This window comes from Hyperoodon ampullatus (genome assembly GCF_949752795.1).
Source record: "Hyperoodon ampullatus genome assembly, chromosome: 5".
NCBI classification, from domain to species: domain Eukaryota; kingdom Metazoa; phylum Chordata; class Mammalia; order Artiodactyla; family Ziphiidae; genus Hyperoodon; species Hyperoodon ampullatus.
In genome coordinates, this window is record NC_136918.1 from 65027363 (window position 1) to 65099451 (window position 72089).

Here is a 72089-nt window from a genome sequence, read left to right on the forward strand (position 1 = left end):
ATATTATACCACATTTAAAAAACTGATTTATTTTTTGATGGACACTTGTGTTGTTTACACTTTTTGGTTATTGTAAATAATGCTGCAATGAACACTGATATACACTGATGTGTTTGAATCTGTTTTCAATGTATTTGGCTATATACTTAGGAGTGGAATTGCTATATCGTATAGTAAATATGTGATACTGTGTGTGTGTGTGTGTGTGTGTGTGTGTGCGTGTGTGTGTGTATATATATATATATATAGCTTGTGCCTTCTAGAAGTCTGTAGTTGTCCTTTCCATTTTACCTTTATAAAAGGATTACAAATTTCAGAATAACTTGTTTAAATAACAAATGTTGCTTTCTATCCACTTTTCACAGAATTTTATTACTACCTTTTGTTTCACAAGCACTCACTACTTTGGTCATGTCATATAGATCATAGATTGTGACTTGTTTTATCTTGCAAATGAGAAATCATATTTTAATTCAAAAGCCATGGCATGAAAATATCATGCTGTGTTGAAGCTTATTAACTTTTTGGCCTTGGACACTTTCTGAGTTTATGTGAACTTCATTTTCTCCAACATGTCTCTTGCACCTATTTTCACAAATAGTGACAATATGACTAGTAATTATAGTATAGGGCAATCTCATAAAATAATTCTATCTGGATTTAACTAACTTTACTCAATATATTTTATTTATAGTAACTATATAATGTAAATCATAATTAAATAATAAATCAAGATTTTATGCTGTTATAGAAGGACAGTCAATGAATTCTGTGAAAGTCATTCCATATTTACTTGAATATTATTTGAATTATTTAATAAATATAAAGCTCCAAATTGATCACTGTTATGTGTTTGCATCCAAAAATAACTTAGGAGCATTACAAGAATTGCTTACTTATTTAATTGCATAAATTTTATATGTTATATCTATAGTATATTTTTACAAATAAAAAAATAAACTACTTGAAATGTACATATTATTACATTTTTAACTAAAGTCATTAGTTTTAACTAAAGTAATTAAGTTAATATTTCTACAAATGTTGCAGATTATTTGCTAAATATTTTCTTCCTTTCATAATGTGTTTTCATGAAATGAGTTTCTCCTACCATTACAAAGGAAAAGGGCTAGTTGTTATAGGAAAGAGAGAGAGAAACTTGAAAGAGGAAAATATGAATGCAAATATTAAATGACATACTAAATACACAAATGAAATATTGTTAAAATCTGTAGCTTCATAGATTAGAGAATAATTAATACTAGATCATCTTCCACAAATAATTTATATTTAGCAAACTAGGTATTTTTGATGTTCAAGTACTCATTTAAATAAACACTGAGTAATCAATATATTAATCACAATAAAGTATTGCAAATATTTTCTCATTTTTTCTTAAAAAATTTCATTTAAACATTATTTGATAGAATGTACATGAATTATTTTAGTTAACTAAGTTTCTGTGATAAATATTTAAAAAAAATAAGATCAAGCATTTAGATGTTTTTGGAATGAGTAGTTTAAGCCTATTTATGTTAAAATAGGCTATATTTACAGATGCAGAAGTAGTCATTTCCTAGTCTTTGGTCTAATTTTCATGGTAAGTCAATTAATAATCAACCTCACTAAGTAAGCTTATAGATGAGCTTCAAAATTATACCTCATTCAGAAACATTAGACTATAATGTGCAGATTAATTCATTCTAATATTTATAAAAAGTATTCACATAAGTTATAATCATTATGCTATGTCTGTTTTGTATCTAATGCAATTGAATGAATGATCAAAAATGTTTATTAATTTTGAACTGACAGTAAAATAATGAAATTTTGGCAGCAGTGATAGTGTAGTGGGAAATGCCTCTAGTGAATAGTGATTACACTTCTAAAATATGCAGTCTTCATATGTTTACTGCTAATTACAACCAAAAATTATAGAAATATGATGACTTTCTAGGATGGCATTTAGAAATATAATAAATTTAACTGGAAATCAATTTGTAAAATAATGTGCCATCTTGAAAATTCATTTTATTAATGTTATATCAAAACAAAAATTTGATTTAAAGTGAATTATATTTATATCACATAAGATTTGTACTTTTTATTGTTGTCACACTGATTGATTAACTCTTCTGGAAGATATTAACAGCTGAGCCGGTTGATTTTTCACTTTTCAGTTCTGTTGCATTTCACACTTCTAAGCTTATTATTATATTGCTTCAAAATCTATTTGCCTTTGGAGTCTAAAATATCCAACAGTCAAAAAGCAAAGGCATTTGGTAATTAATTTAATACCAAATCAGACATCTGCCATGGCAATGGACAGAGATAATTGGACATGCACTTTCTAATACTTGTTACATTTCAAGTGCAGGCTGATAAAATTTTCTTGAAAAATATATAATTAATAATTTTAAGGCACGTAATCAATTTATCATATATTAATATCAGTAGAAGGTTTTTTTTTTTTTTTTTTTTTTTACTGATTTTGATTGAAAATGTCAATGCCAGCATTGGCAATCAACATTTCAATTTCATGTATCCTTATATCTGCAGCAGGTAAACACACCAAACTCTTAAAGATTGAGAGAGAAATTTATCCCAGTGTCAGTTTCTAAACAAATGGCTAAACCTATAGAAATAATGTTGTAAATCAGTTTCTGGCTTACTTATGACCTTAGGAATTCAAATAAAAAAGGAAATTATTATGCTAAACATGGGGGTGCATTTTATATATTAATCACACCATAAATTATAGTGTCTCTATTTAGAAAAGGTCAAATATTTCACAATACAAAACTTCATGTCTTGCAAAATTATGTTAATTTATTATGATAAATAAAAGCTTATTTATGGCAAATAGCATCTGATCACAGCTATTATCATTTAAACTGAAAGACCTTTCTAATTTCCACTAGACACACTTAAAACCACTTACCACCAAATCAAGTCTTGAAGGAGGAATTATGTATATAATTTTATATAGGTCATTTGCTTAGTGTTAAAATATAGCTGATAAAAATATTTATAATAGTATTTTGTGAAGACTTGTAAAATTTGTTGGGAAAACTACAAGTCTCTTCTTTTGCACTTGGTAGGTGAGGGATGGGACAACTCTGAACCATGGAGAATGCACATTTATACATGTTTAGCTTCCCAGTTTTAGTGAATACCTTTGATAAATGAGCAAATACAGTAAAGTGCACTGTAAAGACATCATACTCAACTGAAGTGTCACCATATATAATTATCCTATCAGCAAAATTATATATCTTTAGATGGAAATTATTCATTTTCTTCTATGCATTTGTAGGTAAGTTTTTTTAGGGTGGGCTCATATAAGCTTGGTTCCAAGCTGGAGATTGCAAGTCTGTCCATCTGTCTCCTATTTTCTATGTATCTATGTATTGGCAAGCTAGCAGAGACCATCATCTTTTTGCGGCAATGTAAGAACTGCACAAAGTCCAATTGTGCAAGCCCATTTTAAGCCTTTGTTTGGCAAAATCTGCCAGCATCATTTGAACCGAGGATACCACATGGTCTAGCCCAAAGACCAAGGGAAGAAAAATAACCTCTGCCTCTAATGGGAGAAAATGCAGGTTTACATGACAAAGGGCATATACACATAAGGGAGAAAAGTATTTGGTCCAATTACTCAATTTGACACCTCCTATGTGTTTTCTGCTATGGACTCATCAAATATAACAAGCATTTTTCTGAACTTTCTATAAACTTTCATGGTTTAGACATTTAATTTCACTTGCCAATGCTTTTTCTTTAAACTCTTCCTCTAACCATCTCCCTTTCTCTGTCCTCTGTCTACTTCTTTCTCAGCCTATGAAAACTCAACATACCGAGTATATTCTCAGTGAGTTAATTTTCAAAACATCCCAGTCATATGAGATATAGTTATTCTTTCCTCCAGCATATAATCAATGTTCATTATACCTCATTTTATCCCTTCATTTCTTTCTGCTTGTTACTCATCCTGCACATGAAAGACAATCCATAGTTTTGTTGAATAAATTAAGGAAAAGAAACACCAGAAAAAAAAAATCTATATTCTCAAAAAAAAATCAAAGTGACTTAAATAACTAAAATGATTTTCTATTTACAGACTAATTTGCAAGAAGATCACTTTAAATTTAAAACATTAATATTCATATCATTGTGTTAATGTAATCTTTAGGAATATATCCATTACAGAAAATATGATATGTATGTAAGTCTATTTATTAAAGCTCCTGGCTAAGGCTATTTGAAATATCCTAATATTACTTGGGAAAGAAGGAACTCTAGATTTTTTCTCAATGAGAACTTGCTCTGAAAATGCTGTTTTCCTTTTCTTTTTTTTGGCAGAATTTCAGAGTCTTCAGATATCTGCCATAGGTTATACAGGTAGATAAGGAAAAGTTTTAACTTGCTCCAATTTCTCTTTTACTACTCTAATACAGTTCTTGAGTCTGGCACCATTCATATGTCCAATTGTATTGTTATTTGGTAGTTCTGAATGTCTTGGCTCATTTATTAGGCTGTTAGCTTCTCAATTCTGTCTTCCCACAGTCTCTGTTCCCTGCGACCATTCAAAAATGCAAAACAGAGTCTGTGCTAAATTAAAGATGGCTGAGAAACTAAATAAAACCAAAAAATACAAGTCTTTTTCGTAGTCTTACATATTTTAAGACAGAAATAGTAATAGCAGATACAACTTTTGCTTGCTGAGACCATGAGAATCAATTGGAAGCCTTTATAAACACCTTATATAGATACTACTTTTAATAAAATGATCGTTATACCATGTTTATTTTGATAAACTGTTCAAACTTAATTTATGATCCCAAACCTGAATGACTAAAATGATAACACTTTTAGGTAGGGATCTTTAATTTAGAAAGCTAAGGAACCATATGTAATAAAATGTCCTTTATAAATTATATTTATTTTATATATGGATATATTATTATATTATTCTAACAAATATTCTAGCATATATTTCCAATATACACTTGAAATTATAATATGCATTTGAATATGTTATATATATATATATACACACACATAGATATTTCTAATATGTAGTTTATAGATGATTCTAATATACATTCTAAACATAACATATGATTCTAATTCTTAATGAAAGCACTGAGGGCTCTAACCTCCACATTCCATTTCCTCTCTCTAGGCCTGCACAATCCCATGTAGTTTCCACTCCCATGAAATATAAAACAGTAATTCCAAATTCACAAGTTGAAGTATTCACCTTCTGGTTACTTGGTGTGGAAAGCAAGATGCAACTGGTTTGCAGTGAAACTTCTAACGTTGGGAGAAAAACACATGCTTTCTTTGGAAGGTCTTTCAGCTCTTAATGAGTAGACTCATCCTTCCTTGAAGTTCCATGGCAGCCTGTGCAGGTCACTGGATGGTAGACCTTATACAACCACCCACCAGCTGCCTGGAAGAGAAGGGCTCAATTCAGCAGCAATGTTATGTTGCACTGAGAAGCCATGGCAGCATTTAGCTGTCAGTCCCTGTGTTGTTCAGGTTTGTGCAGTGTTACCTACAACTGGATCCTAGCTTCCTTTGCCTATGTATAATTCTGTAAAGATTATCTGTACTACTATTCTCCAATAATGCTGTTAATACAAAGTTCATTGAAATTATAATAAAATATCTACCACCAGGAGCTGCTGAGAGGCTAATTAAGTAATTTCTACAAATTACTTTTAGATGTTTCAAGGAAAGTAGTTTATGAATGTCATTTATTGTTTTGAGGTATTTGCTGCTAATTATTGTCTGAAAAAACGAGTACTATCATCTTCATTTAACGTATTGACTACTCTCCCTAGTTATATAATGTGTTGACAATTTTCCCTATTTTCCCTTCCAGAGAAAGAAATAAAATTTTGTTCAAATTAATTCTGAACATAGATTTTTTTAAAACAAGTAAATGGAAAATTGCATTAATAAAAATCAATTAAAATAATGAAATAGAAAAGCAAATTACACATGATTCGGTATCATCAGAATAATTATAAAATATCAAAATATTTTAATAAGTGGTGAAGTAACTTTGAGCAGAATTTTGTATATCATTAATCAGAAAAGCATCTGTTCTTTAAAAATCAAAGTAATTTTAGTTACAACCTTGTTAAGAGATTTTTTTTGTAAAAATATATTAATAATGCAATAAATAGACTTGCATAGTGAGATATATAGATAATGCAAAGCTTCCTAGATATGGAACATATCCTAGAGTTCCATCACTCAGTATAAAAAGGGGAACATTTAGGGACTTCCCTGATGGTCCAGTGGTTAAGACTTGGTGTTTCCATTGCGGGGGGCACAGGTTCAATCACTGGTCAGGGAAATAAGATTCTGCATGCCTCAAAGCATAGCCAAAATAAAACGAGAGCATTTAAAAAAATCTTTTACAAAACAAAGATGATAGTATGTACTATATAAAGGAGTTAGATATCAGTCCATCTTTTTTTTTTTATGGAGACTTTATCATAATACTTTAATGAAATGGAAAAATGAAAATGACTATGACAATTAAGCCAGGCACCTTATCAGATAGGAATCAAAGTCTGAACTATATCTAAAATAACAATCATGCATTTCATTTAGAAAACAGAAGGGGATGCATTCATTAAAACAATTAGTAAGTTTGGATTTAGGCACATTTAAAGAAAACTTTCAAGTATTTCAAAATTGAGAAATATAATTCATGCAGAATATTCATGTGTGAATTATGGACAGAAAAATAGCATATATAAGAAGTAAAGCATATTTCTCCCTAGACATATTATTTTATAGTATTCAATATTTATTTTTATTATATTTTTCTATTTACATTTCTTTCTAGATTCATATGCACTTATTTTTAACAACTTCAAGCTGAATATACTTACACTTATAAGAATGATAAAAATTAAGTGCTAAACATTTCCCATATACTTTATTTTAAAAGTTTAATCAATTACATTAATTATATTTCATGTTATATATTAAATATGTAAACTGGCTAAAATACCAAATAATTGTATTTTCATGACATATTTTACATTGAATGATGACTATCTTAAAATATTGACCTTACATGTTTGAATATGAATAAACATAAATTGAAATATTTATTTTATGTACCAAATTCAACTAATTATCACTTTCAGAAGACAATTTTTTTAAAAGATTTTAAAAACTGTGAGAAAAAACAAACTTTCACATACACAAACACACACACATACATACATATATTTATGAAATAGAACATTTAATAAAAGTCAATAATTATTAATTAATAAATGAATAAAATAATTAGATTAAAAATTCTCAGAAATTTCTAATTTCAGCCATATAAATCAGCATATCCATAGACTAACTTGGGAAAATTGTACCATTTTTATAATTATATGAATTTAATTGCACAACTTTCTCATTAAAAATGTTACTACAGCAACAGACTTTGGATGTCCCATCCCTAAATTGTTATTGTTACTGGCAAATGAAATTAATAAAATAATAATGGGCAAATAAGAAACCTAGATTTTGTTTCTCTCTGAGTTTATTAGCAACTGGCAAGTGACCTTGGCAAACCACTTAACCTCTCTGAACCTCAGTTCCCTCCACTGCAAAATGAATGGCTGTGCTAAATGGACATTACATTTACTTCCCTCTCTGAGATTTTCTGTTCTGAATAGTAGGATGTAAAAAAATATGATTAACTGCTAAACCTTACATTTCTATTTCTTCTGTAATATGTTCTTTTCCTAAAAATGTACAAACATTTATACGTTTCTATTATGCATATTAATTGGCTTTTCAGAGTTAAAATATACTAAAATGGCATTTTGAGCATATATATCTTCCTAGAGCTTGAAAAGTTTCTCTCAGCTTCAACTTCATCCAACTCACTGTTGCAAATAATTAAATCTCTCAAGTTGTCAAAACTAATTTGTTTACAGTAAGATGTGGCTTGGTGGTTCCCTGAAAAGGGAAAGGCTAAAAGGGTTGACAAATTGATTGCACTGTGAAAAATGAGGAAACTATGGTCTTAAATTGCATATATTTAAAACTTTCTTGAGAAAAATAAATCACCTCTTGTTTGCATTTTACTATGCTGTGTTATTGCTGTGAGAATGCAGAAGTTACAACAGTAGTATATTAGGAAAATTATACATAATCTTTTATATTTTCCCTTACAACATTGATTCTTTAGCAAATGTTGATTAAAAACAATAATGTTTTAATTAAGATTTCAGCCAGTTCAATTTCTTAGTATTGAAATTACACAATTGGCATTATAATAATGCTGAGGTAAACAGAATATAGTATATGCAAGAAAATCCCCATGTAGACATGCACATGCCCGAATGTGGATATAGGTCCATAACTATTAAAAAAAAAAAAAAATCAATGGCTTTGGCTTATGATAGGTCAACTATGTATATTACTAAAAGTTGGAAATAAGTTCAGCTTTACATTTCTGCAGTTTCCACATCTTACATTCATGTTTCTAAAATCTGATCTCACAGGTATGAATTAACTGAAGTTCACTATTTTGTGTTTTTTAACTATGAATAATAAAATATTATTTTATTTTATATAAAAAAGTATATTTATTGTTTCAGATTAGTGAATTAATTGGACTTTATTAAAGCAGTTTAATTCTAATGTTTTCTTCTGATCATATTATTATGAGCATTCTATTGCTTTTCACTAGTCAAAGTAGAATATCATTACTTTTGTCCTTTAAGTCAATACACTTAAACACAATTAATTGTGTGAAGACACAATTTTTAAGGAATATGATTTGCTTTTGACCAATCTGAGCATAGATGTTTTGTATGTTAGAATCAGAGGGTTTCTACCCCTTTCAGGTTTCAAAACATGGGATCCATCACTCAGAGCTAAGTTAATATTACAAACAGATTGATGATGATAAATTAAGCTACACAGTGAGAACTAGGATTCTAAACATATTCACTTATTGAATATTGTTGACAGAAATAATCAATGAAAAATCTATAATAGGAAAAGAGTTTTATTTAAGCCAAATTGAGGACCATAGCCCTGGAGACACAGATTCAAGAAGCACGTGGATTCTGTTCCAGCCGACTACAAAATAGGGGAGGCTTATATAGGCAAAACCCATAAAAGTTACATAAGTTGTTTAATTAGAATTGGAGCTGGCAAGAAGGGTGTTTGTCAAGCAAGGATTGGCTGGGGTTCTAAATAATTGCATAGATACAAGGGGAGATTTTGAGACCATAATGTTGCATCTGGAAGCTGCTAGCAGAAATTGTTGAGAATGGCTGGTGGTGTCCTTGAGTTTGATTCAGTTCAGAAAATTCAAGTTTTCAGTGATGCAGGAATGTGTCTGAAACCACATCCTCAATGGCCACCCAGCTCCATTTTGGATGCTTGAACCACAGTTACTCCATTTTTTTAAAAATGCAATCTTTAATGGTTAAAGCAGATGTACAATGCGTGCCTGACAGGCCAAAAAACAGACTATTCTAGTTAGCATAAAGTTCAAGCCAAATCACTTATATCCAGAATGATTCCCCATATCTCAGTATGTGAAAATATCCTGAGTCAACAGCTTCAACATGTCAGGCACTGTGTTATTCATGAGGTATATATAATTTTTAATTCTCACAACTCTTTTCTTTTTTTAATCTTTTGGCTGTGCTTCATGGCATGTGGGATCTTAGTTCCTTGACCAGGGATCAAACCCGCACCCCCTACACTGGAAGCACGGACTCTTAACCACTGTACTGCCAGGGAAGACTCCTCACAACTATTTAAGTTAGGCATTCTCTTCTTTTCTTTTTTCAGTTAAAAGTAACTAAGTAATTGACCTAAAATCACACAACTAATGGTTGAAGCAGTATTTAAACTCATGATCTCTCCAACTTCAAGGCATCTTTCTACATCCTGGTTATAGTAATATGTAACACCTATAAATAAAATAATCATGTATCCTGCTTTGCCTAGGAGAGTCCTGCTTTTCATCTGTTCTCTTAGAAAAATATGAGTAGAGCTTCTTCTCATTATGAGCAAATCCTGGTTTGCATGATAAATTATGTGGTATCTCTAAATATAGAGAATATATAATGGGCTTATACTTTAATACCTAATTAACAAGGAATTTGTGAAAATCAGTATAATCTGTATTCTAGTAAAATATAATCTGCCTACTTCCTTTTCTGTTGTTCCTCAGCTGTCATTTTCTCATTTCATCTCTGAAAGAATGCCAGTCCATGTACTAAAATCATGGTTGTTTATTACATTGTTCAATGTATAGCTCTTTAAGTGTCAAACAATACATTGATTTCTAAGGAAGACTTTGCAAATTGCATGCTACTTGCTCTTATAGTTAAAGAGTAGGGATGACACTCAACTCTCTGTCTGTTTAACCAATCAGCCCATTTTATAGTTGTTAGAGTTGTACATAAATGGGGTTTTGTTTGTTTGGACTATCTGTGTAGACACAGCTGGGTCAAAGTTCAACATGTTGGTGGGATAGGAGGTGTATTTCGAACTTCTTTTCACACTGTCAGCTGAGAAATGGATATCTCCTCACACGGTGCCATAAGTTTCTGAAAGCACCACAAACCCTCACCCAGCTACAACAGCTAAGGAGTAATACTGATTAATGACATAGTCACCTGCTTGGTGCAGATTATTACACGTAAACATTTGTTTCTTAAAAGAGGGACTCTGGAGATCAGCTTTCTAGCCTTTGGACTTGAAGAAAATTTATATCTCCACATTTTTTTAAACATCTTTACTGGAGTATAACAGCTTTACACTGTTGTGTGAGTTTCTGCTGTATAACAAAGTGAAGCAGCTATACATATATTCCCTATCTCCTCCCTCTTGCATCTCCCTCCCACCCTTCTTATCCCACCTCTCTAGGTGGTCACAAAGCACTGAGCTGATCTCCCTGTGCTATGTGGCTTCTTCCTACTAGCTATCTATTTTACCTTTGGTAGTGTATATATGTCCCTGCCACACGCTTCGTCCCAGCTTACCCTTACCCTTCCCTGTGTCCTCAAGTCCATTCTCTACGTCGGCATCTTTATTCCTGTCCTATCCCTAGGTTCTTCAGAACCTTTCTTTTTAGATTCCATATATATGTGTTAGCAAACGGTATTTGTTTGTCTCTTTCTGGCTTACTTCACTCTGTATAACAGGCTCTAGGTCCCTCCAACTCACTAAAAATAACTCAATTCAGTTTCTTTTTATGGTGGAGTAATATTCCATTGTATATATGTGCCACATCTTCTTTATCCATTCATCTGTCAATGGACACTTAGGTTGCTTCCATGTCCTGGCTATTGTAAATAGTGCTGCAATGAATATTGTGGTGCACGACTCTTTTTGAATTCTGGTTTTCTCAGGGTATATAGCCAGTAGTGGGATTGCTGGGTCGTATTGTAGTTCTATATTAAGATTTTTAAGGAACCTCTATACTGTTCTCCATAGTGGCTGTATCAATTTACATTCCCACTAACAGTGTATGAGGGTTCCATTTTCTCCACACCCTCTCCAGCATTTATTGTTTGTAGATTTTTTGGTGATGGCCATTCTGGCTGGTGTGAGGTGATACCTCAGTGTAGTTTTGACTTGCATTATTCTAAGGATTAGTGATGTTGTGCATCCTTTCATGTGTTTGTTGGCAATCTGTATATTTTCTGTGGAGAAATGTCTGTTTAGGTCTTCTGCCCATTTTTGGATCAGATTGTTTATTTTTTTCATATTGAGTTACACGATCTGCTTGTATATTTTGGAGATTAATCCTTTGTCAGTTGCTTCATTTACAAATATTTTCTCTAATTCTGAGGGTGGCCTTTTCATCTTGATTATGGTTTCCTTTGCTGTGCAAAAGCTTTTAAGTTTCATTAAGTCCCATTTGTTTATTTTTATTTTTATTTCTCTAGGAGGTGGCTCAAAAAGGATCTTGCTGTGATTTATGTCACAGAGTGTTCTGCCTATGTTTTCCTCTAACAGTTTTATAGTGTCTGGCCTTACATTAGGTCTTTAATCCGTTTGAGTTTATTTTTGTGATGGTGTTAGGGAACGTTCTAACTTTATTCTTTTAAATGTAGCTGTCCAGTTTTCCCAGCACCACTTATAGAACAGGCTGTCTCTTCTCCATTGTATATTCTTGCCTCCTTTATCAAAAATAAGGTGACCATATGTGCATGGGTTTATCTATGGGCTTTCTATCCTGTTCCATTGATCTATATTTCTGTATTGATTACTGTAGCTTTATAGTATTGTCTGAAGTCAGGGAGCCTGATTCCTCCAGCTCCATTTTCTTTCTCAAGATTATTTGGGGTCTTTTGTGTTTCCATACAAATTGTAATATTTTTTGTTCTAGTCCTGTGAAAAATGCCAGTGGTAGTTTGATAGGGATTGCATTGAATCTGTAGATTGCTTTGGGTAGTATAGTCATTATCACAATGTTGATTCTTCCAATCCAAGGACATGGTATATCTCTCCATCTGTTTGTATCATCTTTAATTTCTTTCATCAGGGTCTTATAGTTTTCTGTATACAGGTCTTTTGTCTCCTTAGGTAGGTTTATTCCTAGGTATTTTATTCTTTTTGTTGGTAAATGGTAGTGTTTCCTTATTTTCTCTTTCAGATTTTTCATCATTAGTGTATAGGAATGTAAGAGATTTCTGTGCATTAATTTTGTATCCTGCTACTTTAGCAAATTCATTGATTAGCTCTAGTAGTTTTCTGGTAGCATCTGTAGGATTCTCTATGTATAGCATCATGTCATCCGCAAACAGTGACAGTTTAACTTCTTTTCCAATTTGGATTCCTTTTATTTCTTTTTTGTCTCTAGTTGCTGTGGCTAAAACTTCCAAACTATGTTGAATAATAGTGGTGAGAGTGGACAATGTTGTCTTTTTCCTGATCTTAGAGAAAATGGTTTCAGATTTTCACCATTGAGAACCATGTTGGCTGTGAGTTTGTCATATATGGCCTTTATTATGTTGAGGTAAGTTCCCTCTATGCCTACATTCTGGATGTTTTTTTTCTTAAATTGGTGTTGTGTTTTGTCAAAAGCTTTTTCTGCATCTATTGAGATGATCATATGGTATTTCTCTTTCAATTTGTTAATATGGTGTATCACATTGATTGATTTGAGTATATTCAAGAAATCTTGCATTTGTGGGATAAACCCCACTTGATCATGTTTTATGGTCCTTTTCATGTGCAGTTGGATTCTGTTTGCTAGTATTTTGTTGAGGATTTTGCATGTATGTTCATCAGTGATATTGGAATGTAGTTTTTTTTGTGACATCTATGTCTGATTTTGGTATAAGGGTGATGGTGGCCACATAGAATGAGTTTGGGAGTGTTTCTCCCTCAGTTATATTTTGGAAGAGTTTGAGAAGGATATTTGTTAGCCCTTCTCTAAATGTTTGATAGAATTCACCTGTGAAGCCATCTGGTCCTGGGTTTTTGTTTGTTGGAAGATTTTTAATCACAATTTCAATTTCAGTGCTTGTGTTTCGTGTGTTTATATTTTATACAGCTTCCTGGTTCAGTCTCGGAAGGTTGTGCTTTTCTAAGAATTTGTCCATTTCTTCAGGTTGTCCATTTTATTGGCATATAGAAGCTTGTAGTAATCTCTCATGAGCCATTGTATTTCTGCAGTGTCAGTTGTTACTTCTTCTTTTTCATTTCTAATCCTATTGATTTGAGTCTTCTCCCTTTTTTTTTTTTTTGATGAGTCTGGCTAATGGTTTATCAATTTTCTTTATGTTCTCTTCATTTTGTTCTCAGGGCCTACAGCTTCATTTCCAACAGAAGTGTACACTTTGCTTGAGTCCTTGAGAGAAAGAGTCTCCTCAGAGAGTTTAATTCATTGCCTTTCTGAGTCTGTATCCTAAACAACAGCCTATGACCTCTCCAGTGAATCAAGTGAAACCAAACCTTAATTAAACTTGTGGAAGAGTATAGCATGTTTTCTTACTAAAATGAAATTAAATTATAAATTAACTGCAAAAATATGTGTGAAATGAGACAAAAATTTGGAAATTTAGAAACCCATTTCTAAACATTTCATGAATCAAACAATAAACCACAAGGATCATAAAGTATTCAAAGAGGAACAATAATGAAAATACAACATTCAAAATGGATGAATCACAGATACTTTAGCACTTACAAGGTAATTTATAGCCGTATATTATTATGTTAGAGAAGACAAATTATAAAAAAATCAGTGGACTGAGGATTCTGGTTAAAACATGTAAAAAGAAGAGCAAATTGTACACAAAGTAAGCAGAAAGAAGCAAAAATAAATAAAAGAACAGAAACCATGGAATAGAAAAAGAAAAACTGAAGAAACTTAATAAAACAAAAAATTGATGATTTAAAAATATTAGTAAAAATGATGAGCTTCTAGCTAGGCTAATAAAGAAAAATAAGAGTGATCACAAAGTAAATAGTATCAATAACAAAGGAGGGAAGTTCTACAATTATTACAGATATTAAACAAATAATGAAACAATTCTATTAAAATTTTATGCCAGAAGATTTAGCAACTTAGACAAAATATGCAAATAATTTGAGATAAACAAATGGCAAAAAATAATTAGAAAATCTGAATAGCCCTATATTCAAGAAAAATGTTAAGTAAGATTTTGTGTTTTATGTTGGTAAATAAGCAACTTTCCACAAAGAAATAAATGTCTCACATATGAAGAAAGACTCAGAAAATTTTTAAACAGACTCAGATAACATACTTGCCTTGCAAGAAGTGTTAAAATTAATTATTTAGAAAGGAAAATAAAATGGGTCAGAAATGTGGATCTACATAAAAAGGAAGAGCATTAGAGAGGAAAAACTGAAAGTAAAATATTTTTTATTCTTTATATTATTCTCAGTTCATGAAATACTTAGGTATAAATCTGAAAAATGTGTACAATAACTACATGAGAAAAACTACAAAATTCTGATGAAAAAAATTAAAGATCTAAATATTTCACGTACAAGGATGGGAAGGCTCAATATTGTTAAGATATCAGTTTTTCCCAACTTGACTCAAAGCAATCCCAATCAAAATACCTGCAAGATATTTTGTGGAAAGTGACAAACTGATTCTAAAGTTTATCTGGAAAGGCAAAAGATCCAGAAGAGCTAACATGGTATTGAAGGTGAAGGGCTAAGTCAGAAGACTGACAATACTCAATTGCATGACTTACTGTAAAAGTACAATAATCAAAGCAGTGTAGTATTAGCTAAATAACACACAGATATATCAGTGTAACAGAATAAAGAGCCCTGTGTGTGTATGTGTGTGTGTGTGCATTTATCTTTGACAAAGGAGCAAAGACAGTTCAATGGAAAAACAAGTAGTCTTTTCTGCAAATTAAGCTAGAAGATTTGGGCATACATATGTAAAAATAAAAAATAAATATGAATAAATCTAGACACAGACCTTGCATCTTTCACAAAATTTCACTAAAATTAACTTGAAATGGATTGTAGATCTAAATTTAAAATGCAATACTTATAAAACTTCTAGAAGATACCATAGGAGAAAATCTAGGTGACCTTGGGTCTCATGATGAGTTTTAAACACAAATACCAAAAGCACAATCCATGAAGAAAAAAATTAGCTTGACTAATCTAAAATTAAATATGTCTTCTCTGTTAATGACATTGTTAAGGGAATATATAATAAAACCCCCACAAACTAGGAGATAATATTTGAAAAACACATATATGATAAAATACTGGTATCCCAATATACAAATACATTTTAAAATTCAGCAGTAAGAAAATAAGCAGCTCTAATATATCTATTAGAATAGACATCTCACCAAAGAAGAGATATAGATGGCAAATAAGCATATGAAAAGATGCTGATCATCATATGCCATTAAGGAATTACAAATTAAAACAATAGTGAGATACCACTATACATTCAAGATTGTCTAAAATCCAAAAGACTGGAAATATCAAATGTTGAGTAGTATGCAGAGCAAAGGGAACTCTCATTCATTGATAGTGGGGATGCAAATTGGTAGAGCTACATTGGAAGACCATTTGACAGGCTCTTACAAAGCCAAACACAGGCATATCACATAAACCAGCAATCGTGCTCCTAGGAATTTATGTAATGTGTTGAAATAAATATATCTATGAAAAAATCTGTACATGAATGTTGCAAAAAATTGAAAAAATATATATATATTCTCCTTATTTCTTTCCGTCTTTGTACTAGAGGCCAGTATAAAAAAAGATGAGGAAGAAGAAATAAAACACATAAAATTGGAAAAAAGTAAAGTTTTTTGTAGAGATGGAATGATTATCTACATAGGCATTCCAAAGGAATTCACATAAAAATATTAGAACTGATAAATAATTTTATTAGGTAGTAAAACACATAGCTAATTTTAAAAAGTCAATTTTATTGTTATATACTATGAATGGGTAACTAGAAAATAAAATTTAAAACAACATCATATACAAAGCATTAAATTAAAGTTTCAAGAATATTTTAACAGGGGATTGATTAGCTGAGTATACTGGAAATTAAAAGTAAAAAGGCTTAGGGAAATTAAGGAGAGGGTAAATAAGGAGATAAATAATATTTATCAATTTAAATATTAATTATGTAAAGATGGAAATGCTTCCCCAATTCATCTGTAGATTAAATGTAAGCATAAGGGGCTTCCCTGGTGGTTCAGTGGTTAAGATCTGCCTGCCAATGCAGGGAACACAGGTTCGAGCCCTGTTCTGGGAAGATCTCACATGCCACGGAGCAACTAAGCCCGTGTGCCACAACTACTTAGCCTGCGCTTTAGAGCCTGTGAGCCTCAACTACAGAGCCCACAAGCCACAAATACTGAAGCCCACACGCCTAGAGCCCATGCTCTGCAACAAGAGAAGCCACTGCAATTAGACGCCCGTACTTGGCAACGAAGATTAGTCCCCACTCACCACAAATAGAGAAAGCCCGAACAGCAATGAAGACCCAATGCAGCCAAAAAAATAAATAAATAAAGTAATTTTTTTAAAAAAATGTGTAAGACATGAGATGGGGCCAAGCCTCTTTCTTTAAAAAATAAATATACAAATAAATAAATAAATAATAAAAAGATAAATGTAAGTGTAACTGGAATTCTAGCAAGATTCTTTAAGTATATGAGAAATTGAATCTGAAATATATTTGGAAATTCAGAAGTCCTAGAATATGCAAAATGATTTCATAAAAGGAAAATATTTGGAGGACTTATAATTCTCTAGTTTTAGTTCTTATTATTAAGCTATCTAGATCAAAATAGTGTGAACTGCACACCAATCACCAAGTGCATTGTTTCCTGGCCTCAGCTTAGTCTCAGCTTCTTGGTATTTTTTTATAACACTCTTTCTTGAAATATGTATTTCCACATTTTCTATACTTATGAAAACCAATTTTATACTTCGAGGTCAAGTGACACTATGTCCTGTGATAAATTCAATTTTCTTTCTTTAAAAAAACAGGTTCATTTTCTACTACTATGTTCCTCATCATATATAACCTTCTATACTACAGCCTCAAGAACAGCTTTTCATCTAATAAAGTTTAAATTCCTTCAATGCAAAGTTTTCTCTATGTACATATTAATATAACATTATAAATGTACCCACACATAGATAATTAACACACCTTGATTTGATTCAACCATAAGTCATTGTCTTGACTATCACTTAAATGTGTATTTATGAGCCTACTCTCTTATATTTCTTCTCACTTGAAAAATCTTGTTCTTTCACATGACTGACCTACACGTCAGTGGAAATGACTCATATGTATTTCTTAATGTCTTAGAGAGTCATCTTGAATGAAAGCTTTTTACATTTAACTTTAAATGAAATTTGAGTATTATACATTACTTTTATAATAAATTTTTTTTTATTTTTAGACCAAAGTGACTCACAGAAACCTTATTTTTGTTTACTTATCATTTTTGAGAGGATACTTTACAATTTAGGAAATTATTCTTTCTTACAATTACTGATTTTGAATCCCCACCCCTCATAGTCCTGCACTATATTCTATAACTTTATTAAGGAATACAGTTAACCTTCATACAGAACAATTTGTATTAAATATAACCTAGAAATTCCTACAAACTCAGAGTCAAATACCAGGAGCAGAGGGAAGAGAAGACATGTTTAGTATACACTGTTTTCAAAAATCATCCACTGATTTCCTGAGTTTTCTTTACTAGGAGAAATACTATTGTCTGAAGGTTCTGTGTTTCAGTTTTGATAAAACATCTATACACCTGTAAGATTGTCCTCTGAAATCCTGTGCTACCCAGAGGGGATGCTGACCTTTTACCTTATTTATTTTTATTTTCTGCCTGATTTTATAGAAGATTACATCTTATATCTAATGTTGATATCTATAATTTCTAGTAATGCCATACCATCTTTCAGACACTTTTCCTGCAATATCAGCATTGTTATAGATACTGATGATTTTGGAATACCTTCCACCCTACCTTGACTTTCTCTGTAAACCACCAGTACTAGACCAACAACCGCTGAGGTGAGTATGTCTGCCTATAATATGTGCTTTCTTTCATACTGGTTCTCAAATCATTTAATTTCACTTAATTATACTCATGCCTATCTGGCTGTGGTCAACATGTTATCTCCCAAGACATGCTTTTCTGCACTGTGACCATGTCTCTCACCCATCAAGGTGTGAGACTCAGATTCCCTGACTACTGAATTGGAGAGGAAAAAAAAAAACATACTGTGAACAACAAACATACTAAATAAGTAAAAGTCATACATGAAACAAAGAATGTGAAAATAGAGAAGGGTAATGGATTATAGGACCCCAGGTGAGGACCTGAAGCAACTTTTAAATAGAGGTAGGAAAGACTTCCCTGAGTGAATGACATTTAAATAAAAACTTGAAGGAATTGAGGGAGCTGGCTGCATGGAAATCTGGAAAGGGGGCCAAGTATTAAATCAATTTTATCAATTCTGTGTTTTTAATTAAATAAGTTTGACTTTATTTTCTGTAATGAATGTTTTTCCTCACATTGGGGGATATCTTTTAAAACTTATTGTTTTTTTTGATATGTATAAGTGTTTATGGTAAAATTTATTTATATATAAAACTAATATATATATGTTCAATAAATATCTTTCCTCCATTAATATTCATTAGAAATATTGTAAATTCAGCTATTTTCTGTAGATACGATTCCATAAAAGAAAATTTTCTGAACATCAGAATTATCAAAAGATATTAAAGCAGCTACAAGATGCTGACTCTTTCTCTCTCTCTTTTTCTCAGCTGATTCATACATTCAGACTTATTTTTTGAAAAGTTAGTGAATAAATTCTGAGTAAAAAAATACTGATGAATATCACGCATCTATTTTCCTTTTTTCAAATATCTTAGACAATTAATTTGTGTTTAGTAGTTGTTCTTTTATTTATTGGTTTTGCAGAAGAATACATCTTATTCAGTATTTGTAATTAAAAGAAAATCATCTGTTGAAAAAGACAGTTTGCAAAAACCAAGATTTTGGTCTTATAATTCTCAGTAAAGTTTACTTGACAAATTTTTAAAATGAAAAGGGCATGAATGGAGCATGTTTTATATGTTTATGTAACTGCAGTGGGACCTGTGTTATTGGAGTAGAGTCAGGAAAGACGAGAGTATTGGAAGATGAGACCAGGAGGCAACAAAAGGGCTGTTTATGCAGGGCCCTATAGGTCCACTTATTGTTAGAGAAATTGAGAACCATGGAGGAGTTTTGAGCCATAGAATGACATGATATGAACTACTTTTTACAAAAATCACTCTGAATTATATCTTTAAAATAGCCAAAATGGGAGACAGGGATAGTTAGAGATAGAGATTATTGCAATAATACAGGCATGGAAGGTCATGTCTTCATCCAGGGAGTTAGCAGTTAAGTGATGAGAAATAGACTCTCAATGAACTTAATAGTAGAGACAACAGAATTGAATGATTATGTAGGGGGCATGAGAGAAAAAAAGGAGACAGAATGACTCCAAAGATTTTTTTCCTGAAAAATTAGAAGGGTGGAACTCTCATCAAATGAAATATAAATACTCAGTAAATAATGTTATATAAAATTCATTAACAGTGAATTAGTTTCTACCTTAGTAAAATCTAAGAGGCCATCATCTTCCTCTGCTAAATGATTATATAACAGCTAATAAACCTTGCTATAATAATGAAGGATAGATAGAAAAAAATCTTAAAAATAGAAAGATTTCATCTGTAAAGCTTATGCTATTCTCCCTTACATAAATCTCTAGTTCCTAGGTGGACTTTTTATCCATATTATTACAATGACTAACTAATCTATGCATTCATTTAACCAAGATTAATGAACACCTACTATATACTAGTATTTTATGAACTAGCAGTAAAAACTGCATATCTAAATTCTAGTGAAGATAAGATGTTAAGCAGATAATTTTAAGTATATTTATACAGTGCTTTTTTAATACTTATTTAATTCTCAGAGTGCTACCTTAATTATATTAAATACAATGTGAATGCAAATATGAAAGTGAGATAGTTGGGTGGAACAATTGATGGAACTTTAAGATTAATTGGATATTTAGGAGGAACTAAGAGAGAGAGGATAATAATTATGATAGATCTTAAGCACCTGGAGAAATATGATGCTCCAGAAATTGATTTTATAATGAAAATAAGGATGAAGAACGAGAGAAGTGTAATCAGGAATCTGAAATGAGTGAAATATGTTTGGAAGTCATTTCATATAACAGTATGAAAAATGGAGTGGTAGCAAGACACAAAACAGGATCTAGGATCTCTGCTTAAAAAATGGTTGTAGAAAAGCAGACAATATATTTTGGAGGTCTGTCCTGTCCCTTAGTAATAAGTAGTTTCAGAGAAGAGAGTACCAAAACCAAACAGAAAGCCATTATACCTATACAATTAAAAAATCACCCTCTTTAGCAAAAAATCGGGCATGCAGCGTTATGAATACTTTCTGTATTTTGACATAACTGACATTCTCCAGATAAGGAATAAAGAAAGAGGCACTGATGTTTGTAGGTATTGGAGAGTAGAGAAAACAGTTTTCCTGTCTCTCATCTTCTGTCTATTCACTGAAATCCATCTGATAGTAGCAAGTTGTATGGAGTCTAAACGTTATTTCTAAAATTGGTCTGAAGAACAGGCTCTAGTACCTGTTTGTCCTGGAAGAAGAAGAAAACTAGAGAAAGAACTTGAATTTGAATGTTGACTCCTTCATGTGAAAGGACATTGGCAGGCCTCTTTTACCAGGCTCTAAGCACATCTGAACATAAAGGAAACCACAGTTTGGGTTCTAATGCTAATCCCTTCAGAATGTAGATGATGAAAGAGATATTTTTAAAGTGTCAAGCATTTGCTGATTTTAGAAAGCTTAAAAATGGTAGAGCTAGATTGTATGTAATGTCAAAGCCCATGTTTGTTCCAGTCACCACTCAGATTATAGCTACAGTGTGTTTGAAGGAAAATGTACCAAATCTTTAGACTATATTTACATATGTAGATGCTACATGCATGTTTCAACAAATACATTTAAACTACTCTTTAAGTTATAATGAAAATTTGATCTTAAAATGGCCGATTTTTAAATGGTAAAACACTAAATCAGATATATTTAGAATTTTATTTTAGACTATATAATTCAGCTAAGGCATTTAAAATTTGGCTGAGAATCACTGCATAAAAATAAATAAAGGGGATGGAGTCAAGATGGCAGTGTGGGAAAACGTGGGGTTCACATCTCCCCACAACTAGGGTGCCTGCCGGTTGCTGGTGGGGGACCCCAATTCCCAAGGAGACAGGAGGAACCCCCAACCAAACTGGTAGGATGTGGGGGACTGAAGGGGGAGGAGAAGTGGAGGCCTGACAGGACCAGTGTCCCTGAGGGGTGGCTGAAAGGGGGGAGGAGTGTCAATGCCTGGAGGGACCCTTGGGAGCTCGTATCGGGGGGAGCACGCCAGGCTTTTTCCCTGCCCAATCAGCCAGGGAAGTCTGCCCAGCTCTCAGGCCGAGTTCTACGCCCTCAGAAGTCCCTCCGGCTGGGTTAGTCCTGGGGGCGTAGGAGGGAGGCCAGGAGAGAACAGGAGAGGCAGGTGGGAAGGGCCATCCAGAACCAGGGTGAGGGGAGAGCAGAGGGTGTTTGCCCTGCTCGCTTCAGCACAGGAAGCCTGCTGGGCTCCCAAGTAGGGACCCTGCCCTCTGAGACCAGAGGTAGGAGGCATGCCTAGGCCCTTTCTGTTCTGTTGAGCCTAAGCCCCACCCCACACACTACCCAGAGCATTTTTCAGCCCTGTGGGTCCTAAACATAGGCCCTGCCCACTACACAAAACTCATCCTTGCTTTGGCTCTGCCCTCCAGAACAAAGGCCTTTTCCACCGATTTTTTTTTGCTCCTCCTCTTCTTTATTATTGTGGTTCTGTTTTACATTCCAGTTGTTGTTTCATCTATATTTTTATTTTTATATTCTTTTTAACATATCTGATAGTTTACCAGTCTAATTTTATTTTTTACATTGTTATTGTTCTCCTTTTTTAAAAATTTTTTTTCCCACCCTGCGCAGCTTGCGGGATCTTGGTTTACAAGCTGGGGGTCAGGCCAAAGTTCCTGTGGTGGGATCTCAGAGTCTGAACCACTGGACTAACAGAGAATGTCAGATCCCAGGGAACATTCATCGGAATGAGGTTTCCAGAGGTCCTTATCTCAGCACCAAGACCCAGCTCTCACATGCTCACACCCAATCAGCTTGTGTCTCTGTCTCTGGTCAGGGTCTGGCAAGACTGCTATTATCTGCTCAGCAGGAGAACTGTCCTGAGTGTTTTTAATCATGTTTGGATGTTAAGTCTTAGCTCCTAAAGTAGATGCCTGGAGAAAGGTCTGAACTGAGCCAGGCACATTGCCCAGGCCTTCACATTGAGGATTAAACTGGTCAATCAGGGCCAGGCATCCTGGCCTTTCTCCCAGAGGTCCCAACAGCCCACAAACCCCAGTGTTGGAAGTCTCAGGCCAAATAACCAGTAAGACAGGAAAACAATCCCACTCATAAAAAAAAAAAAAAAAAAAAAAATGAGATGGCAAAAATATATGTCACAGATGAAGGAGCAAGTTAAAAACCTACAAGGCCAAATAAATGAAGAGAAAATAGGCAATCTACCTGAAAAATAATTCAGAGTAATGATAGAAAACATGATCCAGAATCTTGGAAATACAGTGGAGGCACAGACTGAGAAAACACAAGAAATACTTAACAGAGATCTAGAAGAACTAAAGGAAAAACAGAGATGAACAACACAATAACTGAAATGAAAAATACAACAGAAGAAATCAATAACAGAATAACTGAGGCAGAAGAAATATAGAATAGGAATTTTATAAGTTCTGAATTACATATAAGAAAAAATGAATTTTAAAAATACTTCATATTTTATCAGTCGCAGCCATTTATAAAATATAGCAGTTTTCATAGAAATTTTACCACCCTGAGCATTACTAGGAGACATTAAAATGATCAAATAATTATTTTGATTAATAGCATTTTTGCACTGAAACAAGATAAAATAGGGAGATTATGCTTCTATTTTAGGGAATTAGTGAGGAGTTAAAATTATATGCTTTATTATTTCATGGAAAGTCAGGAGATGTGGTACTGTTTTCAATAAAATAGAGCGTGGCTTTGAGAAATTCATATACCTACACTTTCAACAAAAATGATGGTAGGATTATAGAATGAATAAATGTCCAATGAATAAGCTATTTAAAAATCAAACTGGAGTGTGTGGGAACAGGGTGAAGAAAGATGTGATTTCTTCATAGTGATGTGATGTCTGTTGTAGTCATGGCTGAATGGAAGTGTGAGATTGCATTTTTTGTGTACAGACTCTCATAGTTAGAATGGCAGCAATAGCCAGGAAGAGGTAAAGGCTCCTTTTAGACCATGAAGAAATAAACTATCTGGAAAACATGAGCAGTCTTTCTATAGGATAAATGTATCCAACTGGCCTAAAAAAGAGGAAGTACTCTTGGACAAAGATGTAATATTATGGTGGAAGAAAAGCAGCAATATCACTAAAAATTCTCTGTTGCAATTTACAAATCATTTACTTATACATTATTTTAGTTGAATATCAAAACATGCATATAAAGAATGACTTTATATGACCTTTATAAATTATTTTCAACTGTGTACTTTATAATGTGCATTCTGATATTAAATGCATACCTTTATCAAGATAGCTCCCATAAGTAAGAGAACTGTTTTGTAAGAAGAGATCACCCAGGAAGAATATCAGACTGCTATTTCTGGAGGGAAAACACAGTTTCCCTAGATAAGTTGTCAAATATAATAGTCTCTTTGATCTCTGGAAATCCATGTCTTATTAAGAATAAAGCTAGGGACTTCCCTGGTGGCCCAGTGGTTAAGAATCTGCCTGCCGATTCAGGGTAAAGGGGTTCGATCCCTGGTCTGGGAAGATCCCACATGCTGCGGAGCAACAAATCCCATGCACCACAACTAAGGAGCCTGTGCTCTAGAGCCTGCGAGCCACAACTACTGAGCCTGTGTGTCACAACTACTGAAGCTCGAGTGCCTAGAGCCCGTGCTCCACAACAAGAGAAGCCACTGCAATGAGAAACCCGAGCACCACGTTAAAAAGCAGCTCCAGCTCGCCACAACTAGAGAAAGCCCGTGCGCAGCAACGAAGACCCAACGCAATCAAAATTTAAAAGAAATAAATTTATAAAAAAAAAAAGAATAAAGCTAAGTTTCAAAACCTTTTCTAATTATAACATCAAATTTTTAAGAAGCTCTCCAAATATTTCCTCATTTGGAATCATTTAATAATTGTGTTGTACATATAATTAATTAAATTAGGTCAATAAAGGCATTTCATTTTCAAATTTGGGGGGTATTACATAATCCTGACTCTGTATCTGTGATTTTTCTGCAGCCAGAATATCTTTTTCAATGTTATTACAACTTTTTCAGTGATGTACCATCAATCATTTCTACTCTTTCTATCAATGTCAATGTTTTCTTTTCTCTGACATTTTTCCCTTAGGATATAAGCAAAGTCAAAATCAATCTATGATAAAACATCTTCCCCATCTTCTCCTTTAGTGATATCTTTCAAAATCCATTTCCAGTTATGTTTCCTCTAATTTCCCTCTTATGATCTACATTGCCAACTGGCCAGTCTTTAGATGTATCCTGAAATCTTTCTCTTTTTTTATTAGTATTTTATTGTTTTTTAAAAAAATGTTAATTTTTTAAATTGAAGTATAGTTGATTTAAAATATTATATTATTTTCAGGCCACACCATAGTGATTCAATATTTTTATAGATTATATACTACTTAAAGATAATACAAAATAATGGCTACATTTCCTTGTGCTGTAAAATGTATTGTTGCTTATCTATTTTATACATAGTAGTTTGTATCTCTTAATACAATGCACCTATTTTGCCCCTCTCTCCTTCCCTCTCCCCACTGGTAACTGCTAGTTTGTTTTCTATATCTGTGAGTATGTTTCTGTTTTGTTATATACATTTACTTTTTTATAGTTTAGATTCCACATATAAGTGATAACATATACAATGTATGTCATTGTCTGACTTATTCCATTAAACATAATACTCTCTTGGTTCATTCACGTTCTTGTAAATGGCAGAATTTCATTCTTTTTTTATGACTAATATTCCACTGTGTTTTTATACCACTTCTTATTTATCCATTCTTCTGTTGATGGACACTTTGGTTGTTTCCATATCTTAGCTATTGTAAATAATGCTGCTGTGAACATCTGGGTGCATGTATCTTTTTGAATGAATGGTTTCATTTTTTTTGGATAGAAACCTAGGAGTGGAATTGCTGGATTATATGGTAGTTCTAGTTTTAGTATTTTGAGAAACCCCATACTGTTTTCCACAGTGCTTCAGCAATTTACATTCCCACCAACAGTGTACAAGGCTACCCTTTTCTCCACCTCCTCACCAACATTTGTTATTTGTGCTCTTTTTGAAGACAGCCATTCTGACAGGTGTGAGGTGATACCTCATTGTGGTTTTGATTTGCTTTTTTTTAATTATTAGTGATGTTGAGCATGTTTTCATGTGCCTGTTAGCCATCTGTATGTCTTCTTTGGAAAACTGTTTATTAGGTCTTCTGCCCATTAAAATTCTTTTTTTACATTGAGTTGCATGAACTGTTTATATATCTTGGATATTAATCCTTTGTCAGCCATATCATTTGCAAATATTTTCTCTCATTTATTAGGTTGTCTTTTCATTTTGTGGATGGTTTCCTTTGCTGTGCAAAAGCTTTTAAGTTTAGTTAGGTCCCATTTGTTTGTTTTTGTTTTCATTTTCTTTGACTGCAGAGACAGAGCCAAAAATATATTGCTACAACTTATGTCAAAAAGTGTTCTGCTTATGTACTGTTCTAGGAGTTTTATGGTTTCAGGTCTTACATTTAGGTCTTTAGTCCATTTTGAGTTTATTTTTGTATATGGTGCTAGAGAATGTTCTAATTTAATTCTTTTACATATAGCAGTTCAGTTTTCCCAGCACCTCTTATTAAAGAGACTGTCTTTTCTCCATTGTATACTCTTGCCTACTTTGTCATAGATGAATTGACCATAGGTGCGTGGGTTTATTTCTGGGCTCTCAATTCTGTTCCATTAGTCTATGTGTCTGGTTTTATGACAGTACCATGCTATTTTGATGACTATAGCTTTGTGGTATAGTTTGAAGTTAGGGAGTGTGATACCTCTAACTTTGTTCTTTTTTCTCAAGATTGCTTTGGCAATTCTGGGTCTTTTGTGTTTGCATATAAATTTTAGGGTTTTTTGTTCTCGTTCTGTAAAAAAGTGTCATTGCTGTTTTATGTATCCTGAAATCTTACTCTGTCTCTGTAATTTCATTGTTCTTTTTTGGGGGCACATGCTCCATTTCCCTTTCTCTCCACCCTTGTCCATTACAAATTCATTTATCCATAAGATCCCAATGAAAACAACACATCATCAATTAAAGATCACCATATTCTCAACTAGAGTCAGTATCTTGAAACTCTATTTTATCATATTTTGTTTCTCTACCAAGTAATGTGGCTCTGTCTATTTAGGGTTAGAGTCATTTATGTTTGACACACTAGAGGCCAGGGATCTGTCTTATATATATTTTTGGGTCTCACTGCCAAGAAAGAACCTTGCTCAAAATAGGGCCCAGCAGGAACCTGACATATGGAATTATATCAGTCTCATGTCAGCTTTGAGAGTTAACATTCAAGAATGATATTTTATGTGCCTTTGTATTCAGTAGCCAACTATTCTTAGGTTCTGTCTTGAACCAAAAAGTCTTAGATTTTGGTATTTAAATGATAGAAAAAATCTTATTCTCACTCTGAGAAACCAAGAAACTGTGGCCTTTCAATATCAAGTATTTTGCTTAGTCAAATACTTTAAAATGTACAGTTAATTTAGCACAATTCAACAATACTTAAGATTTTCTATCTATAGAGCCATGGCTGTATTGACACATGTTCTAAAATTAAAATACTTCATGTGACACCTCAATTATGACAGCTCAATATATTATTTTTGTTTCTAAACGGTTTATCTTTTTAAACATCTCTGATCATTTATGTGAGCCATCTAAAATAAAACTTATATTAATTTCTGTGTAAATATCTGGGTCATTTTTGTAAAAATGGTGAAGAAGTGTGTCTCTGGATTAAAAAAAAACTTGTGCATCATCTTTATTTTTCAAGAATATTTCATATTTCCACTTGCTCATGCTTTATTTATATGGATTTATTATATTTTCTCTTCACTGTTTCTCTTAATTGTTTTTGTATATTTGATTTATGTGGTTTTAAGATAATTTACTTTGAATTTTAATTCAAATTCTAAAATATGGGTAATGTATGATCTCATATTCATAAATTCAAGCAAACACCATGTGTCAAAATGTCCTAATTTAAACAGAACACTTTGTTTTTAATTGTACAAGCTGTTTTTCTTAAGTAACGAATAGAGAAAACTTGACATAGCAGATGGTGGGTGGGTGGACACCCTGGAGGCACAAACTATCTTGGAAAACTAGTAGCCATGGAGAGGGATTCTGGATAAATTGGCAATTGATTGAATGATCTGTAGACAAAGAGGGTGTTATGGAATCAAGAATTTGAATCCAGTATTGAAGGAAATCAAACACTGTTTCTTAGCAGAGGTTTACTCTTTTAAGCATGATGATTGAGCATTATGTTTTGTTATATATTGATATGTATCTTTTTATGATTAATAGTCTTAGAGATAGTTATCCATATTCATGTCTTGCATCCTTTTCTTAGTCAGAAGAGCTTTGCAAAAGACAATGCTTGTGCATACATTTATTTGGTACAAAAAATGTTTGCAGTATTTGAAATGCTAAAAATGTTAGGAAAATGCAGAGTTGCCAAAGTTTATACTAAGGGAAGAGTATACAAATGCAAGAGTTTGAGGTAAAATAATCCAGACATGTTGTTAAACTTTTGGTATTCAATAAGATTCATTAGGTAGCATATTTTTAATCTTGATAATTTTCAGTATCTTACTTATAATACAAGAAGAAAAAAGTTTGCATATATTATATAAGGCAAGTATGTATATCAAAAGTGATAACGTATGTATATCAAAAGAGATAACATATGTAATATTCTTTGGCCAGTGGCTTTCATATAATACATGCTCAGCAAGGTTTATTTTAATTATGAAGAGGAAGACTGGGTGACTAAAAGAAGTGTTACAATTAGTTTTCTCTGGTTACACAGATGAACTGAATTTAAAATATTTGAATGTTAACTCTGATCATTATATTTACATTAAATATTACCATAACATAAAATAACTAAGCAAATTTTTAAATATTAAAATGTCTTATGCCTTTCTTAGAACAAAAATGTCTGATTATTTAGAGTATTGACTCTAGAACAATATGATCTTGTTTCAGATTCTGGATTTGCCATTTAATTACATCTCATGTCAACATACAATTGCTACTGAGCTCTGTATACTTGCTATGTTACACAAATAAGTAGGAAGTGCTAATACATGTGGGAATATTTGGATAGAAGGGCATAACCCAAGGAAAGAATTGATCAGTTCCTTTAGTATCTATCAGTAATTCTCAGCTAGTAACTGCAATAGCACATCTTAAAAGCCAACAGCACATTTATTCTTATTTTACACTAATTATTTTCTTCCCCACTACTAAAATAATGGTATTTGTTTATTATTTGGACCATAAAGGAAATATTTTTTAACATTTAAGTAAAAATATTATTGAGGGAGGAAAACAAAAAGAAAAGGTATGTATCCATTGATTTATACCATTTATTGAATTCCTAGCATGTGTCTGGCACCTTAGGTATACAAATTAGAAGCCACAACAACCTAATCATTGGGTCAGTGTCTATTTTATAGATGAGTCAACATAAGTTCAATGAGTCTAGACATCCATAAAAACAAGTAAAGAATGAATAGGCAGATTTAAGTTTCAAACAGAATGTTTGTAAAGGAATGTTCCTTTACTTTGCATTATTACCAACAGTGATCACCAATTAATTTTATTATAATATAGTCATAATTTTTAATGCTTTCCTATAATATCTTCCTCAGTTTTCACCCTCCTAGTTTGGTGCTTTAAATTGTACTTAAATTCACTTGCCCTGTCCATTTGAATACTTAATTTCCTTTTAATAAAATGTTTACTTGGTTTTAAAATACATAGCTGATTGATTTTTCCACAAAATTTAGAGGTGGCATTTGTTTTTCAAAATTTATTAAAATTTTTGAGTTATTTTTAATACATAGCAAAGTACAGAATTTGATAGAAATTAATATATCATGTTCTCATGAACCCTAATCAGAGTAAAGAAATTTAAAACATTGAAGTATATATTTTAAATATGAAAATTTAGTTACAACTAAAGCCACACGAAATCTATTCCTTCTTGTCTCACATCTATGATTATAAATGATCAAGGATAGATTATGTTGGACCTTGTAAGCTATTAAAAATATGTTTAGTTTTAAATCAAAATAAGATGAGAAACCATTAGACAGTTTTGTTCTGAGCAGTGGTATCATCCAATATGTTTCAGTGGAACCAATCTGTTATTATATTTAGAAAAGACTAAGGTGAAAAAAAGGACGGAGAAGATTGACCAGTTAGGAGTTTATTGCAGTTTTTTAGGGAGAGATAGTAAGATTAAAATAGATTGTTATTGTGTAAATGGTGAAAAATAATCAAATTGAATATGGAGATTATCTTATTGATTGATCTGATTCATAGGATCTGTGAGGTTAAAGTAAGAAGTTAAGGAGATGAGACAAGTATAGTTTTTGACTTTTGTCATTTTATTTTATTTTTTTCTTTTGTTCTGTTTTCTTCTTCCCTGTGAATCCTGAGGATGGTTTTGTGATTAACTGTGATAGAGAAAATTGTGGCTAGAGCAGCTTGTGAAGAAAGTTTTAAGAAAGCAATAAGATGTTTTAAGAAATTTTTCTTTGTCTATTGAGATCTTCAGTTCCTATAAAATATTTCTACAGGAGGATTTATTTTTATGTATTCTGTCCTATGTTTTAAGAGAAATTTCTAGGGTAGAACAAACATGAAGACTAATCACAGATTATGAATAAAAATGAAGAGTGCTTGAACACTGCAGCATTCATTGTTAGAATGCATATATTACAAATAGGAAAATAATATATGTACTAAGATCTTTATTTTTTTCTAACAGATTTCTTTAAGAAAAAAACAATTTGTTGAGCTTCTCTAATTTTTTTTAAAACACGTCTTATTATATTATTTTGTGATTATTTGGTTCCAAAGAATTACAACTCATTTTTAAAAAGCCTCAGGAAAAAAAATCTACAAAATACATAACCACAAGATGAGGGCAGCAGAGCAGATGTTTTTCCATTTCTCTTCTCTGGATCTTCCTACACACTTGTTTTGCCTACCACTCCAAACACCTGAATTCTAGGCATCTTTCACTATATGAAAATATTCGTATGATAGCCCAATATGGGAATGTTGGCCTGCGAGTCTATATAAACTATTAAGCATGTGTATCTGCAGAGAAAACTCACATTTGGGGAAGTGAAATCTAACTAGCTCAGAGTGGCTGAGAAAGCAGTCTACAGGGGCAAAAACAATAGAGTGATGGGGTATTTAGGGTGACAGTCTTGCTAAGAAGGAACTGTAAGTGTGGAGCAAGATATTAGTATCACTAGTGTAAATTAAGCAAAATAATTTTACCATAAAAATAAGCATAAAAATAACTTTTCAATTAGCTTACAAATATCCTATTTTTAATACTACTTTCAGAGGTAAGTTGGTTATTAATTGCCATTTTATACCTTTTTCTTTATTTATGAAGAAATTACCAAATATATAACTCAGGGTGGTACTTACCAATGACATAAAAATACCATTCTGGAGACATGAATATTAGAATTGATACCACAAAAAGGTTAATTTTTCAGGTTGTTGAAAAATGTGAGCTAAATTTCTTCAGCCATTTTTGAATTAAATCAACTGTAAAATAATTATGTTTCTCCACATTCCTGTAGGAGTTTTTTGCTGTGAAATGACTTAAAGTGCAAAAGGCCTAAAGTTGCAGACTTTTCATGCACTTGTTCCTCTCTAAGCAATTGTGCAAATTTAGAGCAAAATATATAGCAATGTTGAGTCAAATACTGACTCACACATGTGTTCATAACAGAAGTCTAGTTTATAAATAGTATTTAATATTGTAGAATGCTACCTGAAAATTAGGAAGATGTCTAGCAATCTCTTTTCTATCTTTGTGTAATACACTTTAAAGTTATTATTTAAAAAAAATATTACTGCAAAAATTATGATAGAATATGGACATATAACATTAGCTTTTATTATTAGTGCTTGGAATTCCATTAGGCCATTAATAGCAAATTGTTAATATATAATGCCTCTAATTTTATCAGAATAATAAACTTTGAATCTTGCTTAAACACTCACTTTTACACTTATACTTTTGCTTGTGGAATCTTGAGAGTCTCTTTTTTAATTGGATTCTTCCTTTCTGCAATCTACTATTTACTGTTCTCAACTATAATACAGCAAAATAAAAAGATAGCATCATTTAATCTAGATGACAATTGCATATCTCAAACTCTCCTTTTCTTTAGTTTACAGATCTTTTGAAGCTGGTTTCCTTAATTTCCTAAATTCAGGTTCAGTACCTTTCTAGATACGTATTATTTAATTCAGATTTAGATTTAATTCATCATTCAGATTCATATAACATTTGTTGAGCTCTTACTTTAAACCTTAATGTATATAATATTACCTTAATTCTCACATGAGGTTTTATTATTCTGGTAGAAGTTAAACAGAAGAGTAAATACCTTCAGAAATTTGAAAGCATTTGGCCTAAGCAGAGCTGTGTATTTAATTTAGGTTTTGATGTATATCAGTCAGAGTCTAACCACAAGAGAAAAACCACACAGTAATTTGAATAGGGAAAGTTTAATATAAAGAATCATAGTAAGAGACTAAAATGATAAGGAATTGTCCAGTAAGAAGCAAAAGAGAACTCTAAGATCATAGAATTAGCAGATATAAAGAGTAATCACTACCCCTACAGTTATGATAGAGCACTCATGGAAGACTGGACTAAGAGACAGACCTTATTGGAGAGGGAATCTGTGGCTCACTGAATGGCGGAGAAGTCACTATGGTGCCATGTTAGTAGAGCCTTCTGAAAAGCACAGCTGGAATTTACTTTAAATCTGTTCTCCATGGTACTTAAGAAAGACAATTAATGAATAGTCTATCACCAGAGACACTGTGCTACAAAACTGTCTAAGGGGGATGAAGACGAAAGCTACTGCCTACTGGGCACTGTTGTGGTCTATGCACTGCAGGAGCCAGGCGCTGGAGTAGTTATCAGTGCTGCAGAAGCCTGCATCTAGAGAAGTTGTGAGCTTTGTACTAGCTGCAGGTACTCCTCTGAGAAACTGCCTGTGGAGGGTGCTACAGGAAAGCTGCTGACCTGAGTGTTGCTGGCTACTGTGCCCTGTCAAAGCCTGGTGCTGGAGAAAGCTACATGCTGTAGGAGCCCACAAGTGAGAATGCCCAAATCAGGAAGCAAACTTTTTCCTCCTGTAATGTCTCTCCAGCACTCTCTATTGGCAAAGCTTCAATGCCAGCTATGAAAGGAAAAATATTTAAAGGATCAGGATTCATTTTTACAAAACAAGCCAAATGGGGTAAATTTAGAGCTGGGAAGCAGCAAATCTATAACTGACATTATTATATAAATCCCAAATCTTTATTTTCAGTTTAGATATGAATTTTAACTTTTCATCTCCAATTTCGGATTTATGTATATGGAAATCTTCTCCCACCATAACACTTAATTCTGCTTTGTGATAATGTTGAACAAATACAGGGAAATAACCTGACTAAACTCACACTAGGGCCCAAGGTCCATAATTATTGAGAAAAATTAATATACTGAGGATCAATAATGTATGTGTAGGTTCCCCCAGTTATTTTTTATTTTTAGGTCAACACAATGAAATCTAGTAGGGAAACAACACTTGGGCTATGGGAGTTTAAATTGCATATTGAAGGAAGTACCCACACGTTCTTCCATGTGATATCAGAGGCTGATATCCATCATCTGTATGATGTGGCAGAGACTTGGCTCTTGACATATCCAGCCACCTTGGCCTTTATGTTTGAGGAAGTCTCACTCCCTCTCTGGCATAACCAGGAGGTCGGAATCCAGCCACCATATTGACCTGTTCATCCTGACAGGACCTGTGGCCTGAATGGGTATCTGAGCAGTCTACTGAACCAATAGTTCTAAGCATTGCCTGGAATCATTATCATGGAGATTTTTAGGAGGCCAAATTACAAGGAATAAACCGTGGACAAGTAAACCCTTACCAGTCACAGATTGGGGGAACTCTATTTTTCATACTGAATACTACAACTTCAATTTCCTTAGTTAGATATTTTAGCCAAGATTTTCAGTTTTCCTTGTGGTCTCTTCTTCTTCATACCTACTACCAAACTTTTGTATAGTTTTGATCATCTTAAAGCTCTACTATTTCTGTGGCCTCCAAGTAAGTATTTATTACCTACTGGATTCTTAGTTTTTTTAAATAAGATTCAATTGTAATTGTTTTTGTTTTTAGTAGTGGAAAAAACATTGAAAACTAAGAGTAAAAAGTCCTGTTTCTGAGCCTTAGCTCTGTCACTTTTACATTGTATTACTCTAAAGAAATAATTTTCTCTTTCCAGATTTTAACTTTCTTCTTTCAAAATGTGTCAAAGGTCAGTATCTTTCTCACTTCCAATTTTAAAGTAGAAGGGTAGAAAATCAGTAGATAAACTTTTACATACTATTACTGCTTTTTAATATCTCTAGTTCTTTTTCCTATCTGGGCACACCAGAGGACTGAAGTTTCTAGTCATCTTGAAGTTAGACATAGCCAGATGACTTCATTGACTAATGAAATGTGATCTTACGTATAAATGCCATTTCTAGGTGAAAGCAGTTAAGATGATTCTTGCCATGCCACTGTGATCTTCAAGTAAGCATTCATATGGTGTTGCCCCAAATAAAAGCAGCCTGAAATAATAAACCAACATAGGGGTCAACTGCTATAGAGGTTTCCCCTAACCACAGTGAATATATTGTAAATAAAAAATAATTTTTTGTTTATTTTAAGCAACTGACTTGTTGACACCACCACATGACATAAAAAATAAAAAAGAAAATGTAGCTAGCTAGATAAGAAGCTAGAAGGATAGTTAACATAGGTAAATGGAACAAAAGAATGTAACACTTATTTATCACATATGATAATACCAGTATCATTCTAGATGTTTTACTTAAATTATGTCAAAAATGTTTATCTCAGATCTTAAAAGGTAAATTTATGATTCTTATTTTATAAGAAACTACTAAAAACTCAGAACAATTATGTAATTCCCCCGGTCCACAGATTACAAAATGAAATTACAGGATACATATTCTGAAAATACAGCACTTGCTCTTAGCCACTGATGGATAAATAGCTAAATATATGGGGATTTCACTAAAAAACATTTCAAATAACGTATTTGAGTGGAATAGCAAAGGAATTTATTTTGGAAAAGGGAAAGTTTCTCACCTGTAAAGTGGCATGGGTTTAGCTAAAAGTGTGATAATCTATCATCAGTATATAATAAAATATTTTTCTATTTCCAACATCTAATCTATTATGTTGCAACTACTATGTGAGAAGATATAAAAATTTTCTGAAAGTAATAATTTAGTAAAATAAATAATTTAATACATAGTAAATGAGGTTCTTGATTGATTGCACGGTGTTTCAATTTGCCCTCCAACAATTCTTCCTCAATACTCATTAAAATACTCAAAGTTGACAAAGCCTTGATGAATTCAGTGAGATGTACTAACCTGAGATAACAAATTAAGAACAATTCAACTAAAAGTCAAATCTGGATGAAAAACTTGATATTTATAATTTTCTACTTTGCAAATTAGAAATCATTGTAAAATTAGGACAAAATTTGCTTTGGGACTAGAAAATAAAAATCTTTCTAAGTATTTAGCGTGAAGTACAATATACTGTCACCTTAACAGAAATTGTGCTATGTGAAGTCAATTGTAACATTACTCAACATCAGAGCCCATAGTAGAATAACTTTCTATTAATTAAATAGACAAACAAAAAACAATAATTTTGGACAAGTTATCTCTGTATGTTTCAACATAGGAGGTGTATTAAGTCCAACCAAAAGTTTAAAAAAGGAGGGAAAGAAAAAAAGAGAAAAGTTGGCAAATTTCATTGCAAGTACTTAGAGCTACTTTGAAATTATATGTATAAGTAATACAAAATAAATTTGACAATATTTAATTTTTATCATCTCCATAAAATTAAAGTTTATTGGAGAATGAAGTAGTAATAACAGAAGTAGAATGACAAAGAAGTAACCAATAATTACCAAAGATATTGTTAATAGCAGTAAAGGAGTTACACTGAGGACAGAGTCTTTGAAATAACTTAACAGTTCACAGTTTCTTGATGCGTTAAAGTTTAGATTAGTTATGCACTACAATGAGAATTGAGTAGACTAGAAAGGATATCTCATTGTTGAATACACTACTGCAACGTCTGCTCCTCTGATAAATCGAACTTCTATGGTGAATCACACACACTCACACATATACATACATCCACATGCAAACACACATTTATATTTACACTAAATAGACAGGCTTCTAAACTGTCTTGATAGAAAGCCCATAAATGTTTTAAATAACCTAAATATATGCAAATAATCTTCATGAAAAACACTCTGTATTGGCTTCTGAGTTCACTCCCTTATATTGTTAAAAAGTGCAGATTATTGTGAGATTTGAATCTGATGAAAAATCTACCTCATAAAGCATAATTGGTAAATGAAAATATTGATAAAGAAAAGGCTATATTACTTCTATGTAGAATAAAATTAAAAGTACGGAGAAAGACCAATGTTAAAATTAAAAATCCATGATTTTCAATGGGATATCTTTGAATTTAGGAATGGAGAAGTTTTCATCAGGAAAAATTACGAATATGAGTATTTGAGATTTCTCATCACTGTCTCCTTATGTAAAACACTATGGAGCAGATATGGATACAAAATAGAAGAGAAAATAAATCAAAATAGAGACAAAAGCATGGATGTGATAGATAAATTCAATTATCTTTTTAAAAATTAGTTTATCATACATAATGTCCTCCTTCTCTCAAAATAAATTTGGAAATAATTTTTAAAAATCTTAACATCACTGGAATATAAGAGGGGGTTGTCTTCAATAAATCAGAATTTTGTGGAATTTCTGGAAGACATGAAGCAGACAGGAACAGATGGAGAATAAAGCTGATCAGTGTAGAATAGACTTTGATTCAAAACAGGCAAAAGGGGAAAACCTGGAGGAATAAATGAGCAGATTTTCTAAACTGAGCCCTGAAAACAATCAAAGCTCAGAACAGAAGGGACTGGAAACAAGGCAAGCTGGGTAATAAGGCAGAAACTGGAGGTATTTAGATTCTGAGCTAGCTATTCTCACACAAGGTGCCTAGTACAATCCCGACTGCCAGGGAGTGTTTAGAAATGAACTGAGAGATATAGCATTGAAATCTGTCAATGTGGGCAACAGAGACAAAAAGGAAGAGATTTATCACTGCAAACATTTGGGTGCCATTACAAAAATTTGGAAGAAAAAAGTTATTTAGCATATTTGGAAAATATCCTGAATCATCTGGTATTTTCTTTCCTATTGGACCCTGGAACTAAGACTAACTGGACATAAATAACCCTAACACTTCACAAAGTATGGAATATTTGGCAGCTTGGAAAATAGGGAGTTCAAATACAGGACATTTGGGATCTTCTCCAGTAACCAATACACTGAACAGCCAACCATAAGTGACGCATACACTCAGGCTTCACTCGGTGTGAAAAGCAACTTAAAAAGAATCATGCCATTTAAAGAACTCCATAGCCAACAACCTGATTGAAGAAAGAAGTTCACTATCTGCTGGAAGGCTTCCAAACAGACCAACTCTCATGTAAAACATACATAAAATAAACCAACACACAAGTAAAAGTACCATTGGACAAAGTCCTTGACAATTCAATTGTTGGGACTGGATAAACAATGGATAGGAAAGGGATCTTTTTCATAGACTCACTTGGGAGGATGATGAAATAGGTAAAACATCTAGTTTATATTTTAGTTTTTTTTAAAGTTATTAGTATGATTTTTTAAAAAGATGACGTAAAAACTTTGTACATAACCCCAGTAATATTTATTAATGTCTTTACTGGTAAGTTATATAAGGCAGCCAGACAGTAATTTAGGTCTGCATAACTGAATAGACACTAAGATTGATGAAGCGTCTGAGAAGAAAACACTTGTTTCAGAAGAAAAATATTGGCACAATGACCAGTAAGGGTGGGATCGGCTTATTGAACATTCTGCTCATTTTGATGATGTCCTTTAGAATTAGTGTGTCACTTTTGTTTTCTGGGAACAAACATATTTGACAGATACACAAAATAATGTCAGCATATATGGTCCAGGATGTTCAATTAACCTTCTAACTGTTGATAGCCTCAATCATACCAATAAAAGTGTCAGGACAATGAGAGTATCCTACCTTAGGGACAAGGATGGGACACCAGCCTGCTAGATGTTTACTACAATAGCTTTGCTCACTTTGTCACCGGTAATTATTAGGTTTAATCATAGATATTAATTGCCTCATGTCAAGCATGCTCTATTTACTTTCCTCTGAAGCATTTGGAGAGAAGATTTCTACATTAATTTTTTTTCAGCTTCCACATGAACCAATTCAAATAGAAAATGTATTCCTGTCCCTCAGAATACTGAACAGTGACATGATTGTTGAAGGATGCTAAACAAGCCATCAGTACATATTAGTCTAGGCTTTTTTTTTTCCCTAAAGGGGATAGATTTTAAAAAATAATAACCAGACATATAAGGAAAAACAGAAAATTTTCAAAAGAGTTGTGATATGAAGTGGATTAATTAGGGCAATTAGCTATAGATAAAAAACCTGAATATGTACCAGTTAGGATAGGCATCATCAGAAAATCTACAAACAACAAATGCTGGAGAGGGTGTGGAGAAAAGGGAACCCTCTTGCACTGTTGGTGGGAATGTAAATTGATAGAGCCACTATGGAGAACAGTATGGAGGTTCCTTAAAAAACTAAAAATAGAACTACCATATGACCCAGCAATCCCAATACTGGGCATATACCCTAAGAAAACCATAATTCAAAGAGAGTCATGTACCACAATATTCACTGCAGTTCTATTTACAATAGCCAGGACATGGAAGCAACCTAAATGCCCATTGACAGACAAATGGATAAAGAAGATGTGGTACATATATACAATGGAATATTACTCAGCCATAAAAAGGAACAAAACTGGGTCATTGTAGAGACATGGATGGGCCTAGAGACTGCCAAACAGAGTGAAGTGAGTCAGAAAGAGAAAAACAAATATCGTATATTAACGCATATATGTGAAATCTAGAAAAATGGTACGGATGGTACTGCAAGACAGTAACAGAGACACAGATGTAGAGAACAAATGTATGGACATAAGGGGGAAAGCAAGGGGAGGGGTTGTGGTGGTGGGATGAATTGGGAGACTGGGATTGACATATAGGCACTAATATGTATAAAATAGATAACTAAAAACAAATAAAAGACCTAAAAAAAAGGAAATTATTTTCATTTTCTTCTTTTTGTCTGTATTCTCACTTGGGCTTGTTATTACTTTTGCAATTAAAAATTATATTATGTATTCAAAAAAAACCCTGAATATAGAAAACAAGATATAACTTAGTGATAAAAACGACTCCCAGCTCTTTTCTAAGGAAGCAATTAATAAAGAACCTTGGAGAAATATGGTATCTAAGGAATAAAATGCATGGTGGTCAAAATAATGGGGAAAACTCAGAGAAACTGAATGGATAATATTGAATACTGACTGTGATTTGGAAGATCAACTTTAGATTTTCCACTGGAATTTAGAACTAACACACAAAGAAGACATTAAAGTATTGAGTGCAAAGTCATGACACGTGGGACCCAGAACATCCAAATCCACATAAAAATAGTTCTAGGAGTACAAAATTGAGTAGACAGGGAGGTATAGAATAATCAAATGAATGGTGAAAACTGAAATTTTAAAAAAAGTCAACTTTTTAATACCAAAAAGGCCACTGAACAATGGACAATTTTGAAAAGAAAACAAAACCTTACTCAGTGAAAGTTACATATTCTATGGATAAAAAGGAAGGCTGTAAGCTTCCCATTTGGGGCAGATGGTCACACAGGAAAGAGAATTGGCTTAGCATTAGAAAGATCCTCCAGAACATTAAGTTCTGGAAGACCATGTAAAAGAAAAATCATTAAGGTCTTTAATGGAAAAACATTGTGACTTTTGGATTCCAAAATGGAGTAAATGGAACAGGGTGTAGAAAAGATCTGATACGCAAAGACTAAAATATAAATGATCTATAAGTACAGTTTTTCCTTTGTTCTGCTTTATAACTAGCTATTCTGGTAGAATTTTGGAAAGAAAGAAGTTGCTCAATTCTACTTCAGCCATTGCTCTGTTGGGGAATATTATCACATTACCTGTTCAAAAAGTTTATCTGGTAAGCCAAGCAGATATAATTACACCACCCAATTTACCTGGGCAGATAAACTGTTACAGGGATGAACATGGGCTCAAGCTGAGCTAATGAGATCCCCTCTCCAGTATATTTCTCATTGGATTTGATAGGAAGGTTGTCTCTTAATTTCTGCCCATAATATAATACTGCCAACACAGAAATCATGGTTCTAACTTTGTGGTAAACCTTAATTTGAAAGAAAAAATGCAACATATAAAGAGAAGTAGAAAACAAAGGAACACATTATTGATAGGCAGATGATAGATGATGGATAGACTAAATAATTTCTATGAAAAGCTTCATCTATGATAGTTTGGATAATAACCTATTAAATTTCTTTTTTGTCTGTCTCTTACTTCACGGTGAATTCTCCACCCTTTGCAACTGAAATATCCTTGACGTGTCCAAAAATATATTTAAGAATAAATTTAATAAAACAAAAAGTAAATAATAAAATACAAACCAAGAAGTGGAATACATAGTATGCAGGAAGAAACAGGAAAAGAGAAGCCAACAAAAATTATATGTTAGGCTCTAGGTGATAATATAATTTTTAAAATTTAATGTAAAAAATTCAAGTAAAATTTTTAAATGAGATATAATCAATACATCTTAAAGCAAAGTTCTATACTGATAATAAATAGAAATAAAGATTCTATATGATTTTTGCTATGCAATTATTTAATTAATGATTATTTTAAAATTATAACCAAATACGATTGATAAACACTTCTGAGTAAGTGATATTAGAAAATATAATTAGATAAAATGTTCAAAGCAATAGAAATAAACAAAAACATTTGATCAGTAAAAAATGTCTAATAAATTAAAAGAAAAACTACAAACTATAAAAAGTAAAGATTGCAAGAATAAAGCCAAACATTTATAAATACATTAATCATGAGTGAGTTAAATCCACAGGTTAAATGACAAAATTGACAAATTGTATAAGCAAATCAAATACAGACTTAAACTAACATGAGAAATGAGTTAATATTAAATGCCACAAACAACTGAAAATAATTGAATGGTCCAGGATATACAAAACAAATGCAAGCCAACAAAAAGCAGAAAGGGAAGTATTAATATTTTTCAATGATTATTTCAGGAAAAATCTTATTATCTTTAGAAGATTAAAAAAATGTGTTGAGAAAAGTGCACTCTAACAAGAAGATAAAACAATAACTGATCTATATAATGCTGCATTAAATAAATTTTAATGTGGAAATCTAGGGATTTTGACAAAGCCAAAATCATAATTAAAAACACTTTCACTCTTCTTTAAAAAAAATCAAGAGATGAATTTCATAAGAGTTGATAAAAAGTAGTAAGTAGCACAATGAATAAATAATAAACAAAATGACCAAATAAACAGACTAAAATTTAAACGTTCTTATGAAAAGATGATTTAAGTCTTGTTTATGCTATATTAACTACATGGTTCCATTATGTAGCTTGTCTGTTCTTAGTTATTCAAGATTTGAAACTGTTATCTTAACATAATTTCTGCTGTTGAGTCAGAAAGGGGAAAATGATAATAATTCACTGTCCCTCAAAGAATCTACCCTGAAGTAATAAACCACCTCCCTTCACATTTTATTCTCTAGAAACAATTTCCATGCCACAGCTAATTCCAAAGAGGGCACAAAAATTTAATGTGCCCTGAAAGTAAAAGGCCAGAAATAATTCATAAACAACACTAATGACTAACACACTCCATCTTTTTGGTCATCAAAAAGATGTCTCATTCTCCATTCTGAAGACAAATTTCACTCAACTCTCCCTGAACAATGTAACTCAAAATGTCCATCCAAATATTCTATCAAGCTCAAAATTCAGCAGCTCTGAACAACACTCACTTCATTGGCAGTGATGCATGGTGGTCTCCAAATCAGGTGCAGAGATGCCTTCTCTAGATCCAGAAGCCTGTGAACTTAAAGGAAAAGTATTCTGCACCTTAGGCAGCCCGTATAAGATGGTGTGACAGAGATATTCTAATTGTAGAAACCATCCCTATTTGTAAAGGTGAAAAATAGTACATATATGTCACTTTTGTAGTGATTCTCAAATTCCCTTTGGCTTTTATTGATAGGCCACCTAACCAGGGGGTGACACAGCTCTTTTAAGCTACTATACATTTTCCTCCATGACCAATGGCTTCACTTCTGGGTGAAGGTTTCTTTCTATTCTGATCCTTGTCCGCAGTGGAAGTTAGTAACTAGAAATATGGCCTGGGGCTGAGGAGTTTTCTTAGCCCATTTTCTGCACGTTAATGTGTGTGGGCACTAGAATCTTTTAGTGTCATTTAGTAAAGGATTGTGCTGCTTATGATGGTACAAATACTGACTTAACAGTCAGCTTCTTATCCATTTGAATGAAGTCAATTTCATGTGTTAAACAGCAATAAGAGTAACACACAGTTCCTTTCTCAACACAATTCTCATATCTACTGTGTTTCATTGCTTTTTGTTCCCAGACTCTGCCTTTTTTCTTTCCCTCTCTTTTATTCATGTGAAAAATATGAATTTATTAGACTTTGGTAGGAGAGTTATATGCCCTTGGCCTCTTTTCCATGAGCTAGTTTTGTCTAATTTATAGAATTTATTGTCACCACTTTAGTTCATTCATACAATTTAATAACAACTGCCTTTTGATTTAAACTTTCACCTAATTCTAAGTTTTCACTGGCCTTTGGTCAGCTTATTTTTTCCTCTTTGAGGGTTGAACAGAATCTCTCTTTTCCAACTCTGCAAGTCCTCGCCATTTCTAGTCTCTCTTTTCTTTTTCATTCTCCTTCAAATTTGCTACAAATTTTATACTGCACCATCTTTATTTTTTTAAATAGTACTTTATCTGTTGAAACAATTGATAACCAATACACCCATACTAAGGTTATATTTTCTAAAATCTTCCCCTATAAATACAAGTTCAGTAGTACATTACTACATTCCACTTTGTCACAGTGACAGTTTTACAAAATGTCACTATATAATATTATCATTTTTCTTAGACTCTAGTATTAATTTCTTCAAACCCTTAAACAAATTGACTCTTAAAACATTGCTATGTTTTTTGTGTGTTTTGTTTTTGCCACAGTAGTGCATACTTCAGGCATCATTTCTTTTAATATTTTGCCATAGTAATAAATAAGCCTAAACCTTCATGGCATAATACAGCAAATATTTCATTCTTAGTCATACTCCTTTGCCATGGAGGCTCTGCTCTTAGTTGATTAGTTAGCAGGAGGGCTTCCACCTTGACACATGTGCCCATAATCTTCAAAGGAGGAAAAGGCAATTTGGCTCTCAAAGCTTCTTAGAGACAAACAACACGTACAATCTCATTTTATTGACCTGAGGAAGTCTCACAATTTGACCAATTTTGTTGAAAGATGGTAGAGGAATACTATTCTATATGTGGCAGCATTATGCTAGCATGTGGGTGTAAGCAAGTAAACCCAACAGAAAAAGTTCTTAATATCTTTGAAATTTTATCTTTTATTCAAATGAAGGTAAATTTTGTTTGCTTCTGATTTTTTAATGGGATAATTTTAGAATATTTTAAACTTTCTTTCTTTCTTTTTTTTTTTTTGTACGTGGGCCTCTCACTGTTGTGGCCTCTCCCGTTGTGGAGCACAGGCTCCGGACGCGCAGGCTCAGCGGCCCTGGCTCACGGGCCTAGCTGCTCCGTGGCATGTGGGACCCTCCTGGACCGGGGCACGAACCCATGTCCCCTGCATCGGCAGGCGGACTCTCAACCACTGAGCCACCAGGGAAGCCCTATTTTAAACTTTCTTATATTTTGCTTCCTTTATTTAAAACTTATAACTTTCCAAAATTTCTTCTAGGTTTAATATGCCTTAGTCAGAGAATGCAGTGGCTCATAACCTAACTTTCAAAAACGTATTAAGCATATTCATTTTCTATTTCTATGTAACAAATTACCATAAGTTTAGCAGATAAAAACAATCCATGTTTATTATCTCACAAGTTCTTTGGATCAGGAGTCTGAGGTCCTCAATCATGGTCTTCAAAGGATGCAATCAGATATGGGCTGAGCTGCAGTGTCATCAGAGGCTCGAAGGGGAAAAATCTGCTTCTAAATTCCCTCAAGTTGTTGGCTGAATTGGTCTCTTTGCTGCTATAGAACTGTGAAAAGAGTTTTCTTGCTGGCTATCACTGACGGCTGCTGTTAGCTCCTAGCAGTCACCAGTAGTTCCATGCCATATGGCCCTACCCATAGGGCTTCAGAGAACATGGTACTTTAATTCTTCAAAGCCAACAGGGAGAATCTCTCTCTTCTCCAGGAGGATCAACTTCCTCTTTTAGCATTTTCAATTGATTAAGTCATGCTCAACCAGGGTCATTTAACATAAAACAACTGATTCGTGATTTTAATAACATCTTCAAAACTCCATCATGTTTCCCATATTCCATTGGCGAGAAGAAAGTCACAGGTCCTGTTCACATTCAAGGCACAGGGATTATACAGGGCAGGAACACCAGGAAATGGGCAGTCAACTTGAGAGTGTTCACTACAGGATGATGGTTTTGTGTTCTTTATCTCCAACTGTATAATTTAATTTGATCACATTGGTGAAAAAATGTTATCTATTAAATAGCCCTTATATTTTTCTAATCATTTCTTTTTGCCCTTCTTCAAACAGTTAAAAGTTTCCCAATAAATGTATTTCTTCTCTTATTTTTAAACATTTTTTAAATTTTACACAGCACTCACTGTTTTGTATAATGAAATTATTTAAGTTTATTATTTTAATTATCAGTGACTCAATTTTGTATTAGACACTTGGGTACACACTTAAATATGTTATCTTATTAATTAATTATAATATCTCCAATTTACATATAACAATAAATATTTCCTAAAAAGTCTACTGGGTAAGTGATAAATTACAATGGACAATTTATGTCTGTTTATTTATAAAGGCAATTATTTTATGTGGTATATATATTTGATCCATTAAGTTAACAATAGCTTCAAACTCAATTAAAATATATTTATAAAAAGTGACCTCCATTTACCCACATAAAGTTTTTCTTAGACGGTTGTACTTTGATACCAATCTTCCCCCTTGCATTCCCTAGAGTAGCATTTTTTTTTTTTTTTTGGCATGAGGACCTAGAGTGGCTTTATAAATTAATTTTCCTTTAAATTTTCTGTGCTATTTTGAAAAAATACTGAGTAAGTGTATTTTGTGGCTTAACTCCACCTGATTGTCTTTTATTTCAAAAAGTTTACATTATTTAAATTATTACTTATATTTTATGTAGTTAAAATGCTGAATAGTCTTTGTTTTGTTCATTGCTACCATTCTGTTTCCACATACTTTATTTTGTTATGAGAACTGTGTTTTCTCTGATTATTTTAACCTAGGTTTGATGAATTTATGTAGCATATTTCCAATTCTGCTATTGGTTCTGCTTGCTTATTTCAAATTTATTTGGACATATAGGTTTTTTTAATGGGAAATAAAAAATAAAGTGCATTTTCCATAATCTCTTTTAAAGAAATTTTAAAATTTCAGATGACAGGCATTCATGCCCTTGTGTGATACCCTTTCTCATGTGTTGTTTCAGTCTAATGATTAGTTTCTAACAAATGGAATAAGGCCAAAAGTAATGAGATGAGACTAGGTTTTACAGGATTGTGACTTCCATCTTGATGATATCACTTATTGTTCTCACTTTCTCATTCTGATAAAGCCAGCTGTCATGTAATGAGTTGCCCCAGGGAGAGGTATGAGTATCAAGCAACTAAGGGACGCTTCAAGTCAACAGCCAGTGAGGAACTGAGGTTCTCTGTTCAAGAGCTCTTCAGTCCAAGAACCCATGAAGAACTGAATCTTTCCAACAACCAAATGAGTGAACTTGGAAGTGAATGGTCCCCCAGCCGAAACCCAGCAGACATTTTGCCTACAGCCTGGTGAGAGACCCAGAGATGGAGGCATCAGCTTAATCACACTGAAATTTCTGACCCATAGAAATGGAATGAAAATAAATGTTTGTTTTACTAATTCTTTAAATTTTGGGGTGATTTGTTACACGGTTGTTAATATAATATACTACATGATTATTTTCCTTCAAACATGTCAAAAATATATTTTCCTGTATTAGTTGTTTCCAACAGCACAAATCTGTCAGTCTGTCTACAGAGCAATCTTCAAAATTAAGTAGATGAATAAACAAACTAATATCTTTTTCATTGAACAAGCATGTTTTTCAAAAGAGAAATCATATAAGTGAATTCATTACATTTAAATAATTATACATAGATTGGGAATTATTTTAATTTTAATATTTTAATAAAGAAAATTTATGTATATGCTATCCATGAACTACTTCTTAGTTCTGAATCAAATTATAATAAAATAATGAAAATTGATTTAGAAACATGAAATGCTTAAAATGCAAAAAAATAATCTAAATTACACAATTTAATCCTTTAAACTAAATGAAGAATCTCTAAAAATAAATTAAATTGTTCTAATAAGCCCTGAAGACGTATAACTACTTTGAAATACAAACACTCAATAAATTATAAGGAAGTATTATTTAACCTGATTTTTATTAAACCCAGGGTTTTCTTAGAGAGTAGAAGTATACATTTAAATTTTACGTTAGATTACTCATTGAAACTGGTATACTATATAAAGATTTCCCTCAGCCCTGGTTAGGTTTATTTCATGCTATTAAACACTTGTGCTGATTTCATCTGACATTTAATTCTGTGCAGGCTCTAATAGCTTCTCAGTGACTCATATGAAAAGTACAACTGTAAACATCCAAGGTGTGTAATTTGTCATGATTCATAAGAGCAAATATTGTATGCCACTGAAAAGATAGGAACATTGCAAAAACAGTACAGCTGATGACAACTCTTATTTCCATCTCCTATAAACTGCCTACTATAAGAATTATTAGCAACACTCACATTTTATACTCAGTGAATATTATTGTGTAAACTTCAAGAACTAGGAACAGTTCAGAAGTAAGAAAGATACAGCTCGGCATAAATATTATAAAGCACTGATTGTGAAATTATAAGGAAGAGTTCATACAAGATCATATTCATAAAAAAAACTATAGGAAACTATTCTGTACTTAATGTCAATCCATGTTGAAAACATTATTTGCCATATTCCATGTATTTGTTTGACAATACATAAAATAAAGCTATATATAACATGAACATATATTTATACCTTATGAGATTTCCTTTAAATTTATTAGTATATATCCAGCACATTGAATAATATATTTGTTTAACACTGTCATATTCAAGAATATGACATACAATACGATAGGTATTTTTTGTATGTTATCTATTTCATGTATTATGCATCATTGTATACATTATACATTTATCCATGATTTACTTTATAAAATCATAAACAAATACTCATGAGTTCCTTAATTTCTAATAAATTAGTTTTGCTTCAGATGATGATTACAGAATATAACACAGGAATAAATTATACTATGCTTCCTTCCAAAATGTTTAATATAAGTTTAAAAATGTATGTCTGACAAAGTATGGATTTGGTAGATTTTCATGGGAAAATATAGAATGCTTTATTTTCAGATTATATTATACCAATATGCTAAAATATGTCTAGGTGAAGGCAAAAGTATGTAATTATGTAAATGGTTAAAATTAAAAATTTAATAGAGGAGCATGTCATGTTTATAAAATATAATATACATCAAACTTTATATTATAAAATGAAATATGTTTAGCATTATATTTCTTCTTTTTCTACCCATTCTTTTCATGAATTTTCACCTTCAGAAAAATGTTTTTACCTGAGAGTCTTTTCAATAATTTTTATTCTTCCACTAAATACAATACATGGCTAAAATTAGACGTTGAAAAAATTTTGAGGGTCAATGTGGATCAGAGATTCTTTCAGCAGAATGAAAATCTTAAAATAGATGATACCTACTAATCATTAAAACTGCAGAATTTTATTGAAGTTTCCTCAATTAATCTCAGTGTTCCAAGAGCATTCATATTTAACCCTAATATCCTTTCAACCTAATTTATATTAAGATAGTGTATTTTATAGCTAGATTCTATTTAGAGTAAATGAAATATAAATATTATTCATTTATGATCTCAGATTAATTCATGAGTCCCAGACTACATTATATAGATGTTAGTTTTTAGAAAATGATGATGTCTATTTAATTCCTAAAAGTTTGTTTTTTCCCATAGGATTTGTCACTTTTTCAAAGCATATGCTCATTTCCTAGAAATCAGCACATTTGTTGGGAAAAAATATATAGCCATGTTTTTAATGTTTACATCACACAATATGAAGCTGTCACTATCCCCTCCCTTCCTGAAGATCATGAAAAAGCAATAAGGAGAACAAGAAACATAAACATCAATCTGATTTAGCAAAATTAGGAGACAGTGAATATTCAAACCTCGACATAAGTGAGAAGACTCCTAGGTTGTATTCATATAGAGAAGCAAAGTGAGGATCAACGAGGAGCCAACCAAAGATCTGAAATTCTGTGTGGGGAAGAGGGTGGTTCTTCTGCAAAAATACTAAGTGCTGCATAAAATGTAATTTTTCTTGTATGGCTAGGCTGAAATAAATTTGGAGCTATTATAGGTATCCAGAAAAGTAATTTAAAAGTTCTAATCTCCATTAGTGGTGATTCTCACTAAGTGCTCAGTGAGGATGGAGCTCTACCAGGAGCAGGTGCAAATATTTGCACTGGGGTTAAAAGCTTGGCCTTGAGCCAGTTGCAAGGATGTATGTTTAAAGGGAGATGGGAAGGAAGATGGAACTTTTTCACTAATCCTGAAAAATGAGTAGAACACAGGACCCCACTTATACGGACATGCTTAAAATCTAAGAAACAGAAGGCTGAAATTTAAGAGGTTCAAGAAGTTAGTCCACCAAATATTAATGTAAATAAAATGATTTAGTGTATTTATTACAGTACATGTTAAGCTGCCATAACAAAGAAAGCACAAACATTGCTTTAAATAAGTTAGAAGTTTATTTTCCATAGTATAATATCCCAGGTTATATGGACTTCATAAAGTAAGCCAGAATAGCTGGCAGTCTGTCAATTCTCCGTTCTAATAGGATCTTGCAAGATTGACTTATTATCTTCATATCTCATCAGTGGAAAGAAAGTTGGAGTTGAAATATGGTAATAGGTGCTCTAGAAGATGACCTGAAATTTGCACTACACCACTCACATCTCACTTGTGAACTTAATTGCATGACAGCACAAAGGCTGAAAATGTGTTCTCTAGCCCACATGACAAAACATTTAAATGGCAGAACACAAACATTCTGACATGGATAGCCATATAAACATCCAACAAAATAAATTCTAAACAAAAATATTACTATTAAATGATCCAGTATATCAGGAATATAAATGACTATAAATTACTCTGTACCTAACACATGAATGAAATACAGAGATAAAAAAAAAATAAAGGAGTAATTGACATTTTACAATCACAATGCTGACTGCAAATACCAAATAGTTTATTAATAGGTCAGTCAAGCTTGAATAAGTACTTTACACAGAAAAAGATGTCATTTGAACAACAAAAGCAATAAGCTTGAAGTTTTAGGCATACGTAAAGCCCTGAATTAAACAGAGTACAGAGAGTATTATCCTCAAAAAAACGGAAGCTTTAACCAAAGTTTATCATAAGTAGCTCACAAAAAAAATCTCAAATATTTCAAGAATCTAAACCAAGCAGATCATGATTAAGGTTACAAAGCAATTAAAAAGTAAATAAGAGAAAGGCAAAAAAAAAATTATCCATTAATTATAAATAACTTCTATAAACTAATAAAACTTTATCATTCTGAGAAGAAATGGAATATCATTTTCACCTACTGCATAGAATTTTTAAAAAATTCTTGAAAATAACAAGTCATCAAGGATATGGCTAACATAACTTTTATGCACTGCTGTCTGGGGGGGGAATTTAACTTCAAGAAAATAGTCTGGTACTATTTTGTAAAGTTAAACATATGCATATCCTTCAACACAGCAATTCTGTTATAGAATTACTCAAGAGAATCTGAGTCATGAGTATCAAGAGACTTAGATGAATATTCATAGCATATTGTTAGAAAAAAACACCACTGATTACTATTAGAAGAATGGATATGAAAATCTTGGTTTATGCATATTATATAATACTAAATAACTCTAGAACCATAACATTTTGCATGTGGATATCTAGTTTCCCAACACCATTTTTTGAAGAGACTATCCTTGCACCATTGTGTGTTATGGTACCCTTGTCAAAGATCAGTTGGTCTAATATGCATGGGTTTATTTCTAGGCCCTCTAAATAGTTCCACTGGTCTATAAGTCACTTTATGCAAGTACCATATAGTTTTAATTACCTGAGCTTTGTAATATTTTGAAATCAGGAGGTGTGATGCCTCTAGCTTTGTATTTCTTTCTTGATTGTTTTAGCTATTCTGGGTATTTTCTAGTTCCATACAGATTTTAGAATTACTTTTTCTATTTTTACAAAAAATGCCATTTTTATAAAAAATGCCATTTTTATAAAAAATGCCATTGGAATTTTGATGGTGATAACACTGAATCTGTAGATTGCTTTGGGTATTATGAACATTTTAATAATATTAGTCCTTCCAATCCATTAACATGGGATGTCTTTCCATTGATTTGTGTGTTCTTCAATTTCTTTCATCATTGACTTTAGTGTACAGATCTTTCACCTCCTTGGTTAAATGTATTCTTAAGTATTTTATTTTTGATGTCACAGTAAGTGGAATTTTTAAACTATCTGTTTCAGATGGTTCACTGTTTTAGTGTGTAGAAAAATGAATGATGTTTTATGTTGATTTTGTATCTTGCAACTTCAGTGAATGGATTTATTCTAATAATATTTTTGTGTAGTCCTTAGGGTTTTCAACATATAAGATCATATCATCCTCAAACAAATATACATTTTTCTTTCTGTTCAACTTGGATTACTTTTATTTCTTTTTATTGCCTAAATACTCTGGCTAGGACTTCCTCTACCTTACATCATGCACAAACATCAACTCAAAATGGATTAAAAGCTTAAATATAAATCCTCAAACTGTAAAACTAGAAGAAATAGGGTAAATTTTCTTGACATTGGTCTTGGGAAGAATGATTTCTTGGATATGATACCAAAAACAAAGACAAAAGAAAAATAGACAAATGGGACTACATCAAACTAAAAAGCTTCTGCACAGCAAAGGAAACAACCAACAAAATGAAAAAGCAACGTATAGAATAAGAGAAAAAAAATTGCAAACCATGTATCTGATAAGAAGTTTATTTCCAAAACATACAAGGAACTTCTAAAACTCAGTAGCAAAAATAAAACCAAACACCAACTAAAAAATAGACACATAACTTGAATAGACATTTCTCCAAAGACTACAAATGACTGACAGGCATATGCAAAGATGCTCAATATCACTAATTATAAGGGAAATGCAAATCAAAACTAGAATGTGATATCACCTCATACCTGTTGGGATGGCTATTATAAAAAACAAAAGATAATAAGAGTTGGCAAGGTTGTGGAGATATTGGAACCTTTATACACGGTTGGCAGAAAAGTAAAATGGTGCAGCAGCTGTAGAAAACAGTATGGAGATTGCTCAAAAAACTAAAAATAGAACTACCATATGATCCAGCAGTCCCTCCTCTTGTATATATTGAAAGGAAATGAAATCAGTATCTCAGAGACATAGCTGTGTTCTCTTGTTCATTGCAGCCCTATACACATATAGCTAAGATATAGAAATAACACAAGTGTCCATTGCCATATGAACAGAGAAACAAAATATGATTTATACATACAATAGAATATTATTCATCCCTGAAAAAGAAGAAAATCCTTCAATTTGCAACATGGATGAACCTGGAACCAGTCAGAGAAGTACAAATATTGCATGAGTCTACTTATGTGAAATATCTAAAATAGTTTAATTCATAGAAACAGAGAATACAAAGAGATTGCCAGAGGCTCTTGGGGGAAAATGGGAAGTTGTTATTCAATGGCTATAAGGTTTCAGTTATGTTAGATAAATGCATTCTAGAGTTCTGCAGTACAACAGAGTGACTCTAGTTAACAATATGCTGTAGTGTACTTCAAAATTTCTTAAGAGGATAGATCTCACGTTAAGGGTTCTTAACAACAACAACAAAAAAAAGACCAATAAAAACCAGTCACACACACAAAACAAAGCAAAAACAAAAACCGTCATGGGGCGCAAGGAAATTCTGGCAGGGGTTGGATATGTCTATTATGTTGATTGTGGTGCTTGCCTACATCCAAACTGAATAAATTGTACACATTAAATACATAGAATTCTTTCCATATCAGTTATCACTCATTAAAGCTGTTAAAATATAGAAACATTATACTGATTGAAAATGCAAATCAAAGAAGAAAATGTACAGTATTATGTTTCTTATATAAGGTATATATATATATATATATATACATAATGTTCTAAAGTAATATTAAAGAATATAGTGTTAGGAATACATACCTATGTGACTTTAACAACAATAACAACAACAAAAAAGGTAACAGAAATGCCAAGGGAATCAGAACAATGGCTCCCTCTAGAAGGGAGGCAGCAGTATAGGATGAGAAAGATGCAACTGTATTGCTTGCATGGGTTTATGGATGAACATTTTGTGGTGGATTCTTCAATATATATACGTAAGTATTTTCCTAAGTATTAAAACATTTTCCCTAAGTATTAAAGTAGAACAAAAATTCACAGTTACCTGTGGAAAAAGAATGGTTAAATTCACACTAACCAATGAAGTGCGGAAATAATTTAGCTAGTCTTCAACACAGCCCTAGTTGCAGGGGCTTTTGTAGATGGTGAAACACTTCATAACCACAGGGGCTGTCATTTACATAGACTATAATATGAATGTTGAGCAGCACAGTGGTCTGCTAGTTGCTACTCCATGTGAGCACTAGCTATTTCAGAAAAAGAAATAACTATGTCAAAGAAATAAACCAAAAATAATGAAATGACATAACTTAGTAATGATATAAATAGAGAGATTACATTTTAAAACATACTAGCATTTAGTTATTAAAATGACAATGTATTCCAGAAAAAAAGTGAAAAATATTAGCTAATGGCTTAAAATAAACAAAAAAAATCTTTAAAGCACTTAGAAAACTTGAGAGAAATAAAGGGAATTTTTGTGCAAAAAATATCAGAGCTCTCAGAGTTTTTCATAGCAACGAGCAATGAACATCTTAAAGAAAATAATGTGTTCTGAAGATTTTAATCTAGCCCAGATTATTAGCTGTTTCTCCCAATTATATGATACTTTCTCTCTTATAAATACCAATATTGTACACTGTATAAAAAACAAGAGTTTAGGGCTTCCCTGGTGGCACAGTGGTTAAGAATCCGCCTGCCAATGCAGGCGACGTAGGTTCGAGCCCTGGTCTGGGAAGATCCCACATGCCATGGAGCAACTAAGCCCGTGTGCCACAACTACTGAGCATGCGCTCTAGAGCCCATGAGCCACAAGTACTAAAGCCCGTGTGCCTAGAGTCTGTGCTCCACTATAAGAAAAGCCACTGCAATGAGAAGCCTGCATACCGTATCGAAGAGTAGCCCCCGCTTGCCGCAACTAGAGAAAACCCACGTGCAGCAACAAAGACCCAACACAGCCAAATAAATAAATAAATAAACTTATAAAAACAAAAAGGAAACCACAAAAAAACACAAGTTTAGGCAGGACCAGGTGTAAATCCTCACTGCTATTCTCTGTTTCATCATGTGTGTGTCAGGGGTGGGGGGCTAATGAGCAATATAGATTAATTCTTAATGAAATGAATGGAATGATCTTAACATTAATAATCAAAATATCCTCATAGACTTTAGGGGTTGATAGTTTTGAAGGTCAGAATTTGTAGGAAGAGTTGTGTGACAGATTAATCATGTGTTACCTTGAAAACTCATCTTTTTTATCTTACATTTTAAATAGTGTCTTTTTTCTCCATGTTAGAATTCATGCTTTTCTACTACCACTAATAGAAAATCACCTGTTTTAATGCATGTAAATGATTACAGACAGCACTATGCCTTATTAGATGATCTTGCTACTTGATTATTTATTACCGGAAAGGATGTATTATGATCAGCTTCTCTGAAATCATTATAGATAGTTGATCTTAAATCTTCTGGGTTATGATTGATCTAAATTTATGAATTGCTGGTGCTCAGCACTATGAAATTGTCTTTCTTATGATAAAATTATCCACTAGAATTCACAAAACAGAGCAGAGATATTGTAAATTTGCAACCTCCAACATACTGATAACCAGAGATACGTGTGCGTGTGTGCGCAGGTGCACAAACACGTGCTTCTTGTAAATTTTTATTGAGATAGTTTTCCAATTTCTTCAGGGGACGTTGAACGTTTGCTTCAAATACTTCAAGGATAAAATTAGTGTGGATACAATCAATAGCAACAATCAGCGTCGCTATGATTTTCAAATTTCCCATGTATCGAAATGGATTAGGAACTACTTTACGAGACAGATGTTAGTGCATGTCATAGGTATGACGTCAGATCACTTTCCATTAAACTTGAGGTGACAATTCATTCAGGATCATTTATTTTGGTAAGGCTGCTTCACATTTTAATAAAGGAATTGAACTCAACTTTCTCATTTGATTCTGATTAAAGCATAGAAAGCCTTTCTCAATTTACTATACTGGGTAAAAGCACTTCAACATTTCACCAGCAGGTAATCTTTGAATGAAACTATTTAAAGGAATACTTTTGCATGTATACATATATTTCATATATACCTTTAGTTTTGTAAATATCATAAATATTTGGCTAAAATTAGACTATCAAATTTACAAACTTAAACACTGTTTTACCATACCAAATCACGGTAAAGTATAATTAAATATAATAAAAATATATTCTCTAAAATGCTAACTTATTATTGTACAAGATAGTGGGGAGTGTTATTAAAGTCATATTTTAAGAAAATGGCCAAAGAAAATTTGTTATTTGAATTAAAATATATAGTTTAATCCTCTATTACAACACAGAATATTCTGTCTATAAAGATCCTTATTGGGATCTCCTCTTCGCAGGCTGCAGGTTCGTAGTTCCTGTTGTTTTTGATGTCTGTCACCAGTGGCTAAGATTGGTGCAGTGGGTTGTGTAGGCTTCATGTTTACAACTGTCTAACTTAGAATAATCCTCCCACTTTATTACCCTGTAATATATGTTTCTAACGTATTGCAGGGGAATAAAGTGGGAGGATTATTCTAAGCTAGACAGATATAAACATATATCAATTATATCAACTAAACATGATTTTTCCTCACACACACAAAAAAATGAAGATCCTCATTGAGAAAAAAAAATATGTCGAGACAGCCCGAGGAGGTTGGGGCATTATTAGTTTTAAACAGTTTTTAATATTATGAACACTGTGCACCTCTAATTATTTTATTTTCTCATGTTTGTGTTCATTCTATATTTAATTTTAAAAAAATCTTAAAAACCAACTGACAGCATTCCAGTACAGATTTTTTAAAGGAATGCTCTAATATGCTAATTTTAACTTTGTAACCTAGTTAAAATACACAATGGGGTATACAATCAAATAGAATAATACCAAAGTTATTTCCATGGCATATGGAAAAAAAATTGACAATTATATGATGATTTAACGTTTACTCTGCTGTTTTTGGAAGGTGACAAAGCATAAGAAAATAAAATGGTGGATAGAAAAAAAGAAAGCAGGTTATTTTCATTTGGTACTGAGCATACAATTTTTGTTTTTAATAGACATGTTTTGGATGACATGCTTACTCTATAAAGCTCTTTCTGACTTTGCCTGTCATTACAATGACTTAGGAACACTTACAAAACTGCCATATTCTCAGAGTTTGGGGATAAGAACTGAAATCGATTATATTATTCATATCATGAAAGTGAAATTTGAAACTGAGAAAAAAATAAGCTAACGAATTCTGAAATCAGGTAAAAGAGGTCTAACACTGTACTTCATAATTTAATGTACTTGTAAATAAATTTGTTAGCATTTCAATCACATTCCATGTATGTATTAGAAGAGGTACTTAGATGAAGTTATAATTTTTATAAATTGGTATAATTTCAAATATACCAGTATTATAAACAAATGAACAAAAGTTCAGATTGAATCTTTTTGAACACCCCTTATACTGATAATATATTTTAATTTTTAATGGACTCTATAGGTAAATGTAGCCCGAAGAAATAATTCCAGTTAAAGCTTTTATTAAATGTTTAAGAATGATTACTCAAGCTACATTTAAAATCATAAGAAAATACTAAATATCAATTTAGTCAATTATTAGAACAATCATATTTTTAATTATGTTTTTCAGTTAGCAAAATGGCACGTATTTTTAACTATATACTTAGTCACAAAACTATAATGCAGTGTGTTATAACACAGTTATTGATTTTTACCTTGATTACTAGTACCCAAACGTCCAATGTTATTTTCTGTTGTATAACATAACTACTGAAATAAAAGCAAATACATATAATGGATCACATATTTAGTTTTGTCTTATTGTTCCACAAATAATGCTCCTTATAATTATTATACCATGTGACACACCTGAAGATATCCTATGGCTCAGAGCATGTATGTTCTTAACCTTTGAATGGTATCAACTATATCATAATGTAATATAACATGAAAATAAGAAAATCTATATAGGAATAATATTAAAACATTTAGTACAGTGAGGTTTATTTTTGTAATAGTAAAGATTAATGGAAAAATTTATGATGGAAATATTATACATGAGAACATTAACTTATTATAAAAATAAATTAATTATAAATTCAATGAATTCCCAATTGAAATTCCAGAAAGTTATTTTGTATATCGACAGACTGATTCTAAAGTTCATTTGGAGAGGCAAAAAACTCAGAATAGCCAACACAATATTAAAGAAGAACAAAGTTTGAAGACTGATGCTACTCAATGTCAAAACTTACTACAAAGCTACAGTACTCAGGACAGTGTTCTTGGCGAAAGAACAGACAAATAGATCAACGGAACAGAATAGAAAGCCAAAAAAGACACCCTCACAAACACTGTCAACTGATCTTTGACAAAGGAGCAAAGACAATGCAATGGAGAAAAGAAAGTTTTTCCAACAAATGGTGCTGGAACAACAGGACATCCCCATGAAAAAAAAAGATCCAGACACAGAGCTTGCATCCCTCACAAAAATTAACTCAAAATGAATCACAAACCTAAAAGTAAAATGCAAAACTATAAAACTCCTAGGCTATAATAGAAAAAGAAAATCTAGATGACCTTAAGTTTGATGATAACTTTTTATAAACAACAAAGGCATGATACATGAAAAAACAAAATGAAAAGCTGGCATTCATTAAAATAAAAAATATATATCTGCAAAAGACACTGTCAATTGAATAAAAAGAGCCTGGGCAAAAGACATACCTGATAAAGGACAGTTATCCAAAATTTACAAAGAACTCTTAAAACTCAACATGAAGAAAATAAACAAACCAATTAAAAAACAGCCAAAAGAACTTAAAAGACTCCTCACAAAGAAGATACACAGATGGCAAATAAGCATATGAAAATATACTCAACATCACATGTCATCTGGGAAATGAAAACTAAATTAACAATGAGATACTACTATATACCTATTAGAATGGCCAAAATACAGAACACTGACAAGACCAAATTCTGGCAAGAATGTGGAGCAACAGGAAATCTCATTCATTGAGGGTGGGAATACAAAATTCTACAGCCATTTTGAAAGACAGTTTGGCAGCTTTAAACAAACTATACATACTCTTATCATATGATCCGCAAGTCACATTTCTTCATATTTACCCAAAGGAGTTGAAAACTTATATCCACACCAAAATGTGCCACAGATGTTTAGAGCAGCTTTGTCCATTGTTGCCAAAACTCGGAATCAACCAAGATGTTCTTCAGTAAGTCAATAGTTTAAACCACAACAAAAACAACTATGGTACATCCATGCAATGAATCCAAATTTAAAAAGAGATGAGCTATCAAATCATGTAAAGACATAGAGGAAACTTAAATGTATATCACTCATTGCAAGAAGTCAATATGGAAAAGCTGCAGATATATAGATATATAGATATATCATCTATATATCTATCTATCTATCATCTATCTATCATCTATCTATCTATCTATCTATCTATCTATCTATCTATCTATATGGTAAAACCATGGAGACAGTTAAAAGATTAGTGGTTGCCAAGGGTTTGGGGGGGAGGATAAAGGATAAATTAGTGGAATAAAGAGTATTTTTAGGGCAACTAAACTACTCTGTATACCTTAATGGTGGATACATGTCATTCTAAACCCATAGAACGTGCAACACCAATCCTGATATAACCTATGGATTTGGGTGAAAATGAGGTGTAAATGTAGGTTCATTAATTGTAACACATGTAACACTCTTATGAGGCATGTTGCTAATGGGGCAGGGAATGCATGTGTGGGGGCAGTAGGTATTGGGAAATCTCTGTACTTTCCACTCAATTTTGGTGTGAACCTAAAACTGCTTTAAAAAAATAAAATATTTTTTAAAATAAAAATAAATAAATTAGTCACATTCCTAATCTATCCTCACTTGGTATACATGTGAGAGGACAAAATTATTTAAAACTCAACCTGTATATACATTTATAATAGATTTAAATAAAACTACCATGAAAGAGCATCAAAAAGAGCAGATGGTATAGCCATTATTTTTTAGAAATTTAGAGTGCCTTAACATGGGCATGAATTTGTATTGACATACAGGGAAGACTATGGAAACTCTGCTGACAGCCAGAAATTATAAAGATGCTTGGGGTAAGTAAAAATATCAAGTTTGATGCTTCAGATATTTTGTGAAAAATTTAGCTGCTGAAATAAATAATGTTTTAGAATATATTTCATTTTAGAAATGTAATAATAGTTAAATTCCATAAATAAGCTGATATCATCCTTTTAATTGTTCTTTGCATTTATCATGTGGTTTTATCTGCCATGATAATATATGCAAAAGAGTTTATCACAGTGCCTGGCACAGAGAAGTTACTCAAAAATGGTTCTTTTTTCTCTGCCATTTCCCTTGTTTTTTATTGGGCCCTTGATTATCTCCTGTTAGACAAGTTTTGCTAAAAAAAATATGTCTCAATATTAATAATATTTTAATCACCTTTATCGTGATATTATTTACATGTAATAAAATCCATCATATTGTAGTGTACAATTTGATGACTTTTGAAAATGTATACAGTTATGTAAACATCACCACAATCAAATGTAAAACAGTTTGACAGCCTCAAAAGTTTTCCACATGTCCCTTTGCAGAAAACCTCCCTCTGACCTTGCTGTCTCTCAGGCCTCTAGCGATTTGTCTCAGTGGAGCTCTCCCCACTCTGTTACAGTGAATTTTAGCCACCTTTGCCTCCTAGTACTCCTAACTTCATCATCTCAACTCAGGCATCTGCTGAAGTCTTCTTGGGTTTTCCCTGCTCCCTGCACCACAGCATGGAAACCCTCTCAGGACAGTAAGCTGGGGCAATTGTAATTTCACTCCTTTATTCCCCATCCCTCAAGGATCACTTTCCACCATTGCCTGACGACAGTGTCTTAAAAACCATTGTGTTATTTATTTTGTCTGTTTTTTGGTTGTTTCAAGTTAGAGGGCAAATCTGATTCCTGTTATCTTTCTAGGCTAGAAGTAGAAGTAGTTTCTTATATAAACCAGAGAAGGCTTGCCTTCTCAGGAATGCTGAAATACCATATCTAATATCACAGCTCAGGCCACAAGTTAAAAATCCTTCATAATAATTCAAATATAATATATAAAATGGACAATTTGTGCCATGGCCTATTAGAAATAGTTTGGGGGCTTCCCTGGTGGCAAAGTGGTTGAGAGTCTGCCTGCCGATGCAGGGGACATGGGTTCGTGCCCCGATCTGGGAAGATCCCACATGCTGCGGAGCGGCTGGGCCCGTGAGCCATGGCCGCTGAGCCTGCACGTCCGGAGCCTGTGCTCTGCAACGGGAGAGGCCACCGCAGTGAGAGGCCCGCGTACCAAAAAAAAAAAAAAAAAAAAAAAAAAAAAAGAAATAGTTTGGAAGTACACAAGAACTATATCCATTCCATGATGCCTAAAGGAAAATAAAATGCTGAAAAATGCCCCCAGCTCAGCCCAATGTATATGAACTGATTTCTAAATAGGGCAGAGATTTTCTGACACAACTAACATTGGTTGCTTCTAAAGAGCATACTCAGAAAATAGTTTTCCAAAATTGTGTATTTTTGTTATATATCCTTTTACATGCTTCCTTGTCAATGATGTAAAAATAAAAGATGTTATTCAAGTGAATAGACAAATTGCTTATGAAGGACTAGAGAAACTATGACTGATATATCAGAACTGATAAATATATCAGAACTGATAATACCTTCCACAGAGGTTGAAAACTACTGAGAGGAACTATCATGATGGTGTTTTCAGACATATGAAATATTACAAGAATTAAAGCACTGATTAAACTAAAATCTTAATATTTTACTTTTATAAAGATAGCCATCAGAAAAAATAACAAAAATATTATTTGATTTATTTTTTCATTATTGCTTTTTTCATCAAATCGTTCTGTACCTTACTGAGAATAGTACGTTTAATTCCTCATGTATTGGATGCAAACATTTTGTGCCTTCTAAGAGTACCTCAATGACCTTCCTCTTAGTTGGTACATGACCCACACTGAATGCCTTGTTTTTATGATTACAGAAGTGAGTGAAAATCTACTACTGTCATTTTATGCTTATGTTTTCATTTAGTTCTATGAATTTTTGGTGTATGTTGTTCAGACTGTGTTACTAAGTGCAATTCAACTTAGAAATTTTATAACTTTTTTGGGGGATAAACCCTAATATCATTATTATAAAATATTTCTCCTCTTCTGTAGTATGGCCCCTACCTTAAAGTCAAACTTGTCTGATACCTGTAGACCTGCCAGTTTTTGTTTTTATTATTGCTTGTGGCATATACTATTCCTCGATCCTTTTTTATAAATCTCTGGGTTTTATTTTGTCATAATCTGACAATGTTCCTTTTGTAACGTGAATACAAATTCATTTATATAAAATGTAATAACTTATATAAAATGTATTTGTATAACATTTGACACCATTGTTTAATGTTCTATTATCCATATTTCTTTCTATTGGGGGGTTAAACAAATACTTAATACATGTTTCTGTATTAAATTATTAGTTATATATTACTTTCTTGGTTACTTTAGATATACTATTTTTCCTTATAGTGTAAAGATTATTACTACTGTTACAGTGTTCCTGACCCTGCTAGAACCAATTGAACACTTCAATAGGTATATCAATTCTGGTTTTAAATTATTTCTGCTATGGATTTTCATTTTCCATACATTTGAAATTTTACAAGGCATTACATTTATTTTTATACTACCAATAATCACTTATATTAGCACACATATTTACCCTTTCCAGTATTCTTCATCTCATTTTTAATTTCCATATTCTTATCAGGAATATTCCTTATTTCTTCTGAAATAAACAGCCTGACTCACCATACATTTTTTTAAAATAAATTTAATTATTTATTTGTTTGTTTGTTTATTTTTGCCTGTGTTGGGTCTTCGTTGCTGTGTGCGGGCTTTCTCTAGTTTCAGTGAGCAGTGGCTACTCTTCCTTGTGGTGCACGGGCTTCTCATTGTGGTGGCTTCTCTTGTTGCAGAGCACCAGCTCTAGGCACGTGGGATTCAGTAGTTGTGGCACGCGGGCTCACTAGTTGTGTCTCACGGGTTCTAGAGCACAGGCTCAGTAGCTGTGGTGCATGGGCCTAGCTGCTCTGCAGCATGTGGGATCTTCCCAGATCAGGGCTCAAACCCATGTCCCCTGCATTGGCAGGCGGATACTTAACCACTGCGTCACCAGGGAAGTCCCAACCATACATTTTTATAGGTTTTAGGTATGTCTGAAAACATGATTTTTGTAGCATAATTTTTTGATTAGAGAATGGTATGTTGGCAATGAATTTTCCTATAGTATAAAGATGTCATTCTGGTTTCATTTGACCTCCTGTTTTTTTCTCTGTATGAAAGTTCTTAGTTGCTTTTTTGAAGGTAAAGTAGTTTTTACTCTGGCAGCTTTTTTTGACATCTTCTGTTTTTAACTCTAAGTTACAGAGTTTTATTACAATAAGCCTAGTTGTGGTTTCCTTTGCTTTGTTACTATGATGTTTCATGGAACTTTTTGGACAAAAGTTGATTATCTTTCATCAGTTTGGGAAAACTCATGGTTATTAACTTTCTTTCAGTTTTGCTTGTAACTGATTCTCTCCACTGTTTCCTCTGGGACTATAATTAAATTACTATTAGAATGTTTGAGTGTCTGTCCCACATGTGTCAGAAGCTCTTTACCCCCATATTTTCCTCTTTTTGCTTCAGTCTGGTTATTTTCTGTTGACCTGTGTTTCAGCTCCCCAGTCTTCTCCTCTGCCATGTCCAATCTGCTCTACAATTTCTGGTGGTAGTTCTCAATTATATAGATTGCATTTTTTAGTTTTAGTAGACTCAATTTCATAATTTTTTTACATTCCAAAACTTTGTTGAAATTCTTCTTTTTCATATGTCTTGTCTACTTTTCCAGCTTTTTTCATTTCAATTTTCATCTTTCATTTTTTTCTTATTTCCTCTTAAAGAGATTTTTAATTTTAAATTTGATTTTAATGATAAAATATAACAATATAGAAAATGAGAAATTTTGAAAGAGGTCACACAATAGAGTGGAAAAACAAAATATTGAATTATTAACTACTACTAGTATAAGAATTCTTCAGATATTTTTCCGAGAAAAAAATTCTGGCAACTAGTTGATTCCACTTCAAGCAACACAATTATCTTTAGTCAGTATAGAAACAAAAATTGTTATATTTAAGTGTAAGTAAAACTTAGGATTCTATTTAAATTTAATTCCATTTGGAATTTAAACAATTTGATCATCTCTTCAATCCAACCAATATATCTTGGATTAAAGTAAATATCATTAACAGTCTCTAGCTGTGACATTTTGTTATTAAAATATAAGCCTGTATCCATCTTATCTAAAAATATGTAAATCATAAGAAAAAAGAGAAAGTCTTCTTCAGAAGACTGATGCAATTCTCACATTCTATCTAGCTGTAGGTAGTAAAAAACCTGATGTCTACAGAAGCGCTTTGTGGTTTAAAAGATCTCACCTACCTTTTTTCACAAAATACCTCCTATAGAATTGATTAGCCCTACCCATATAACTAATGCGATTTTATAGAAATATATTATCTATATCAAGTGGCCAAGGAGCAGATTTTACTGTATCAGAGTCTGAAGCTGCTTGGATTAATTCTAATTCTCAGTCTTAGATGATGTATCTGTCATTAGTACTCAACATTTCACCCTTAACTTTGTGAATACTGCACTGCCACAAGCTTTATTATTCTGGAATTCATTATAAAGTATTTTAAAACTGTTTTATTCTATCTTTCATGTCTATCAACGTCTTTCATAAAATAAAATTTTTACCTGTGTATAATTTCCTCAATGCTATTTTCCAGTTCATATAATAGTTGAAACAACAGTACAGAGAGTTCACATCTACTCCTCACCCAATTTTTACTGTTATTAACATCTTATATTAGTGTAGTACATTTGTCACAATTATGAGCCAACACTGATAAATTATTATTAAGTAAATTCCTATCAATTTTCCTTTTTTTTTTCTATTTACTCCTATTTGTTCCAGGATCTCTTACAAGATATCACATTACTTTTAGTGCCCTTATCTCCTTAAACTTCTCTTGTTTATGACATTTATAAAACTTGTCTTATTTTAATGACCTTGACATTGTTTGAGGATACTGTTCAGATATTTTGTAGAATGTTTTCAATTGGAATTTATATGATATTTTTCTCATGATTAGACTGGGATAATGCACTTTTTAAAGGAATATCACTGAGATAAAGTACCACAGGTTCCTGTGGTTTATTGACTATTTAAATTATTTAAATGTGATTGGTTTCTTTTTTACTATTTACGTTATTCTTATGTAATAGTCTGAATTATTTTTCTTAGTCACTTTTTTGCACCATAATTTGAGAACTCACCATCTGCTTTTCTGTCCAGTTGAAAGTGTTATGTATGAAGATTATCAAATGAATATTTTCATTCATAAGTTTCCAAACAACACTTTAATTTCTTAATCTTTATTTTTCAATTTCAGGAATAACTGCTTTTCAGAATTCATATAGTTACAGATATAATACTGAATTTACATTTATAAAACTTCCTAAAGTATATGGTTAGGGTAACCATCTCTCAATGCCCCTGATTAGTTCTTTAGGTGGCTAGTGACGAACTAGATGTAGGTAAATAAAGATTCATGTTGCATTCACGGCATACTTTTAGGTCAAATGGAATTTAAGAAAACCTACGAATTAGAAAGTCTATTTTTTCCTTTTCTTACACTATTTTCTTTGGGAGACAATGTGATAGGATGAATCTAAATTTTGCCCACTTATTAGCAAATGAGCTAGCATTAGGACTTAGACAAGTTAGTTGACTTGTCTTTGAATTGAGACATACTAGGATATCTCATTGGGTTTCACAAGGCCAGTTGCAAGACAGATTCTCTGTCTCTGTCTCTTTTTCTTCCCTGTCCCATAGGAATGACCACATAATATTGGTCTTATACAAGAGAGAAATTGACATGTTTGAAGAAGGGGGGAAAAAAGAAATTCATAAGAGTTACATGACTGATGTTGGTGACAAGTGAAAATTGGGATGAAAGATAAGGACATAGAACGTTTTCTTCAAGTGTACTAATAAATAATTGGGGAAAGAAAACTTGTAAACTATTTGACTCCTTTTTAAGCATGATGAATTTTTTTAAAAAACATACTCACCAAGGCTGGTAATAGAAAAACAGTAAAAACAACAGAATTGGAAATGAGAGGGAAGACTGAAAGAGTAGAAAGAAGAATTTACAAGCATGTTTATAGACTGCATTATAAAATAGAACTTGGCTTAAAGAAAATGGTTCAATCACTTCAACACAATGCACATAGAAATGAAAGATTATGTTGCGTTGGCATGAGCACTCTGTGTGAGGGCAGCTCAGCACTGAGAAAAGTGACCCAACTTCAGAGTCTAGATCTGCTTTGGGAGCATGGCCATTCGGGCCAAGTGATTAAGGGGTAAAGCAAAATATACGTGCCTGATCAAGTAAACGTGAACGCTGGACAAGCTACCTCTGAATATCCTATATTCCATATACTCTAAATTTAGGTTTTAAAAGAGACCTTTACCCTTGTGTCCCATTGTAATAAATTCTTTTTCATTATCTAAAAGAAAGGGGAGCAGGCATGCATGATGTAATTATATGGGGTGTAGAATTTCCAGTTATTCTAGCCTTTTTTTCTTTTCTTTAAACTTTTAATTCTTCCTGTGGTAAATGTAGGACATTTGTAGAGCAAAATATTGCCTGCACATGACATCAATCCACTCATTCACTTAATTTAGTCAGTAGGCATTTATTGAATCACTCCTTTGTTTCAGGTGACTGAAATGCAGGGCTAAATTAGACCTGGTCCCTGTTTCAGAATTCACAGGCTTGTTAGGAAATCTTATAAATAAATAAATAAATAAATAGCAATGAACAATTATCATTGTTTTCATATGAATAATTATGTCTGGCAAAGACTAGAATCCAGTAAATTCTTTCTGTCTCTCACACTACCTCTCAATTTTATTTTAGAAACAATATGGTATAACTGCATCCTATATGAAAAATGGGTGTTCCCCTGCCCTTCTTTATAGAGCATTTTATTATCTTTACAATATATATATATATATATATATATATTTTAAGATTATTTTTTAACTATCAAATGTCATTTTTTATTTTATTTTATTTTTTATTCAGCTTCTGTTCATTTGCCAGTGGATTCTTTTTTTTTTTTTAACATCTTTATTGGAGTATAATTGCTTTACAATGTTGTGTTAGTTTCTGCTGCATAGCAAAGTGAATCAGCTATACATATACATATATCCCCATATCCCCTCCCTCTTGCATCTCCTTCACACCCTCCATATCCCACCCCTCTAGGTGGTCACAAAGCACCGAGCTGCTCTCCCTGTGCTATGCGGCTGCTTCCCACTAGCTAGTTATTTTACATTTAGTAGCGCATATATGTAAATGCCAGTCTCTCAGTTCGTCCCAGCTTACCCTTTCCCCCTCCCTGTGTCCTCAAGTCCATTCTTTACATCTGCGTCTTTATTCCTGTCCTGCTCCTAGGTTCTTCAGAACCTTTTTTTTTTTTTTTGTAGATTCCATATATATATGTTAGAACATGGTATTTGTTTTTCTCTTTCTGATTTACTTCACTCTGTAAGAGAGACTCTAGGTCCATCCACCTCACTACAAATAACTCAATTTTGTTTCCTTTTATGGCTGAGTAATATTCCATTGTATATATGTGCCACATCTTCTTTATCCATTCATCTGTCGATGGACACTTCGGTTGCTTCCATGTCCTGGCTATTGTAAACAGTTCTGCAATGAACACTGTGGTACATATCTCTTTTTGAATTATGGTTTTCTCAGGGTATATGCCCAGTATTGGGATTGTTGGGTCATATGGTAGTTCTGTTGGTCCCAGGAATCATAATTCAAACAGAGAGAAATGGCCATGTGTTGTTTAGAATAGCATATAAAATTAAACACATATCTAAGATAAAATTATATTTATATCACATAATTTTATATAGAAAAGGGTACTACATAGGGTTACATAGTTTTGACTTATTCAGAAAGAAAGGTTTTAATGATGAATAATAAATATTCAAAAGTGTTTGCAATAAGAGTTACAAATTTATATCTATAGAAAATTGGAAAGCCCAATAGTCTAGGTAGGATTTATTAGAAATGAAAATTGAGTAAGTGGTCCTTAACAATTCCTTAAGGTCTTTTATACCACAGTGAAATTAAATTAAATGTAACATTTAGCACCAGTGTGGAGGTTCAGATAGTGCTATGCTTGAAGAATGTTTATAAAATCACATTAACAGTGATGTCTCTAATTATCCAAGAGAGGTTTCAGGTTGTCTCAGGAAGAATAGACATGTTATGTAAGTCTACCATGGATTGATGGGGATACAGCAAAGTATCTAATTGAAATAGATGTCTGTTGAGTCAATAAAATTTTTCCACTAATTATCTTATAAAGTTTGAGATAAATTCTACTGGCAAACAATATGGACATACTTTTGCTCTTACATCATTCAAGAATTCATCAAAGTTTTAAAAATAACATAAATAAATGGAAAGACTGACTGAAAACAAATTCATGTTCATAAATCTGCAATAATACAGAGAAAATAATAGCTATAACCACAGATACCATTTAAAGGGCACTTACTATGTGTTGGACACAGTGATTTTTCCTTCATATTTGGTTTCCCTTCATTATTCTCACAACCATTTTATAGCATACCTATTACTGTTATCTCCATTTATTTTCTCACATGAGCAAAAAAACTAGAGGTTAAATATTTTGCTTAAGGTCAAATAAACTGAGACATCCAGGACTGATTCCAAAGCTGGGCATCTAAATCACTAGGTTACACTAGCTCCAGAAAGCAGAAAAAATAGACTCTGTGATGAAGAGTATAACAGCTTAATATCTGTTTTAATGTTAAAAATGTTAAACTAGTTAAGCGGTAAAAAAAATGGCATGGACTTTCTTTGATAACTGACTGTTGAGCTCAAATTATTTTATACCAAGGAAGTTTAAACATATCCAACATTGTATCTTCAATATTTTTTGTTTCAACAAGACCTTGTGAAAAGATCAGGTCTCTAAATATATTAATAAAATATTAAGCAGATATTTTAAACATATATGGATGCCCAGTTATTTTAGATAGAGTCTATTTTATCATAAGCATGTATAAAACGTGTACTTTATGTTTAATTCCATAGATGTTTTGGGCACTCTTCTTTGCTATCTTTTCATTTGTTTTGTCCATTTTGAAAATTAATAAGAAGGTCAGAAACAATATCATAGTTTTATATTTATTAGAAACCCAGAAAAATATGAAATAAAATATATTTTAAAAGTCTCACAGGCATTTTCTAAAGTTCCACCAGCTCAAAGAGATATTCCAGAAAATCTGGAGAAAGAAAAGAATGACTTATTCATGGATCTGAGATTTATTTTTAATTCTAAGAAAATAATTAGTTTTGTTTCATCTCCTATTCATGTTATGGGCATCACTCTATTTTTAGTTTGCTGTATAAAGATTTCTATGTTAATTTACAAGTTATATTTTGATTTATACATTTGTGATGATTTTATAAAGCTGGTAAAAATGGTTGTTGCACATGACAAACTAGACAGTTGAAATAATATGCCTGAAATTATTCCATGTGACTTTATAACAAATACTTATTTTGTAGATCTAGAAACTTTAATTTTATCTATTTCAAATTAGATATTGAAAAAGTAGTTAGGCTGTATCATAACTGCCTTAAAATGTGCTCTGTTATCAGCATACAAGTAATATTCAATTTTGTTATGAGTTGGAAATTTATCTTAAACAATACTAAGTCATGATTTTAAAATATATTTTAAGAAATTCTGACTTTTTAAATACATATTCTAATATAGAAAATTATATTTAATACCATCCCATGATAGTTTTGATTGTATATACATTTTAGTTATTTATTTTGAGTAATTTTAATTAAAAGTAATGTAAATCAATCAATACTTATTATCTTTTAATAATTATGATCTTTAAAAATTATATCTCCATGCATTTATAAATATCACCTTTTCTAATTTATTTTTTAAAGCAAAGAGAATGTGTATATGATCATAGGAAGCCTTACTGAAGTCTCCTTGTCTGTAGGACTTACATTTACCCTTTATGTCCTGTTTCATCCATCTGCACAGAACTTTCAGAACATTAGCTAATCAATACCCACAACTTACTTCTAGATAAGGTCTTTATTGCTTGAGATGAGAAAGCTTAAGAAGAGTTAAGTAACTTCTAGAAGATCAGTGTGAATTGGTGTCTGAGCTAGGCTTAGCATAGAGATTGACTATCCCCATAGCTACTTCTACATTCTCTGGGCATAGTAACTCCAGACGGGTCTGTAACAAGGAATCTCCTTTAAATGTAGATCTTTATTACAATGTTTAAACATAACAGTTAAACTATTTCCAATTGAACATTTCTACATATTGTTAACCAACATTTTTCTCAGGGCAGATTCTAGGCTTTTTCAAAATTAAATATTGATTATTCCAGATTCATATTTTATATACCATATATTGTTGGCTTAATGTTTCTTTCCTATGTTCATTTTATTACAAAAGTCAACTCATTACCATGTTTTGCCACTATGCTATCTTTGAAAACAGTAGCATTAGGACTCATCTTATTTTTGCAATATAAAAATATTCTCAGTTGTGGGTCTTAATTCAATTGATTACTTTTTTAAATGACTCCAAATTATTAATTTCTCTGGATATCTTCATAAGTTTTTTTTTTTTTTTTTTTTTTGCGGTATGTGGGCCTCTCACTGTTGTGGCCTCTCCCGTTGCGGAGCACAGGCTCCAGACGCACAGGCCCAGTGGCCATGGCTCACGGGCCCAGCCGCTCCGCGGCATGTGGGATCCTCCCAGACCGGGGCACGAACCCGCTTCCCCTGCATCGGCAGGCGGACTCTCAACCACCGCACCACCAGGGAAGCCCCATAAGTATTTTAAATATGTTTATATAATGCTTCCAATATTTCAGAAAACCTGCAGTTCCTTGTTTTTAATAAAGTAGGTATTACTAGAAAATTTATGATTTTATACCACGTGGTCTAGTTTCAATTCAGTAGATTGTTTCTATTTCAATGTATCTAGTAAGCCTTTATTTTTCTGAAAACCAGAGATACTATTTTCAGCATTATCTCAGTGGCATTATTTCTATGCCTAGCACCTCCCATTTTCAGTTCAGTTTTGTGTACTTTCTCCCTTCCACATTTTTATACTGACTGTGATTTATAGCTCCAGTCAAATCTGTGAGTATCTGAACTCCTTGGTTGCCACATTCATTATTATTTTGCCATGGGTTCTTATGGCCACTTTGACCAAGTTTGCGAAGCAGTCAACTTTCATACAGCCTACAAGTATTTAGTGCTACTGCTGTCAGGGACACTTTGTAATGCTTTTCTACTTTCCAGACTGATTTGTCCTAAATCTTTATTTCTTTCAGCTTGAATCTCTCAGCCTCTTTCCTGGACTAATATTTAAATCATGCCTCTATTTTATGGGTTTTTTTTAGCTTAATTGTATGTCCTTTCCATTTATTTATTTTTCTTTTTTTGTTATTAACACTCCCTTCCCTTATCTTGTGATAAATAAGCTGTGTATATGACCTCTATTATCCCATTAGTGGATATTATAGCTGTTTTCTACTTATTGACTGACTTTAATGTACTCAGCTAACCTTAATCTCTGTGAGGTAATTCACATCATTCACCTTATATTATCACTTATTCACACATAAGCTTTGTGTTCCAAATATAAGAGGGGAACATTGTTCCATTTGGCAGCAGTTACATTTGTTTCAATTACTTCACTCAATACATATGCCAGCTTCTAGTTAATTTCTCCTACTAATATTGAAAGGTATATATTCTGTGAAAGTGCAAATTCATATAGGTCATCTTGGAAACTACATGACCACAATATGAATTTTGTGATCATTACCCTGTCATACATTAGTCATTATTTTAGGAAAGATAGTTGTTACTTGTTGATCACTTTCTTAAAAAAACCTTCCGTATGTGGCAGAGTATCAAATATAATGAAACTAACACATATCATATAGAAAGCAGATGATACTGGGTGAGTATTCAAAAAACGTTATTATTTTCTTTTTCATTTTCCTCACCCAGATGTTGTAGCTGCAGGTACTCCAGCTCTGTGCTAATGGTTAGCACAGTTTTAAATGAGAGCCATGATCAGAGAGCTAAGTTAACAACTATCCACTATGTCTCATAAAAGAAGCCTCCCCATGAATAAACAGTTTAATTTAGTTTCATATCTTTACAATATACATAGGATATAGCTTTATTCCCCACCCCCCCATTTTTGTCTTCCCTGATGTTTATTGACTCTTCCTACTAAACTTGTTTCTGAAAAACTTTTATCAGATTCCATAGCTTCTGGGATTCAAGTATAAGAATTATTTTTACATTTTTAATGCATGCTTAGCTTTAATTATTGAGAAAAGAAAACCTGTCAAGTTCTAGTCTAATGTACAACTTTGACTCTGGATGTTTTCAAAGCTCCTCTCACCCCAAACTGAACCTTAATTTGGCTCAGATTTGGTCTTATGTCTGACACTTATGAGGCTCTGCTTGACTCAGAGAAGATGCACACACCCTTGGATATACCAATAACAGAAGTGCACCCTGCCTCTGCTTCAACACTCTCTACTA